The sequence below is a fragment of the Rhinatrema bivittatum genome, chromosome 16 (genome assembly GCF_901001135.1).
Source record: "Rhinatrema bivittatum chromosome 16, aRhiBiv1.1, whole genome shotgun sequence".
NCBI lineage: Eukaryota > Metazoa > Chordata > Amphibia > Gymnophiona > Rhinatrematidae > Rhinatrema > Rhinatrema bivittatum.
This window is the reverse complement of record NC_042630.1, coordinates 23,375,025-23,427,502: the sequence shown is the minus strand read 5'-3', so window position 1 is coordinate 23,427,502 and position 52,478 is coordinate 23,375,025. Positions and strand designations below refer to the sequence as shown.

The 52,478-nt window shown below is 46.4% G+C and overlaps 1 protein-coding gene across 1 annotated transcript; it reads right to left on the bottom strand.

The window, feature by feature from the left end:
• Positions 1 to 9,356: 9,356 nt before the first annotated feature.
• Positions 9,357 to 49,055, bottom strand: LOC115077474 (F-box only protein 24-like). Its single transcript, XM_029579765.1, is given in 13 exon segments — positions 9,357 to 9,424; positions 9,427 to 9,679; positions 13,539 to 13,681; positions 13,684 to 13,708; positions 15,578 to 15,709; positions 16,942 to 17,093; positions 19,708 to 19,737; positions 21,619 to 21,798; positions 23,825 to 24,068; positions 27,627 to 27,865; positions 30,194 to 30,377; positions 31,534 to 31,644; positions 48,835 to 49,055. Coding segments are annotated over 13 exon segments (1,827 nt in total). The 5' UTR covers positions 48,901 to 49,055.
• Between the last annotated feature and the right edge of the window lie 3,423 nt (positions 49,056 to 52,478).

Below are 52,478 nucleotides of genomic sequence, written 5' to 3'. Positions count from 1 at the left end.
CCTCCAACCCACACCATGCCTCTCTGCACAGGAAGGAAGATCAGCAGCCGGGCCTCAATTGTTCCCTCTCGAACTTCCTCCATGCCTGCTAGTGCGCCAAGCCCCATGTCAAGAGAGGAAGATTAGGGAGATCTCGTGCTGCATCTCACCTCCAGTGCCCCTCCTTACAGGTTAGGAAACAGAGCGACCGGATCCAGGACATCATGGAGTAGCTCCTCCAGTCCCAGCTTTATCCCCATTCCATTATAGGTTTGTATTTCCTGGTTTTCACGGTCTTCGGAGAAGCAATGGGGGTAAACCAGCACCTGACTAGCCCCTCCTAGGGGGCGTGGAGTCCCCAGGCCACCCCTCCGGCCTCTGCAGTGGATACCTTTCAGTCCTGGACACTATACCTGTTGTACAGACCTCCTGGTGGAGCAGCGGGGTCCTCCCTGCGTTCCCCCCCGGCCGGCTCCTGGAGGTGAAAGCTCTGCCTTACCATGGTGTGAGCTGGGACTGGAAGCTGTGCCTGTTACACACGTGACACGCCTTGGCCATCATGGAAGGGAAGGAAGTTCTGCTTGGGAGACCAGGCCCTCATCACGCTCCGAGAGACCTTGACACCAACTCTTGCCAGCATCTCCTCCAGAATCCTGTGGAGACAGGGAGAGACCGTGTCGGTATCCTATGGAGACAGGTGGGCAGAGGCGGCCTCCTCTGGTATTCTGCTGAGAGTGTCAGGGAGGCAGCCTGAGCGCACGAATTTGCCTCGGCCTCAGAAAAGGCAGCTGCACAGGCCCACTGGTACTTTGTGTTCACAGCAGGTTTTGAAGGGAAAGGGACGCATGAAAAACGAGACAAAGCCCACGGGGAAAAAGCACCCACGGACTTGATCCCAATGTGGATAGTCTGATGATTGTTCCCTCAGTGAGGTCAGAGCACCAGTATGAGCACAGATACATAAAACACTTATATATATTATTTTTTAACTGTTTTTACCATAATGGCACATATGTTTTTGATGTTTTTCATCTGTGAAGCACACAATATTTTTAAAAAACTAAAAACAGTCAGGAGAATGTGGTAAAGTTGGCTTTTCCACCCCCTTCTCACTCCATCAAGCTGAACAGGGCTGGGATCAGCAGCTTTGGGTTCCCGCACAATTGAATCCTTCAGTGCTCTCCGTTCACTGCTTTTCATGGAACTACAAGTCCAGAGAAGCACAGGGGTGGGGGTTAAATCACAGCTGGCTCAGCCTGGCTCCCGTTGCTGTGTTATCATCCTCGTCTGCGACACACCCTCACTGAGCCAATCAGATCACTGGCGGACCCCGAGTCCCCCTCCCCCAACACTGGGGGCATCTCACTTACCCATGTACGCAGATGTCACCCACGGTGAGGTGCCTCGGCCGTCGCGGCTTCCCTCCATGGGGTAGGCCATGCTGTGGCAGAGGAGGTTGTAGGCCCGCCTGGCCAGCACCCGCTGCCTGCTACCACTGCAGCTGCACTTCAAGAGAAAATCAATGCCCATGATGGTTCCTGCCTCGTCCGTGACCAGCAGGAAGTAGTCCAGCTGGAAGAGGTCTTCTTCTGGTGGAAGGATATACAGGTTACAAAAAAATAGTCCTCCTTCTTAGGAAAAGTCAACATCTAGAAGGGCAATCAGCTTAACTGGGGGTCATCAGGGAAGGGCGGAGCCCATCCTGCTTTACTCTCTCCCCTTCCCCCGCTCCCAGGGCATTTTATTTAGGGACAATGAACTTAAAAGCCCATAGATGCAATAAGACTACAACAGCCCTGTCCCCATGGACTTGGAGTCGGCTGGATCCGCCCGGCTCTTCCTGTCTGCTCTCCTTCCAGGCAGCTGGTTGTGGTATGGCTCAGCCAGACGCAAAGTGGGCCGAGAGCTGCTTCACTCCAGTGAAACACCTTCACTGCTGCCCCCAGGGGACGGGCACTGACCTGCCCTCATCAGGTCTCCTCAGACAGTGGGATGGGGTGTGCTGAGGTTACTGCTCTGCTGCAGCGGCGGCCTCCAGTGGACGCTCCAGCCGCTCGCTGTGGGAGGCCTCGTCTTCAAGAAAGCTTATAGTAAGTAGCTAGCCAGACTGGGCTGTACAGAGGAAGCACTGGACAGGCACAAAAGGAGGAGGACTTTGTGTAAAAAAAAATCCCATTAAATGGAGGAGGGGGGCCCTGTGGGTTCTCTTGGAGAAGGGAGCTGGCACTTCCATCTGCACCAGCGTGATCTCCTGACCTCCAGCACAGAGAGAAGAGCCGAATATTGGGCTCACTTACATCAAACGGCAGAACTCACGAGGAGAGGGTGCTTCCGGACCCGGCTTTCTTTTTGGGCTTCCGACTCAATTGGATCCGCCTTCTACTTCCCCCTTTCCCACACCCTCCCCCTTCCGCCTACATTACAGTCGCCTCCTTTATTGCCTTTTAGTGCACTTTTCAATATAATTTTGCAAATAAAGCCAAACTGCATCATCTGTATTTGTACCATTTGGCATAGACCGATCTGCTGGAATAACAGAGCTTCTCCCGGTCTGCCCCTGATTAACAGCAAAATAACTTGCTGAGGGGCGCGGCTCTCCTCCCCTCACCGACTTACGCGTTCCGATTCGGAGAATGACAAGCCGAAATGTTGACAAATATGTCACAGAAACCTCCGAGTCCGAATGACAAAGAAGGGGCACCTTTTGACTCATCTTCGAATGGCACGTTCGGACTTATCTGCGCACGTCTGAAAAGTCTGTTCCCTGAAGCAGGCACAGTTAATGTGCCGAAACGCAGCTGCCTCGGGCTCCATGGCTTCTCGACAGACATTTTAAACTCCATGCTAAGTATTTATTGTAACCAGATCTTTAAACATTCCTGCTTGTCATCCTGCGAACTGAAGTATCTAAGTCACCTGCCGTAAAATATTTTGCTGTTAATCGGGGAAGTCCACGAGAAGACACCAACTCTTGTCATTACAGCAAACCAGTCACCATGCGATAAGAACTTAATGAGGGTAACCCAGAGGATGTGGCAAGGCGACTAGCAAAATGGGGTTTAAAAAAGATTTCGACAAGTTCCTGAAAGATAAGCTGATAAAGCATTTTTGGCTAGGTACATAAGAAGCTGCCATACTGGGTCAGGCCGAGGGTCCATCGAGCCCAGCATCCTGTTTCCAACAGTGGCCAATTCAGGTTACAAGTACCTGGCAAGTACCCAAATATTAAATAGATCCCATGGATATGCATGAGATAAATTTGCATACAATGGAGGCAGTGCATGCAAATCTTTCATTGTAGATATCCTGAAAACCTGATGTCAAGTAGGCTCTGCAGTATGAGCAGTCTAGGTAGGTCTAGTGGTCTTGTATCTATTTCTATAATGTGCAAGCCCCAAGGTCACACACAGAGAATCAATGGCAGAGCTGGGATTTAAACTCATGGGTGCAGAGCCTTCTCCAGCCGGCTGCACTGCGGCCTTCTTTCTGGGTTTCCCCTGGTAGGTCGTACCTGCCGCTTCCTCGCTGTTCTCATCCTCCTCCTGCTCCTCCTCTCCAGTAGGGCTGACCAGCGTGATGAACTTGTCCAGGTCCTGCAGGCGCAGGGCCTCCTCACTGTAGAAGTGCTCCAGCAGCTGCTGCTCTGGATTCCTCACCCGGAAACTTAGGCTGTGGTTCCTCAGGATGTGCAGGACCCACGGGGCCTTGTCCATGGGGAGGCGCGCAAGGCTCAGCTCCAGCTCCCTCCTTCGAGCTTCCACACTGGGACCCTTTCGTGGGTCCAGATCTGTTAGGTACTTCTGGTACCAGCTGAAGAGGAGCTCTGAGAAGTCCAAGATGGGATCACGGTACCCAGTCACAAACTCCATACCTGAAACCCACAGAGCTGAAGATAAGTCCCGTCTATCTATGTCACAGCAGGAAGGAGAACCACAGGGCCCCACAAGTCACTCTCATCTCTCTGGCTTACAACAGAAGGGACATGAGAGCCCGTGAATCCCTCCCATCTCTGGGATGCAGTGGGAGAGAGGGAGGGAAGGACAGCATCTCCAGTGAAGGAATAGAAGGAGATGAGGCCCAGAGCGCTCTGTTTGTCTCTGAGTTACTTTATGTATTTTTAATGAGGATCAGAGGAAAAAGAAAGAGAAAAAATGTTTTTTTTTGTCAAGTCTGTAAAATCTGCGCCCTGCATTCCCCCCACCTCAACCCCAACCCTGCCTCAGTCACCTAAAGACAGACCTGCCAAGTCTCAGCACTGGTCTTCTGCGGGTCAGGGAACGCTCTCGCTGCTCGCCCTCCGCAGCGTTTGAAGATAAATAATCTCGGTCGCCTCTTTTTTTTCCTCCTTGTGCTTGTGAGGTCACTGGGTTCCGGGTTCCAGTTCCAGCTGTGGAATGTTCCCTGGCCTGTTCTAGAGTGGTTGTGATCCGGGCGCCGCAGGGAACCTGTAGGCAGCTTCTGGGTCTCTTCAGCTCTCCACCCCAAAACCTTCTGGTCCGTGGGATGCCAGTTTCCCATGTGGAAGCAGCAGAGACTTCAGATCCCAGGATGCACTGGGGACGGAAGTTCCACAGATGAAGCCTCTCCAGGAATGGCGTCTTCCTGCTGCCCTGGAGAGCATTCCGAGCGAGTGGGGATATCAGGATCCTGGTCTGGCCCTGAGAGTTTCACCTTTACCAAGGCACAGAGCCTCACTCCTTGGGCTTGAAGCAGGATGTAAGCTCCTGGGCACAGGCACCTTGTAAGCATGCTGGTAGATTAAGGAGGGACTGTGGCGCTCTGGAAGGACTGGAGAAAAGGAGTGTAATCCCTGGGCCACATGATATGACTCAGAGAACTGAAAACCCTTATTTTTTAAATTTCTTTATTTGAATTTTGTTAGAAAAGAACAAAAAAGTCACTTGTTGTAAAAGAACAAAACAATAAACAATAAAAGGCTTCACAATACAAAAATAGATTTCTAGCTGTCTGAGAGAAAGCAGGATTTTTAAATGACATTTTAATCAAGGGTAAGCTTTCCAGCCTTAATCACTGGATTTGGATTTTTGTGTTTAAATTCTTGCCTCTCAAATCCCTTCTGAAAGTGAGTTACATCCCTCAGGGAGGGCCTTCAGTATCTCTAAGTTGGTACCTGAGGCAATAGATGGGAATGTGACTTGCCACAAGAAGTGCCAGTGATGGGAGAACCGGGATTTGAAGCCTGGCTTCCCTGGTTCCTTGACACTGAACGTCTAGTTTAAGTTAACTGGGTAAATGTATCTGGTTAACTTACCCAGACAGACCTCTAAGAGTCCATTCAATCGACAGGTACAAAACCAGGACTGCCTGCCTTTGATGACCCAGATTACCCCCCGTATCCCATCTGGATACCCTCTCATAATTCTCATAAATTACCCTCCCCCTCCCCCGCCCACTGTGTTTCCATCTAGATGCCTTTCATAATTCTTACAGATTATCCCTGTATCCCATCTGGATGCCCTCTCATGGTTCTCATAGATTACCCCGTGTACCGTCTGGATGCCCTCACATGGTTCTCATAGATTTCTTCTGTATCCCAAACCCTCTCATAGTTCTTATAGATTATCCCTGTATCCCAACTGGATGCCCTCTCATAGTTCTCATAGATGACTCCTGTATCCCATCTGGATGCTCTCTCATGGCTCCCATAGACTAGTCCTCTATCCCATCTGGATGCCCTCTCATGGTTCCCATAGACTAGTCCTCTATCCCATCTGGATGCCTCTCATAGTTCTCATAGATTACTCCTGTATTCCATGTCCTCTCATAGTTCTCATAGATTACTCCTGTATCCCATCTGAATGCCCTCTAATAGTCTATGATTACCCCCCATATCATCTGAATGCCCTCTCATAGTTCTCATAGATTACCCCCCTATCTCATCTGGATGCCCTCATGGTTCTCATAGATACCCCCCATTCATCTGAATGCCTCATAGATTACCCCCATATCTCATCTGGATGCCCTCTCATGGTTCTCATAGATTACCCCCCATATCTCATCTGGTAGATTACCCCCAGATCTCATCTGGAAGCCCTCTCATGGTTCTCATAGATTACCCTGGTATCTCATAGATTACCCCCCATATCTCATCTGGTAGATTACCCCCCATATCTCATCTGGAAGCCCTCTCATGGTTCTCATAGATTACCCTGGTATCCCATCTGGATGCCCTCTCATGGTTCTTACAGATTATCCCTGTATCCCATCTGGATGCCCTCTAATAGTCCTTATGATTACCCCCCATATCTCATCTGGTAGATTACCCCCAGTATCTCATCTGGAAGCCCTCTCATGGTTCTCATAGATTACCCTGGTATCCCATCTGGAAGCCCTCTCATAGTCCTTATAGATTACCCCCATATCTCATCTGGTAGATTACCCCACCATATCTCATCTGGAAGCCCTCTCATGGTTCTCATAGATTACCCTGGTATCCCATCTGGATGCCCTCTCATGGTTCTTACAGATTATCCCTGTATCCCATCTGGATGCCCTCTAATAGTCCTTATGATTACCCCCCATATCTCATCTGAATGCCCTCCCATAGTTCTCATAGATTACCCCCCATATCTCATCTGGATGCCCTCTCATGGTTCTCATAGATTACCCCCCATATCTCATCTGAATGCCCTCTCATAGATTACCCCCCATATCTCATCTGGATGCCCTCTCATGGTTCTCATATACAAGTCCTGTATCCCATCTGGATGCCCTCTAATAGTCCTTATGATTACCCCCCATATCTCATCTGAATGCCCTCTCATAGTTCTCATAGATTCCCCCCCATATCTCATCTGGATGCCCTCTCATGGTTCTCATAGATTACCCCCCATATCTCATCTGAATGCCCTCTCATAGATTACCCCCCATATCTCATCTGGATGCCCTCTCATGGTTCTCATAGATTACCCCCCATATCTCATCTGGTAGATTACCCCCAGTATCTCATCTGGAAGCCCTCTCATAGTTCTCATAGATTACCTGGTATCCCATCTGGAAGCCATCTCATAGTCCTCATAGATTACCCCCCATATCTCATCTGGTAGATTACCCCAGTATCTCATCTGGAAGCCCTCTCATGGTTCTCATAGATTACCCTGGTATCCCATCTGGATGCCCTCTCATGGTTCTTACAGATTATCCCTGTATCCCATCTGGATGCCCTCTAATAGTCCTTATGATTACCCCCCATATCTCATCTGAATGCCCTCTCATAGTTCTCATAGATTACCCCCCATATCTCATCTGGATGCCCTCTCATGGTTCTCATAGATTACCCCCCATATCTCATCTGAATGCCCTCTCATAGATTACCCTGGTATCCCATCTGGATGCCCTCTCATGGTTCTCATAGATTACCCCCCATATCTCATCTGGTAGATTACCCCCAGTATCTCATCTGGAAGCCCTCTCATGGTTCTCATAGATTACCCTGGTATCCCATCTGGAAGCCCTCTCATAGTCCTCATAGATTACCCCCCATATCTCATCTGGTAGATTACCCCCAGTATCTCATCTGGAAGCCCTCTCATGGTTCTCATAGATTACCCTGGTATCCCATCTGGAAGCCCTCTCATAGTCCTCATAGATTACCCCCCATATCTCATCTGGAAGCCCTCTCATGGTTCTCATAGATTACCCCCCATATCTCATCTGGTAGATTACCCCCAGTATCTCATCTGGAAGCCCTCTCATGGTTCTCATAGATTACCCTGGTATCCCATCTGGAAGCCCTCTCATAGTTCTCATAGATTACCCCCCATATCTCATCTGGTAGATTACCCCCAGTATCTCATCTGTATGCCCTCTCATGGTTCTTATAGATTACCCCCCATATCTCATCTGAATGCCCTCTCATAGTCCTCATAGATTACCCCCAGTATCCCATCTGGAAGCCCTCTCATAGTCCTCATAGATTACCCCCATATCTCATCTGGAAGCCCTCTCATAGTCCTCATAGATTACCCTCGGTATCCCATCTGGAAGCCCTCTCATGGTTCTTATAGATTACCCCCCATATCTCATCTGGAAGCCCTCTCATGGTTCTCATAGATTACCCCCGGTATCCCATCTGGAAGCCCTCTCATAGTCCTCATAGATTACCCCCCATATCTCATCTGGTAGATTACCCCCAGTATCTCATCTGGAAGCCCTCTCATGGTTCTCATAGATTACCCTGGCATCCCATCTGGAAGCCCTCTCATAGTCCTCATAGATTACCCCCCATATCTCATCTGGTAGATTACCCCCAGTATCTCATCTGGAAGCCCTCTCATGGTTCTCATAGATTACCCTGGTATCCCATCTGGAAGCCCTCTCATAGTTCTCATAGATTACCCCCCATATCTCATCTGGTAGATTACCCCCAGTATCTCATCTGTATGCCCTCTCATGGTTCTTATAGATTACCCCCCATATCTCATCTGAATGTCCTCTCATAGTCCTCATAGATTACCCCCAGTATCCCATCTGGAAGCCCTCTCATAGTCCTCATAGATTACCCCCCATATCTCATCTGGAAGCCCTCTCATAGTCCTCATAGATTACCCTCGGTATCCCATCTGGAAGCCCTCTCATGGTTCTTATAGATTACCCCCCATATCTCATCTGGAAGCCCTCTCATGGTTCTCATAGATTACCCCCGGTATCCCATCTGGAAGGCCTCTCATGGTTCTCATAGATTACCCACCATATCTCATCTGGAAGCCCTCTCATGGTTCTCATAGATTACCCCCGGTATCCCATCTGGAAGGCCTCTCATGGTTCTCATAGATTACCCCAGTATCCCATCTGGAAGCCCTCTCACAGTTCCGCAAACCAACAAAAGAGAAAAGAACCTTCTTTTTTTGAAATCAGATACTCTGCATCTTCTAAGGTGAAGTGAAGCCTCTTGTATAATACCAGTGTATAATGAAAGCCTGCTGGCCCTTCCACCATCCCCCCAGTTCACACCCCTCCCATCTTCTCCTCCCCCCTTCACTCCCCTGCCATCATCCCCCCCCCATCTCTTCATGCCTTTCCCATGGGCTCTTACAGAGATGCACACCTGCCACAGCTCCCTTTCTCAGCTCCTTTATTGTGTCTCTCCAGTTACGCTGGAGTCAGCAAAAAAAAAAAAAAATATGAAAAAAAAATTGTTCTCTCTCTTCCCTCAATCACTATATGCATGATGAGTTCTTCAAAATTAAAACAAAACATTCTGTAGCCGACAAAATGTGTTTTCTTTGCCGCTGGAGATTAATATAGTTTTCAGTGATGATGCTTTCTTTGTTTCTCTTGTTTGTGATTTTCCCCTCCCCCCCACCTACCTTCTTCCCCCCTTCCCCCTTCTCCCCTCCCTTGCTGGGGAAAGGCTCCTAGCCCGGGGGTTCTTTCTGGACCCCGGACTTCTGCATCACGTTCAGGGCCTCCCAGAAGAAGTCCTCTGGAAGCTGAAGAGTGACATCTCCCCTACGATCTCCCTCATCTTGGCTATCTGTTCCTCAAGGCCGGTGCACTTGTGCAGCTGGCTTAGGTACTCTTCACAGGCTTGAGCATCCTCCGCCTCTCCGTCTGCACCCTGTGGCTGTGATTTGCCTGCGGGAAGGTCACGATAGGTCGGTGTTTCTTCAGTGTCATAGCTGGCGAGAATATACAGGCATTCCCTGGAGGAGCAGATGAACTTTGCACTTAGCGGGACCTAGGAAAACACAAATAGGGGATTCTGGAATACAAGGATGCATGGTAAAAGGAGGGAGCTAGTAGGAAGAAACAAAATAAGAGTGCAAACCACCTGATGTGTCCATGCTTAGATGTGGGCAGACCTCCTACAAACTCCAGCAACATCATGGGGTGAAATGTAATAAGAGTAAGCAAAGCAAAAAAATGCAACAGAAGTACAAAATAACATCTGCTTGTCCCTATTTATGCTAATAAAGGGGTGTGAGGCAATGCCCCTAGTGTTTTCCTATTTAACTGTGCAGGATTAGGCTAGATGACAGGTCCACCTGAAATGCCTTAAGGAGAGTATGCTCTATGGGTGGGATCCTGTGGGGCAGATGGAGCTCAGATGGCATAACCAGAGACTGAGGAATAAGAGCTGGGATCCAGGTTGGGGATAACCAGACCAGCCCAAGTCTCCAGGAGGAAGGCAGCTCCTGTAACGTAACACTGTCCAAACACTGAGCTGAGACGAAGCAGCACAAACTGTGAGCAGATAGAATACACTGTCTGAAGGTAATGCATTCTACTGTTGTGCATATGACTGAAGCTGTGAATAAAGATTATGTTTTAAGAAAGGAGGAAGTCAGACTGAATTTCTGCCTCCAGGCCTGTGGGAATCTCGGCTCGTTCCCACATATGATGCTAGAAGTTGGATTTGAACTCACGCCTCTGTGGGGAATGCAGAGAGTTGTGAAGAGGACCTAGTGTTCTAAGGAGGTGGTAGATTTGTACCAGCTAACAGGAGAAGCCCGGCTGGAGGTAGATAGAGATTAAAAGTGATTAGTTTAATGCTGGTTATGCGGGCTTTTTAAAACTTTTTTTTTTTTGCCTTGAAAAAGAAAAGAGGAAGGAACACTGGTGCAACGGGGCTGTGCTGAACAGGGTGTGACCCTGGAAAAGCTGCCAGAGTGGGCTATGAGTGAGGTGAATGGAAATAGGGCGGATCTTTTTTCCAGCAAGCAAGCCGCTCTGCAAGAAAGGTATGCAGCCACGAGAAAACCTGGAGTGGAGCAGCCAGGTTACTGCAGCACCAGAATGAAGCAGTCTGAGAGCATGACTGAAGGCAGCCCTGATCCAGAATCTCCATGAGGGAGATAGAAGGTTACAAGAGAGCCTTGCAAAGAGACAGCGCACCTGGGATGAGCAAAAATGGAACCAGGAAATACATTGGACCATGGTCATCCTCTATTTGGCGTGAAGCCTCATGGCCTTGTCAAAATGTGATGACATAGAGGGCCCAGGAGGGGACACTACAGAGTGGCCAGTGAGCTGCAACAATGATTGGCCAGAGGATGGCACTACAGGTGGTCCTGAGGAAGACCCTGTAGGGTGCCCAAACACTACCAGGAGTCAGAGACTGCTCCCATGAGAAGCACAGAGAAGAGTGTGGTGAAGAACCCTGAGGGAGGGGTCACAGAGAACCCCGGAGAGGGAACACAGACTGCCCAGGAAGAAGCAGTGTTGGAAGTTGGAAGTTGGCGCTACAGGAGGTCCCGACAAAGACCCTGTAGGGTGCCTGAATATTATGAGAGTCCAGAGACAACTCCAGTGAGAATCCCAGAGAGAGAGAGGGCATGGCAATACAAATGAGATGTACCATGGAGAGCCCAGAGGATGGTGCTGTGAAGACCCCAGTGAGAGAGGCTGTGGAGGAGCAAGAGACCAGTGTGGGCAAGTGGCTAGCGTGTACAAAAGTGGAAACTGTGGAGAGCCTAGAGGGAGGTGCTGCAGAGTTTACAGACAAAGAAACTGCAGAGAGCTCAAGGGGAGGCAATGCAGACTGAACAGAGGAGGAAACTACAGAGATCCCAGAAGGAGATACTGAGGAGAACCTGGAGGAAGAATCCATGGGGAGCCCAGAGGATGGTGCTGTGGAGACTCCAGCAACTGAGGATACAGAGGAGCCAAGGAGGGGCTCTGCATCAGAGATGCCAGATGCCAAGAAACAAGCACAGCCTGTTATAGAGAAACAGGCACTGGTGGTTCCCCATTTGGTCCATAAAGCTCCACCAGGGTGGAATTTGAACCTAGAACCAGCAAAGGACAGTTAAAGGGCTGGGATGTGCACTATGCAAATGGTACACTGTGTGGTGGTCGTGATGCAGTCGAGAGAACCCTAAGAGATAGGGGTGAGCATGTCATGAGGTCCCTGTTTCCCAGGCGTAGCTGGTGGGAAGCCAGAGAAAGGGTACTGGGAGGTTTTGGGACTTTCCTGGATTGGAGTAAGGATGCTTCGCCTGATGGGTCCAAGCTGAGAGGAGGGGTATGTGAGGCATTGCCCCTAGTGTTCCCCTATTTACCTGTGCAGGACCAGGCTAGATGCCTGGTCCACCTTAAATGCCTTAAGGAGAGTATGCTCTATGGGCGGGATCCTGCAGGGCAGGTGGAGCTCAGAGGGCATTACAGAGACTGGAGAATAAGAGCCAGGATCCAGGTGGGATTAACCAGACCAGGCCCAGTCCTCCAGGAGGAAGGCAGCTCCTGTAATGTAACACTGTCCAAACACTGAGATGAGACAAAGCAACACAAACTATGAGTAGAGAGAATACACTGTCTGAAGGTAAAGGCCAGTCTACTGTTGTGGGTATGATGAAGCTATGAATAAAGATTATGTTTTAATAAAGGCTGAGGTCAGACTGAATTTCTACCTCCAGGTCTGTGGGACTTTACCCGCTCGTTCCCACAAGAGGTAACTGATGGATATTTTTCAAGTTTTACAATGTAAGATTTACTGGGTTTCATACTTTCCATCCAGACCAGTATCTTGTTGAGTTCTATCGGGCTTTTTTCATACCAACAAAGTTGGCTGCTGCTGAAGTACTCCAAAATACTTAAACTGGTTCTGCAATTCAAACTCTTCCCAGTGCAGCCCTGCTTTATATACTCCAGTGTGTGGGTCAGGGAACCACTCTGCTCTCAGATGCCATACATGTCTCAGGGGCCAATATTCAGTAGGCCGTTTAGAGGATAAGTTTACTGGCTTACAGTTAGCTGGGATAACTTTAACTCTCACCAGCCAGTGATAGAATATAGCCAGTTAGGCATAAAGTTATTCGGCCTTGTGTGGCCGGATAACTCACTATTTACCAAGATGTCTTCAGAGATATCAAAACAAGGAACCTTTTTTTTTTTGCACCGAATGACTCAGATGATATATTTTACCAGTCTCAAACACTAACCTATAATCAGCAATGTTAAATGGGACCCCGCCACCATTAATAAATGTAAATGTTGCCATGCTACCAGCAGCAAAGTTAAATGTTAACTAAATATAAATATATCTGTTAATGGACATCACTAATTGTTATGACTTTCAATGTAAGAGTTGTTATATCTGTAAAACATTGGAAAAGTTTAAAAGTTTCAGACGGCGATCGCTGCCAGCCCAGGCTTTCCCCCTCCTTCCCTCCCCATTAAAAATTCTTAATTGTCCCTCCTCTGCCCCCCCCCCCCCCAAGTCATCCTTCTCCCCCCACCCCCCCCATGCTTATATCCTCCCACCCACCCGTTACCTGCAGAACCGGCCCTTCTCTGCCGGGGTCGCTTCTAGTGTACGTTCGGCTCTTATCTAAGTAGCATTTCAGCGTTACGCAGGTTACGTTTCCAGTGTTATTACCTATGCAATGCTGGAAGTGTTATTTAGGGTAAGAGCCAAACTTACGCTCTTTATGTCTATGGGGAAAACATTTATTACATAGAGCTCTTAGTGCTAAATTCACGGTTTGTCATAAATAGTTTGTAAACCTTAAACGAAACAAATACCTGTGACTGATTCTGCTCCCTTGTCCCCTTCAACCCCTGGTCCTTCTGACCCCTTGTTTCCTCAGCCCCCTCACCTTGATGTGCAGTTTGACGAAGGTCGCGCTGCCCTTCTGCCATCCCGGCAGCCTTCCCCCGGCTCCGCAGCCGCAGCCATGGATCTCTTTGCTAGGGTCAGTGCCATGGGTCAGCACCAGGGAGTGATTTAGGCCGCACCAATGTCCACAGGGCGCCTCAGATACTGCACCTGCCAAAGGAAGGACAGACAGCAAAAGCGGCTGGGAGCAAGCCATAAGCTAGTGACTGGTCATCGATGGCACTGGGAGGGAACGACCAGTCCGTTACGCTGCTGGAAGAAGCTCCGACAGCGACACTTAATGGCCAGTCAGTGATGGCCCTGCAAATAGAGACACCCACGTGGCTGGTCAGTGAGAGAGACTGGAAAGAGCTGCGACAGGGATAACCTGGTGAGCAGGCAGTGACGTGCCGGGAGCAGCACGGCGAGGCCTAGTGTCTGTCACTGAGGGACCCTGGATGGGACTCTGGCGATGACAACTCGTGAAAGACCATGATGGCTCTGCAAGAATCTCCGACAGTGACAGCCTAGTGACCGCTCAGTGATGGGGCTGATAAGAGCTCTGACAATGGTCCCTAATGAGTGGTTGTTGATGTTGCTGGGAAAAAAAACACCTCTGACCATGGCACCGAGCGACCGACCAGTGTTTGTGCCGGCACGATTCAATTTCCCAGCGGTCATTGTGAGACAGGAGTGCAGCCAGCCAAATACTCTGAGGCAGGACAGCCTTCCCTAGTTGCTAAAAGGTGAGCTCCAGGCAAGGGGCGGGGGAGAAGCAGGGAAGATTGCAACCTGGGAGTCAATGAGAGGCGATGCTGAGGAACTGCATCAATTTCAGAGAGCTCCCTGCTGGAAAGTGCCAGCCAGACCGCGAGCCTCTGCTAGAAAAAGCCTCTGGTGCCGAGCAGCACTGGTGCAAGGGGATCAGCTGCACTGGGCGAACCTGCAGTCTTGCGTCCATCTTATTACCAGGGCGCCTCTCCACCCCCTGAACCCCAGAAAGCCCTCTCTGTAACTTCCCCACAGCCCTCTTCTCCCCCGGCCTTAGCAACTCCTCTTTCTCTATGTCCCAGCAGTCTTCTCTCTCCCCCCCCACCCCCCCCCCCCCCCCGCCAAGCCCCAGCAACCCCCGTCTCTTTCCATTCAGATCCAGCAGCCGCCTTCTCTTCCCCCAGCAAACCTTCTCTTTCCTAACCCCCTGAATAAACCCCCCCATCTTTTCCACCCCCAACCCTAGCAGCCACCGTCTCCTCCTTCCCCCTCAGTCCCAGCAACCACCTCTAAAGTCTGTACCCCAAACCCAATACCAGCAGTACCCCCTCTCTCCTCCGCCCCAGCCCACATCTTCCTCTCTCCTCCCCAGCCCGGCTCCAGCCCCATCCGTTATTCCCTCTCTATTTGCTCTCGCCACCTCCTACCTACTGGCTTCACCGGGGACTCTGGACTCCACCTGCAATACCCGGCTCCGCGGGCTTTGATTTCCCACCTCCCATCCCTCGGGCTCTGGGTACGTGCACCTTCCTCCCATGCTCTCCTGCTGCCAGTGCAGCCGCGTGCGCGTCACTTCCCTGCCTGTCTTCCTGTCCCCTCCCAGGACAGGCACTGGGGATGGTGGTGCACCATAAATGTGACAGGTGACAGCGGGGGTGGGAAGGATGACAAGGGTAAGCATCCCTCCGCTGCCTTTCTAGTCTCGGGTTCCTGGGACAACTCAGCAGAGTTCGTATTGGGTGGCCAGACTGACCAGGTGCCCCAGCACGTGTGCCACTGCCGAGCCTCTTGCAGTGCTGCAGCGCTGTCGTCCCCCCCCCCCCCCAAATTGTGCCGCACTAGGCAGCTGCCCAGTTTGTTCAGCGTTTGGGCCAGCCCGTCTGCTCTGTTCCCTGGGGGGGGGAGGACTGGCCAGGAGACCTTTTTTACAGGTTGCTTCACTGGTAACGCTAATTGCCTACCCCCTGGCCCCCCCCCCCCCCCCTCTCGCCGGCACTGCATTCACAAGCACACGCGTGGTAAGTGGGAGGAAGGAGGACTTTGGCTCACCTGAGTGGGATCCCCGCGGTCGATCTTATCGCCGGTTCCCAGCTGTCCATACCTGTTGTTCCCCTGCATGAAAATCCGCCCATACTCGTCCACCAGGCCCAGGTGGTTGTATCCCAGGGAGCAGAAAACAATCTGGAGGCGGGAGCACAAATAGATAAAATCAGAGTGCACGGAGCAGGACCTCGCTCAGCAATGATGTCGTGGCCTTGCTTTTGTACATTCTGCAGAATAAAGGGGGATGCCCCCCCTCCCCCCTCCCTTTTCTATTGAGTTCCACAAGGAGGGACCTTCTTATTCGCCCGCTCAGATTCCGACCCGGCACTGCTTCTCCAGTGCGCTGTGGGAGCCGTAGTCCCGTTTTCTTCCCTGTGTGTGGAATCAGCGTTAAATGTGTCAGAAAGGGCAGAAGGCACAAAATCAGGAACCAAGCAGTCAGGTCTTTCAGCCCGAAGCCTTCCCCTCCCCCCACTGCCACCTGGAGTGGTCTGAACAGACGGTGCCCCACTGCATGCTGGATACTGTGGTTTTGATTCTACTGAGACAATCAGTGATTTACAAGTTCCAGAATGCCCCAGGGTGTGGGGGGTATAAAATGAGGGCCAGCTCCAGCTCTCCGACGCGCCATCTTGTAACCTCCCCCTATGATTTCAGGGAAGAATTCATATCTGCTCAGGGTTTACAATATTCAGATATCATCTAGCTAAGTTAGGCAACTAGATGTGTCTCATTTGGCTAACTTGCATGGGATATTCAGCAGCATGGCGATGCTGCTGAATATCCCCATATTTACTGCTACTCAGCCAGCTAAGTCTTACCCGACTAACTTAACCAGGTAAGACTGAATATCACTACTTATCCAGCTAACGTAACCAGGTAAGACTGAATATCACTACTTATCCAGCTAACGTAACCAGGTAAGACTGAATATCACTACTTATCCAGCTAAGTTGGCCGAATAAGTAGTGCCGCCCAGTTATGCCCACTGCCCGCTAACTACTTAGCTGGATAAGTGTTTAACGCAGGGATAGACTGCAGGTTTCTTATTATAGAAGCCACCTCAAGTATAAAAGATGGGACATGGCAACCCAAGTCTGTTCATCAACTACATTAAAAACCAAACATGTTTGAACCATGCAATGGGATGTGTGGCTTACTCTGGGGGCGGTGTGGGGCTCCTTTAACATCTTTTCTCTCTCCTCTTCATATTTCTAACGCCTCCAGCACGTGCATTTCCCTTCTGGTGCTGTGCGTGCTTCCTACCTTCAGCCAGGCATGCCCGGCTGAAGAACGGACCCCATGAATGACTTCTAATCTGCAGAAGGGCTCCTAGGAGCCGGCAGTGAGTGACCCCCTCCGGGAGTTACCTTGGATGACAGAGAAAGTGCCAGAGGCATCTGCAGGTCCAACGGGTCGAAGGCATGAAGGGTACCAAAGAGATCCCGGTACACGCCAGCAGTGTGCACCTCAAAGTACACAGCGCCCAGGTCTGGGGAAAGCAGAGGAGCAGGACATAAAACATTGGGAAAGCAAATGTTATGATCGTTTCACCGATATCCACTCAGGACAGCAATCTGCAATGTGCAGATATATTTAAAGAAAATAAGTCATGTAAAATCCTAAAAACACAGAATTTAATGAGGACAATATCCAAAACTAAACATTTAAGTAGACTTAGATGAATAACTTAAATGACTATGAATATTGACCTCTTATTTGTTTATACAATTTTATGTTTTGCTACTTCCAACCAGTTGTTTGGAGGGAATCACAGATAAACATTCATAATACAAATTAGACATAAACAACATCCATAATAAAACTATAAGACACTACAATAAAATGTTAAAATAACTTGTATCAGTAATTTCTTTATATGTAAGGGGCAGAACAGAAACCATGGAGACACCAGATGAGCAAGGACCAGCTGAGTTGCTGTAGGTTTCTTGAGGAAACCTAAGCAGTCTAATCTCTATGCAGATATGATCTATTACTATTATTGTTTATTGAACTTAATATACTGCCTGTAAAGCAATGTATTCAAGCAATATTCAATAAAAGTAGGCATTAAATCATTTAGAATGCATAAAAAAAACAAAGCACAGTTTTCATAGGCAATAATAGCAAAATGACAAACAAACGTTAGCAGGCCATAGGAACACTATTGCAAAACATAGAAAAGAGCGGGTAGAATAAGATCTGATTGTGTATGTTTTGTTTGTAAACTGCCTTGGCCATGGGATATGGTAGTATAAAAACAATCTGAGATAAGTAAATCCCAGGCCTGAGGGAACAGCCATGTTTTCACTCCTTTACTGAACTTCATACAGTTGAGGGGACAGAGCACTCCAGGGGAGTGGAGCCCGGGAGGAATATCAGCCCAGCCTAGGGATACCCAACCTCATAACTGAGCAGGAGGAAAGGAGAAGGAGACCCTTGTGGAATGGGCACAAAGTGCAGGGACGTTTTGTAAGGATTGTCTGACATTTTGTCTGTGTCCAGCTAATTTATTTTGTTCTTTATTACAGAAAAGGGGGATCTTAGTGATTGGTGCTGGGGAGGAAAGAGGGTGGGGGTGGGGAGGGACCTGTAAATGGGGAGAGAGAATATCAGAGAAAGGAAATGAAGAGGGGATCTCAGGCAGGAGGGGCAGAGGGATAAGGGAGGGAGGCACAGAGGGTGAAGAGGACGGGGGAAGCAGGGAGGATAAAGAAAGGCAATGAGGGAAGGGAAGAGGGATCATGAATGCAGGGAGGGGGAAGATCGGGGATGGAGAGATGGGGAGGATTAAGGACTGGGGGTGGAAGAGAACAGCCATATTTCCAGTCCTCAGGGCTCTGTACTAGGACCAGTGCTTTTAAATATATTTATAAATGATCTGGAAAGGGCTACAGCGAGTGAGGTGATCAGATTTGTGGATGACACTAAATTCAGCAGAGCAGTTAAATCACAAGAGGATTGTGATAAATTGCAGGAGGACCCTGCGAGACTGGAAGATTGGGCATCCAAATGGCAGATGAAATTTAACATTGACACGTGCAAGGTGATGCATATAGGGAAAAATAACCCTTGCTGTAGTTACACGATGTTAGGTTCCATGGGTTCCTGGGTGGTTCCAGGAAAAAGATCTAGGCATCATAGTGGATAACACATTGAAATCGTCGGCTCAGTGTGCTGCGGCAGTCAAAAAAGCAAACAGAATGTTAGGGATTATTACGAAGGGAATGGTGAATAAAACAGAAAATGTCATAATGCCTCTGTATCGCTCCATGGTGAGACCGCACCTTGAATACTGTGTACAATTCTGGTCACTGCATCGCAAAAAAGGTATAGTTGCGATGGAGAAGGTACAGAGAAAGGCAACCAAAATGATAAAGGGGATGGAACAGCTCCCCTATGAGGAAAGGCTGAAGAGGTTAGGGCTGTTCAGCTTGGAGAAGAGATGGCTGAGGGGGGATATGATAGAGGTCTTTAAGATCATGAGAGGTCTTGAACAAGTAGATGTGACTCAGTTATTTTCACTTTCGAATAATAGAAGGACTAGGGGGCATTCCATGAAGTTAGCAAGAAGCACATTTAAGACTAATCAGAGAAATTATTTTTCACTCAATGCACAATAAAGCTCTGGAATTTGTTGCCAGGGGATGTGATTAGTGCACTTAGTGTAGCTGGGTTTAAAAAAGTTTTGGATAACATCTTGGAGGAGAAGTCCATTACCTGCTATTAATCAAGTTGACTTAGAAAATAGCCACCGCTATTACTAGCAACAATAACATGGAATAGACTTAGTTTTTGGGTACTTGCCAGGTACTTGTAACCTGGATTGGCCACTGTTGGAAACAGGATGTTGGGCTTGATGGACCCTTGGTCTGACCCAGTATGGCAATTTCTTATGTTCTTATGCCACGCTTTGCCTTTTAGACCAATGGTGGATTACCCAGCAGGTATGCGGCATTTTGGAAGAGTGGGAGACATGTGGAGTGGAGCTGGTCGAGGTTCATTTACATCCCCGGTGACTTCAATGGCGTCTGAGACACGCCAATATCTGCAATTGGTAGGAGGCAGGGAAGGCTGAGGAGGCCAAGCCTGAGGGTGTGGGTGGGCCTCTGTTGGTCATTAGTGATGGCAAAATTGCTGAGCAGCTTTGGGAACAGGTGGATTGGCTGCTGCCACTACCAGTTTGGAACAGCCAAGTCTCTCCATAGAGAAGAAAGTGACCTTGTCGGTGGCATGGGAGGTGGCCAGGGGTATGCACCATGTATGGCAGGCAGACAAAGTAAAGTGAAGGCTGAATTGCCAGCTGTGTTTGAGATCAGTCCATCCAGAAGGGTAACAGCTGTACCAGTGATTCCTGGGAAGGACAGTATAGCAGAACCTGATGTGACAGAACTGGAGCAAGATATGAACGAGCTGCTATGGATCAAAGAGTGTAGGAGTCTAGGCTGTGGGTCATCATTAATCAAGGCCAGTGCAGTTATATCCAGGTGAGAGAGGGAGGATGCTGAAAACATCTACTCCGGCTGCTGCAGCTTCTGGGGGAAAGCTCCACAAAGGTCATGCCAGAAGAAATGGGAGCCCCTATCACACACATTATGAAGGATCATTAGAAGATGCATGGCTGGAGCCCAGTTTGGTGTAGCTCTGTAGGGCTGAACATGAAGTTAGAAAAATGGTCAAAGATTACTGAAGTTACAAATATCCTTATGACCCAAATTGGGCCATAGAGTTAGTGAAGTAGAACTATGACCAGTAGATCCATCAAAGGTTCATGGAGAAGGTTAAAGATGACTCTAAACTGGCTCAACTAAGTGAAGGGTCACTTCTGTTCCAGCAAGTGGTCAGTGACATTAAGAGAGCTTGGCATGTGGACAGACAAGTCCGGATGTACCAGATGGTGTACGTGTTTCCTGAGGGTGATGAAAGATAAGCAATTACAACCAGAAGGATGTCCCCGCAAGCTGCTGCACTCACCCCAACACAGCCAGCACCTGGGCCCCTCCTCTGCGGCAGACCCTGCTGTCCTTCCCTTGCGTTGCGGGACCCTGCTGGAACCGCCATCTCCAGCTCCCTGTATAGGCATGCGTGCACCCACCTCAGTCCCTAAAGGGCCCGCGATAGGAAAACGCCCTGATGCCCAGGGCTGACCTCATCATCTTCAGCCATATAAAAGGGCACAGCAGATGTCCCTACCTTGTCTCAGCACCAGGTCCTCCTACCTAGTGTAGTACATGTTGCTATTCGTCCAGCCTTGGCTCATCCTTCCAGCCTGCCCTGCCTCATCCAGCCTTGGCTTCTCCTTCCAGCCTGCCCTGCCTGTCTTGCCTCATCCTTGTCTTCTCTTTGGATTGACCACTGGAATTGACCCCTTGCCTGGATATTGACTACTCTTGATTACTGCCTGCCACTGAGTCCTTGCCTGGACATTGACCTTGTTTGCTTGCTGCCTGGCCCTGGACTACCGTCTATCCCATTCTCTGAGCCCTTAAGTCCTGCTAGCCCCCAGAACCTAAGGGCTCAGCCTGCGGGGAAAGGGACCGGTAAAGGTGAAGCTCCACCAGCTGTCGGGCAGAGCCTACGGGGCTCGCCCCATAGGCTGCATCCACCTCACCACTGCTTACAGTACATACAGTAGTGATTAACATGCATAAACTGACCTCCCGCAGTGTGGCTAAACGTCTGCCCATTTTGGGATAATGCATGGGTGTTTAGCTGCATTCAGGGGAAGGTGTTACCAGGGGCCTGCTTAGGACAATAATACTCTCAGATTGTAACTTCAACTCTACAATCGTTGTTTTCCATGAAAAGAGTACCCACACAGGAAAGAGGTGCAGGAACCCCACTGCAAGATTCAAAGTGAAAGTAGACACATACATTCTGCTTGAATAATGGTGCAAAATCCACAGAAAAAAAAAAGCAATCTGGCAAAAGAGTGCTGCCAGTCCATTGGATATATAGAGAAAAACCAATTACTTACGCTGCCCTGCTACACCCGGCAGAATGACACCCATTCCCAGGATATGCATAGCACCACCTATTCCCGGCACGGGCAGGGTGCAAAGTCTTACCTGTGATATAGATGACACTGCTTTGGTTTGAGTAGATACGTTTCACCACCATGTGAGACCAACACTTGGAAATTTTCCTCTGGGAGAGCTGGACAGTGTAAGAGCGGGGTTGGTCCAGCTGAGACTCGTTGACTAGCAGACTGTAAACCTTCCCTTCCTCTGCAAGACACAGGGAAAAGTCACACCCACAGACACAAACCGTGGTCAGATTTATCACCCTAGAAGATATATAGTGAGAGATGCACAGAGAAACACCACCACTCAAACACTTGAGCCATGCCCATAACTCACACCTCAATTATACAGCATGAGACACACAAGAAAAACAGCATGACCTAGACACCAGCCCTGTCCAAAACTCACACAACCCAAATATACAGTGAGAGACACAAAGGGAAACGCTATCACTCCAAGACAGGAATTCTGCCCAAAACATACACCCCCAAATATATAGTGAGAGATTCACAGGGAAACGCAGTCACTCCAAGACTGACACCCTGCCCAAATTATACATCCCAAAAATACAGAACAGACTCTCAGGGAAATGCCATCACTCCAAGACAAGAACCCTGCCCAAATAATGAATGTAAATACTGTAAGCCGCCCAGAACTTGGAATGGTGTGGTCTAGAAATATTTAAAATAAATAAATACAGTGAGAGTCACAGGGAAATGCCATCACTCAGAGACACACACCTTGCCCAAAACTCACACCCCAAATGTACAGCAAGAGATATACAGGGAGACACTGTCACTCAGATGACATGAGCCTGGCCCAAATCTCACATCCCAAATATACAACAAGAAACAGAAATCCTGCCAAAAACTCATATCCCAGTTATAGAGTAAGAGACACATAGGGAAATGCCATTATTCTAAGACAATAACTCTGCCCAAAACCCACACCTCAAATATACAGTGAAAAACACACAGGGAACACCATCACCCAGTGACAAGAACCCTGCCCAAAACTCACATCTCAGATATACAGCGAGAAACACACAGGGAAATGCTTTCACTCCAAGATAGGAACTCTGTCCAAAACTCATACCCCAAATATACAGTGAAAGACACACAGGGAAACACCATCACTCCAAGACAGGAACTCTGTCCAAAATACACACACCAAATCTCACACCCCAAATATACGGGAATCCTGCCCAAAACTCATACCCTAAATATATAGCAAGAGATACACAGGGAAGCACAGTCTCTCAAACATAAACTCTATCTAACACTCACACCCCAAACATACAGTGAGATGTGCAGTCTGGTTGCAGTTTTCATATCATAAACATTGATGTGTCTCATTCAAGTGGAACACAGCCAAGTTTCCAATTGGTTTATGGGTTTTATAGAAGGAATAATCTTTGGCAGGAAGAGTATTAATTTTGTGGTTGTTAGGCTGGTGAGCATAGTTTAGAGTGTGAGAGAAGAACTCACCAGGGCATTAATGATCAATAAACTCTCCACCCTATAGGTCACTATTCTTTTAGGTTGCTGAAGGGCTCCAGGTCACCAGTGTTGCCATATTCAAGTCAATGCATTTGTGGGACAGTGCCCCTAATACTCCCCTATTTACCAGTGCAGGACCACCTTAAATGCCTTAAGGAGAGTATGCTCTATGGGCGGGATCCTGTGGGATAGTTGGAGCTCAGAGGATGTGACCAGAGACTGGAGAATAAAGGTCTGAGCCTAACTTGGATCAGCAGACCAGTCCCGGGTCTCCAGGAGGAAGGCAGCTCCTGTAGAATATTGCTGACAAACACTGAACTGTAAGGAAGCTGTATGAGTACTGAGGGAAGTGGTACTAACTGTAATTGGAGTACACTGTTCTGAAGGTAAAGGCAGTCTACTAATGTGTATATGTTAAAGCTGAAAATAAAGATAAAGTATTTTAAGAAAGGCTGGAGTCAGACTGCATTTATGTTTCTAGGCCTGGGGGATCACCGCTCAGTCCCAAAGCATCCTCTACCTTTGATTTAAAATTCTGGGAAAATATAGAGAGTGCAGGGGCTGAAATTACCAGAGCTGACTCCAGGAAAGTGCAGAGAGCACAGGGACTGAAATTACCAGAGCTCATGCTGGAGGAAAGTTTGAGGGCATGAGTAGAGTGAACAGTGACAGTAAAAGGCACTTAGAGGTGGGAAGGTTGCTGAGTAGATAATACCTGTACCTGTATCTACCTGTCAATAGCAGCAGGGCTCGCTCGGTCTCCTGCCCCACCAGCAGGATCTGTTTGAACTTCATGGATGAATGAAAGGTCATCTTGAAGACTCTCATGCCGGTGGACTGCAGGTAGACCTCCACACAGTCACAGGGTGGTGAGGTGGTATGGAGGTCTCGTGATACCCCTGATGCCTGCTCCCGACTTGCTAAAACATACAGATACTTCCGGTATATGGTGTCATTCCTGGGATCACTGGCAAACTGAGAGAGAAGAGGGTCTTAAAATAGCAAGGCAAATATAAGCTACTCAGGGCTGGCTTAATCAACAGGCAAACTAGGTAGTCACCTAGGGTATCAGCTTCTGATGTGTGCTACTACAGTCACAGCAAAATGTCAAACCACATTGAAAGCAACAACATATTTTACCCAGCACAACATGGTTTTCGTAAACACTACAGTACTGAAACCATGCTCTTAGCCTTATCAGATACTAACCTAATAGGTTTCGATACAGGAACACATTACATTCTAGTTCTATTAGATCTCTCCGCAGCATTTGACACAGTAAATCACAAAATACTAATCAACAGGCTGAAAGAAATTGGACTCACTAACAAAACAATAAAATGGTTTGAGTCATACTTAAACAATAGATGTTTTCAAGTACAAATTAAAAATACACTTTCAGACAAAGTCAAACTACAAACTGGTGTCCCGCAGGGTTCAGCCCTGTCAGCAACACTCTTTAACATTTATCTACTTCCAGTATGTCACCTACTAGCAGGGCTTGGAATCATACATTACATATATGCAGATGATATACAGCTACTGCTACCTATTATAAACACCATTGAAGAAACAATGAAACTTGCCAATATGTATCTTGAAATAATCAAACAGCTCTTAAATCAGATGGAACTGGTAATAAACATCGACAAAACAGAAATCATACACCTTGAACGTAAAAACATACATCATATACAACCAACAATCACAATCAATAATATTCAAGCCGTTGAGTTAGCATTAAAAGTACGAAATCTAGGAGTAATAATCGACCCTGAGCTAAACTTGAAACAACACATCTCACTGAAAATAAAAGAAGGATACGCGAAACTAATGATCCTGAGAAGACTAAAACCTCTACTAACACTAAACAATTTTCGCACAGTTCTACAGGCAATGATCTTCGCAAGTACAGATTATTGTAACTCCCTGCTTTTAGGACTACCACAATCTACTATTCGGCCACTACAAATATTACAAAATTCAGCTGCTAGAATTTTGACTGGCAAAAAAAAGAATGACCACATTACAGGAACACTCGCCGATTTACACTGGCTCCCAATTGAACAAAGAATACAATATAAGACACTATGTATAATTCATAAACTAATCCATGATGAAAAAGCCGACTGGCTCAACACTGCACTGCGCGTACATGTACCGCAAAGAAACCTGAGATCTGCTAATAAGGCTTTACTAACTGTCTCCTCTGTCAAATCAGCACGCCTCACGCAAGTAAGGGAAAGAGCACTGTCGCTGGCTGGCCCTGTGCTATGGAACACCATGCCACTCGAGATAAGGCTGCAGAGAAATTTGAAAATATTCAGAACTAATCTGAAAACCTGGCTATTTAAACAAGCCTTTTACAAAGATAAAGATAAGGAGAAAAACGGTTGAATGATAAGGACACACCAAACTAGAAGTTATTACTTTTAACCTACAAAATGCATTTTAATGTTAAATTAAAACCGCATAATATGTTCCGAACAAATAAGCTTAACTGACACACAAAGGGGCGGATTTTCAGAGCCCTGCTCGCGTAAATCCGCCCAAAACCGGGCGGATTTACGCGAGCAGGGCCCTGCGCGCCGGGAAGCCTATTTTACATAGGCCTCCCGGCGCGCGCAGAGCCCTGGGACTCGCGTAAGTCCCGGGGTTCTCGGAGGGGGGCGTGTCGGGGGGCGGGCCCGGTCGTCGCGGCGTTCCAGGGGCGTGTCGGCAGCGTTTTGGGGGCGGGTACGGGGGCATGGCTATGGCCCGGGGGCGTGGCCGCGCCCTCCGTACCCGCCCCCAGGTCGCGGCCCGGCGCGCAGCAGGCCCGCTGGCGCGCGGGGATTTACGTCTCCCTCCGGGAGGCGTAAATCCCCCGACAAAGGTAAGGGGGGGGTGTAGACAGGGCCGGGTGGGTGGGTTAGGTAGGGGAAGGGAGGGTAAGGTGAGGGGAGGGCAAAGGAAAGTTCCCTCCGAGGCCGCTCCGATTTCGGAGCGGCCTTGGAGGGAACGGGGGGAGGCAGCGCGGCTCGGCGCGCGCAGGCTATACAAAATCGATAGCCTTGCGCGCGCCAATCCAGGATTTTAGTGGATACGCGCGGCTCCGCGCGTATCTACTAAAATCCAGCGTACTTTTGCTTGAGTCTGATGCGCAAGCAAAAGTAGGCTGATCGCGCTTCTTTTAAAATCTACCCCATAGTTTTTGACACTAAATTGTTACCGTTCTATGATGGTACATGGTTAATTTGTAATCTATACCACATGCCTTTTTGTAAACCGTTGTGATGGTTATCTAACTCAACGACGGTATAGAAGAGTTTTTAAATAAATAAAAATAAATAAATACTGTTTTGATGTGGCAGGTTTGCTATATAAGTTCTGTCTTTTTTTGCAGGGTTTTAGTGGATACGCGCGGCTCCGCGCGTATCCACTAAAATCCAGCGTACTTTTGCTTGAGTCTGATGCGCAAGCAAAAGTAGGCTGATCGCGCTTCTTTTAAAATCTACCCCATAGTTTTTGACACTAAATTGTTACCGTTCTATGATGGTACATGGTTAATTTGTAATCTATACCACATGCCTTTTTGTAAACCGTTGTGATGGTTATCTAACTCAACGACGGTATAGAAGAGTTTTTAAATAAATAAAAATAAATAAATACTGTTTTGATATGGCAGGTTTGCTATATAAGTTCTGTCTTTTTTTGCAGGGTTTTGTATTACTTCGCAAAGTGTTGTTTGGTAATGGAGAGAGTTGGAGCCACTGAGGTCCATATTCAAGATAGCTGTCTAGGGAAACGTTATGCAGTTAAACATATCTGGCTCACTTAGCTGAGATATTCAATAGTGCAGTGGAATATACCCAGATATAGCTGGGTAAGTTTATCTGACTAACTTTAGACCTGCTATTGGTCTAACTTATCCAGCTAACTTCCCCCTCGATTCACTAAGCCGCAATGGGGTGCTCCTTCCCCGCAAAAGCATTGTGGCTGTATGGCACATTCATTTGTGTTGCGGCGAAACTGCAGCACAAAAAAATCGCAGAGAGCAGCCCTGCTCTTAAATGGTTTGTCTTCCTGAGCTACCTGTCTCTTATGTGAACTGCTTCAAAATGTTTCTATCCCCTTCCTAAGTGATATGGGGAGGGATGGGCGTGGGTGGGAGGGGTTTATTTTGATTGATTGGTCTGTTGTTTAATTACCACCGGGGTGTTGCAGAGTACACACACCCTGGCTATTGTACTGTTTACATTTTCAATAAACACATTTTAACATAAAGCAGACAGGATTTGGTCCCGGGTCATCAGGGACCTGATCCAGCCCTGGTTTTAACTTCAATGCATCTCTGGGCTTGTAGTTTCAAAATCTCTAAGAGAAGCAGCAATTACAAGTCCAGAAAGCCATGGGAAGGGGAAAAAACCCCCCAAAAAAACACCCCAGACCTGAACCGGTCTTCCCCCCCCCGATGACCCAGGTCCATGCAGTTAACCCATCGCATGGAGGATGGATTTCTGGAACAAGGCAGGAGTGCTGAGGGTTACTCACGTCTTTCACGTTCTTGCAGAGGGTAACGCAGCGGCACGCACGCTTCCACTGAATCTGGCCCAGCGTGGAAGAGACCAGGGCGTTCTTCAGGAAGAAGAGGGTGCCTGTGTAGTCCAGAATGAAGAGATGATCCTTGGTGGCCAGGAACTTCTGGTAGCCGTGGGAGAGGTGGGGGGTCACGGTCTTGCTGAGGATCCGCCGTCGGCCTCCAAAGGTTTGGAAATACAGCCCTTTGGTGTCTGGCCCCAAAAGCAAGCAAGAGAAACCGAATGTTAATGCATTCTCTAGGGTGACCAGGTGATGCTGCTCCGTATCACCTGTAACAGGTTGATCTGGACCTGGTTTCATAGCCACTGCAGGCCTGTAGATGTAGCTCCTGGCTTTCCTCAGGAAACCAGACTTACACTTCCCTATGTGCAGTGGTAGAAAATGGACACGGAGTTGAGAAGCAAAGGGATACACTGGAAGATATCTAAACCTGTTTAGGGAGAGGTCTGAGGGACGAATAATAAGGTCACTCTTAGCTGGTCCCTCTGGACGAAACTCCACGTAGATTTGCTGGGGCAACATTTGATTTTGGCTGGATACATTTTATGACCATCGACCCCCTATGTTATCATGTAATCTGCAAATTAGCCACAGGATGGCACCATTCAACCACAAATACATATTTTTGAAACCTTTTTTGGCCCTATTTTCTGAATAAAAATAGGCTTAAGACACCACCATCCCCCCACTGATAACTTTTCTGTTCAGGATCCTTTTCATGTCCGTAGGCCCAGGTGGATCCTGACTGGGGGTATCTTATTTTCTGATCCACCTGTGTTGACCCATTCCTGAAAGCAGGCTTCATTAGTTCTGTGTGGAAGTTTTTCATTCTTTAACAGTGGGAGCAGGGCATTTTCCATCTCTAGCTTAGACATGGAGGACAGTGGTTAGACTTTTGCGGGCGGTATCTTTTTTTTTTTTTTTTTTTACTGGACCAGCCTAACCCGATTCGTGAGGAGTTTTTGAGAATTCAATGGCCCCGTCAACAAGTCGGTGCACGACGAGCCCGGGATGGATGACGCTTGGCGGGTGACTCCATTGGTCTCGTTACAATATTAGTGTTTGCTTGGAAAGTCACGCGTCAACCCTGGCGAAAGAAGCTGAGCTGGCAGACATGCAGTCCCTCTTCCAGCTGTTAAAATGTTGCTTGTTGGCACTTATGGAAACTAATTTCAAGGGCTAGAAAGAAAGTCAGATTCTGCTGAGGTCCAGCCTTTCCTGTATCATCTCGCACGTTCAAGCAAATAAATGTTGAGCCAGGGAGGGCACAAGCAAGTGCTTTCAGCTCCCATCCATCTTCCTCCCTGATCATCTGCTTGTACAGACGTGGCCAGCCTTGACTGGCTGCATGTCCACCTGACCATCTCTGAAGCTAGCTGTAGCTGTCTTAGGTTAGGCCAGTAAAGAAGTGGCTGCCACCAGTCCCTGGTCCCAATGAGGCGCTTGGCTGTGCACACGTGTTCACACATGGCTGTGCGACGTTTTTGTGCGTACAACATCACTCACGATTCAACAAGGAATTTGGCCCACAAAAAAATGTGCACCCCAACGTGGGTAAAACTGTGTATGCAAATTAGCATGCCTCCATGCAAATCCCATGTTAATCAAGGCGTTAGCTATTACTCCCCATTGCAGAGAAGTGTGCAGAGGTGGAATAAAGTTTCTGGGGCCAGTGTTAGTCTATGGGGGCTGAACCTGGAGGTCGTGGTGCCAGGATCTGGTTCTCAGGATTTATGCGCACAGAAACATGATTTATGCACACCTTGTCGGGTCAGCAAGCTTTTTTACACTCCTTTAGCTTACTGAATTGAGAATGAACTCGTTTTTTTTGGGCTGTGAGTAAAGAAAACGTGTGCTGAAGTTCAGCGCACATTTTAGACTCACGTTGAAAGACTCGTTTGCTGCCTTTTTATGCCAGTGGATGAAAGGGGAAATAACACCTGCTCACTGAATTCTGTCAAACATTGTTTTGCTAGTCCTGAGACTTTATCGTGTACCTTGTACACTGAGTGTGCACAGAATGCACGTTCTATACTGAGTGTGCCCTACGGATGTCTTCTGCACTGAGTGTGCACTGAATGCACTTTATATGCTGAGTGGGTGCTAAGGATGCCTTGCTCGCTGAGTGTGCCTTGAGAATGCCTTGCATGCCTGATGCTTTGAATGCTTTCAGCAAGGGATACACTTCATATTCTTAGGGCCTGATTTACTAAGGCAATTTTTTTTTTGCTATTCTTTGTCAACAGGTAAAAAAAAAAGCTTAGTAAATCGGGCCCTAGATTGTGTGCTGAGTATTCAGTGAATACTCTGAGAAAGCATGGCTATAGGCCTAATTCACAAAAAAACCCTTTCTTCTGTATTTATGAGAAAAGACCTTGATAAATCAGGCCCTGCGTGTGCTGAATGCATGGAGTGTGCACCGAGCTCTCCGAGCATGCACTATTGGTCTGATGATAGCGCTGAGTGTGCACTGGGCATTCTGAAGGTGCAGAGCATTCTGGGATGTCACTAGCACTCACGGTTCAGGACAGCCGCTCTCTTCCAGGACCTCACCCCGCTCCCCTCCTCCTTCAGCCGGGGCGTCATCCTCTTGCAGATCCTCCTCCAGATGGCCTCACTGTCGCAGACCTCGTGGAAGTAGCGACAGCTCTCGCCCAGTGTCACCACGTCTCGCACGGGAAGGTATGAGATGATGTGATCCAGCTGAGGAGAGAATCAATACCGCAGCATCGCATACTCTACCCAGAACTGAGTGACAATCAACCACTGGCCTGTGACCATGAGAGGGCACTAGTACCACCCCCCACTCTCTGGGATTCACAGTAAAGCAAATAAAATGACATTTTGTTATTTTAGGCTGGCACTGCATTAAATCCGTCCATCACTGCACACACCAGGGTTCCTCCTGCTTTGCAGCCTCACCCCCATCTGGCTGAGCAGGCAGGAAGAGGCAAGGCCCAGACCCACCTGTCACCAAGAGAGGGAAAAATATCCCGGAGAAGAGTTACAAACACTTTCCAAAGATTTGTCAGAGTAACTTTGGGAGTTTCCCTGACAGAGATTTGGCTTAAAAAAAAAAGTCCCCCTGCTGCCCCTTTAAGTTTTATCTGGAGATAAAAGGAGGTGGAGCTAGGTCTTTCCAGAGGCGGGGCTTAACGTTGGCCGGTTGGCACGGATACTGATGCCAGAGGTCTGTCCTAAAGTTAACCAGATAACTTTAGCCGGGTCACTTTGCCTAGCTGGGTAGGTTCAGCAGAAGGCACATCTGAATAAAGTTACCTGGGTAACTTTAACTGGAAAACTTTCCCGCTCCCGGGCTTACTCAGTAGGGACCTCTAAGGAAATAAAAGGGGAAAAAAAAAAGCTTTCAGAGGCAAATTCTGCAGAATATTTCTTCCCAGGATAAATATAGCTGTACTCCTAGTGGGGAGGGCTTGTTATTATCCTCTGTGGCTTGATTGCTTTTAAATTTAAGAGTTAAATAAAATTAACCGTACGATTATGGGGCCACAAGCAGCCTAGGATTGCAGCCTCCCACGTGTTTTTTTCCTTTATTTATCATGTGACTTAGAATGGGGGTCTCGTGAGAAAGGAAATATTTCAGGGCAACCTGTTACTTTCCGCCATCTTTCAAGGCCGGAGTCTCCCAGACACGGAAAGATCACTGGGAACTGCGGGGGGGAAAACACCGCAGAGAACGCAGGGACCGAAAGTGCCGGAGGTGCCCGTGGCAAAAACTGCAGAGGGCGCGGGGAACGCTGGAGGGAGAAGCTGGGGAAATGCAGACAGCGCGGGGGGGGGGAGGGAGAGGCTGAAGGAGAAGGATCGCTTGGCTCGTGGTCCCAGACTCCTTGCTCACCAGTTCAGGAGGAAAAGACTGGATGGACACTGAGTTACAGGCGGGTAAACTGACTTTGCCCTTCTTGCCCCCGACGGACTCAGTCTGGGATGACGGCCGCTTTCTCTTTACCTGGGGTAGGAGGGAGAGATTCATGACATTTGTGGTTACTGTGGAGCAATCGGCCAAGAGGAGGCTCGCACCCCCTCACCCAGCCTTTGGGACTGGGTCCCAAGGAATTACACATTTTTACAAGGTTATTTTATTAATTGGCTATAGCTGCCATGATTTCAATAAAGCAAAACAGATGCAAATATTAACTGCTAAGAACATGCACAATCATGAACAATCAATAAAATCACAAATAAAGTGATGCGCTACATCATAAACATTTCAACACAGAATGGCAAACCCACTGAGGAGGGCTTTAAACTGGAATCATTGGGGACGGGTGAACAAAACCCTATGGCAAGTCAAACATTAAACACTCATAGAGAAATGGGAAATATGGGGGGAAAAAAAGGCCACGTTTGGAAAGCTCTGTACACTAATGCTCATAGTAAGAGGAATAAGGTCCCAGTTCTAGAGGCAGTCATGGAAGAAGCTGATTTAGATAGAGTGGATGTCATGGAGACCTGGTAGGTGGAAAACCATGGCTGGGATATAGTTATACCCGGCTACAATCTGTTCAGGAAGGAGAGGAGGAAGAGTGGAATTATATTATAAAGAACATAAGAACATAAGAAATTGCCATGTTGGGTCAGACCAAGGGCCCATCAAGCCCAGCATCCTGTTTCCAACAGAGGCCAAACCAGGCCACAAGAACGATCATCAGGGAACCATTGACCACCGGATGGTGTGGTTCAATATTAGGACACAAGAGATGAAGGTTCATTCTAAGGCGAAGGTCAAAGTCTTCAGGAATACAAACTCTCTCATATTGGGGGAGCACCTCAAGGAGTCGTTAGCTGGATGGGAAAATCTAGGGGAAGTAGAAGAGCAGTAGGCAAAATTGTGTTAGGAAAGTAAATAAAGAGGAAAAAGAGACCGTTATGTTTTTCTAAAGTAGTAGCTGAAAAGGTAAGGGAGAAAAGGTTCGCATTCATAAATTACAAGAGATCGCAGAAAGAGGAAGTCAGGCGACAATATGGAAAACTTAAGACTTTTTTTTTAAATATGTTAGTGATAGAAGGAAAAGAAAAGTGTCAGTGTGACACTCAAAGGTGAAGGGGAGGAATATGTAGAGGCTGATGAGCAAAAAGAAAAAATTGCTTAACAAATATTTCTTTTTGGTGTTCACTGTGGAAGGGCCTGAAGCAGGACCACATAAAACAAACAGAAATAAGACTGGAAGTGAAGTAAACTTCAATCGATTTTCTGAACAGTGTGTTCGTTAGGAGTTAACTAAACTTATTGTAGATAAGGCGATGGGGCCGGATGGGATACATCCGAGGGTACTAAGGGAACTTAGAGATATCCTGGCAGCTCCGCTGTTTGACATTTTCAGTGCTTTTTGAGAGTCTGGAGTAGATCCGGAGGACTGGAAAAAGGCAGATATGGTTCCTATTCATAAAAGTGGAAGTAAGGAGGAGGCTGGGAGCTACAGGCCGATTAGTCTGACCTCTGTGGTGAGCAAACTAATGGAATCGCTGCTAAAACAGAGGAGAGAGAATTTTTGGAATCCAATGGATAGCAAGATCCAAGGTAGCATGGTTTTAGTAGTTCTTATGTTCTTAAATCTTGTCAGACAAATCTGATCAATTTTTTTGATTAGGTGACCAGAGAGCAGGATCAAGGAAGTGCGCTAGATGTAGTGTACTTGGATTTTAGCAAGGTCTTTGACACAGTTCTGCACCAAAAACTTATAAATAAATTGTGTGCCCTTGGTATGGACAGGACCGGTGCAAGGGTATTAGACGCTCTAGGCACCTTCTAACTTGGGCCTGCCTCCCATCACACCTGCCGCCCCCGTCTCGCTGCCCCACCCGGTCTCGCACACTCTCTCCCGTTCCTCTTTGCAGAGAAAGCCAAAACAAGATGGTGGAAAGTGGCGCGAGCAGGGGTCTAGCCTGAGGGAGCCTCCACAGGTGAGGTGAGGGGAAGGACAGGGTTACTGCATGGTTGGAGAACTGTCAGTGCCTGCGAGGGAGAGGAAAGTGCTGGGTTGGGTGAGGACAGATGAGTTACTCATTGGTCGTCACTGCCACGGCTACGGACCCTGGCACCCTAGGTCACTGCTTAGTTCATCTAGTGCTTCCCCCAGCCCTGGGTGTGGATCTTAGAGTGACTGACTGACTTAGTGGGAGAAGACAAAGGATAGTGCTAAATGGAGTTTTCTCTGACAAGGGTGTTGTTACTAGGAAAGGTTTTCTTTTTGTTGACGATACCGGGAAGGAGTGGAAAACATGAGGAGAGATCTAGCGAAGCTCAAGGAATGGTCTAAGGTCTGGCAGCTAAGATTTAATGCTAAAATATGCAGAGTAATGCATTTAGGATACAAAAAAAAAAAAAACCAAGGAAAAGATACAGTATTGGAAGTGAATGTCTTCTGAGCACAAAAGAAGAGCGGGATCTGGGGGTGATTGTATCTGATGATCTTAAGGTGGCCAAACAGGTGGATAAACTGATAGTAAAAGCCAGAAAGATGCTTGGCTGCATAGGGAGAGGACTGGTCAGCATCAAAAGGGAGGTGATGTTGCCCCTGTATAGGACCCTGGTGAGACCTCACTGGGAATACTGTGCACAGTTCTGGAGACCGCACCTTCATAAGGATATAAACAGGATGGAGTCGGTCCTGAGGGGGCTACTGAAATGGTCAGTGGTTTTCATTCTAAAGAATATGGGGAGAGACTTCAAGATCTAAACATGTATATCCTAGAGGAAAGGCGAGATAGGGGAGGATATGCCGGAGACATTCAAATATCTCAAAGCTTTCCATGCACAGGAGGTGAGTTTTTTTCCAATGGAAAGATGACTCTAGAATGAGGGGTCATGCGATGAGGTTGAAAAGGGGTAGACTCATGAGTAATCTTGGGAAATATTTCTTTACAGACAGGGTGGTGGATGTGTGGAATAGCCTCCAATGGAATTGGCGGAGACAAAACCAGTAGATGAATTAAAGAAAGCATGGGATAAATACAGGGGATCTCTAAGGACATGATGAGAATTATAATGCTAAATTAATTGGATGGATGACAGACTGGATAGTCCATATGGTCTTTTTCTGCTGCCATGTTTCTATTTTTCTATTTAATACAAAACTTAGAATACCATTTATATAACATATAATTATACTTTCAATTACTGAGCTGTAAATGCTTTCATTTTAAATACACTTAAATTTCAATAATTCATCATCAGACTATAGTCAATTCATACATACCATAAACGTTCAACAAAAACACACAACGCATATAAACATCAGACAGCACTTACATGCAAGTAACAGCCAACACTTTAAAATCGCCTTACAAAAAAAAAAAAAATCCCTATCTGAACTCAGGAGATCCTAAGTCCAAAAGATTTCAAGCTCCATTCAGTCAAGGATTTTATATCAGCCACGCGACAGCTGCGGATTTCATCAAGTGGTCCAGTGGTCCCTCATAGAACAAATGGTTTAGTATCCACTGAAGGGAAAAGGGTCTGAAAGTACATGAAAAGCAGCCGTTAAATGAAGACGTTGAAAGACGTGTAAACTTGTAACCAGAACAGAACCGTTTAAGAAAATCTCAGTAGCTCCAACAGAGGCAAAGACCCAATGGGAAAGAACACAAGAGCAGCCTTATGTGCCCGACATGATCCACTCCTCCTTGGGCAGTTTCAGGGCTTCTGACCATTGCACTCTAACCACAAGTTCTGGCTTGCTGAGGTTTCCAGTTCAGTTTTGGTTTGCATATGTCTATTTATACTTTATGGTCTCTTTCAGGAGCGGATTGCAGGAAAATATCAGCCCGGGGGGATTTTTTTTTTCAAAACCCACAGGGTATCTCATTATTTATTTATTTTAAAATTAATTCTGTGACGCACATTCCACTTGATTGTGGTGATTCACAATGAAACACATATTTCAATCTTAAACTCCTAATACGAGACAAACAAATTGCACAAAATTTCATCCTTTCTTATTCTGATGCATTAACCAGTTCATTAGGTTTTTTTTAACCTATCAACGTACTAGGCTCTACATCTTCAAAAGCAGCCCTACTAAAAGTCATGTCTTTAAACCTTTCTTAAAGGTTTTTCCATCCTCAATCATTTGGAGCTGTTCTGGCATGGCCCAGCTCCAGGTATTGATTGTTCCTGCAGCTCCCCTAAGTGGGCCCGCTGAATTGTGGGAACGGCTAACAGGCCCCGGTTGGGGGATCTTAAGCAACGCTCTGGAGTGTAAAGGTGCAGGCTTGCGCCCAACCAGACAGTAGCAGTGTTATAAATAATTTTTAAAATCAATATTAAGACTTTGTACTGTACCCTAAAGTACACTGGAAGCCAATGTAATTTACCATGACTTGAGTGATGCGATCATGTTTCCGTATACCAGTTAAAAACCTAGCTGCCGAATTTTGTAGTAGTTGCAAGGGCCTGATTGTCTTTGCAGAGACTCCTAATAGCTGGGAATTACAGTAGTCAATCCCCCCCCAAAAGATGAGGGTTTGCAAATCTAAGAGGAAATCATTAAAGTCCAAAAATAACTTTAATATTCTCAGTACCCAAAGTTTGCAATGTCCTGATCTGACCAGTTTCTGAGCATGCAGTTTCATATCTGGTTGCTCTTATAAGATTTGGGGATTTCCTTTAAGATGTCCGCTGATGATTTACACTTGCGTTCTTCGGTTGCTAGCGATGTTTCAGAAACTTATCTTTGGATGCAACACACCCTGAACCACTATTAAACATCGGATGAGTCACATGGCCTTTTATTCAATTTGTGCAAAAGTGAAGCAGTTTGGATTTCACCCTCCTTTGTCAATGGATGGAGCTCTGCTGCCTTTTTTTTTTTTTAGACACCATACGCAATCTCGGCTTCTGTTTTGATTGTTCTCTTAAGTTTCCAGCTCGGCTGCAATTAGCTGTAAATTAAAAAAAAAAAATGGCTGCTTCAAATAACGGAAGCTGCATTGTCTCACGTACATACTGGAACGGGAGGATTTTATACCCGTCGTCCAGGCTTTTGTTTTGTTGGTCCTCCGTTATCATCAAGGCCTTTCTTTAGGCCTTCCTAAATGTCATGTGACCCCCCCGTACAATCGCTTCAGAACGCTACTGCCCGTTTGGTCTCTGCCTGTTCTACCCGTGATCGCTTCACACCTCTTTTGAAGGCTCCCCATAGAACAGAGAAATGGAATAGCCACTGCTATTAATTGCATCAGTAGCATGGGATCTTCTTAGTGTTTGGATAATTGCCAGGTTCTTGTGGCCTGGTTTGGCCTCTGTTGGAAACAGGATGCTGGGCTTGATGGACCCTCGGTCTGACCCAGCATGGCAATTTCTTATGTTCTTAAAGTTTAAAAGGCCTTCAGTTTAACTTTTCCAGCACGTCAGGAGGAGAAACCACAGTATCTCGCTGAACAGTTAAAGTGGTATCACCCTGCAAGAGCAACACGGTCCGGGAACTTGTTCCTGCTTATTGATCCTAATGTGAATAAATTCCGATTAAAGGAAGCTTGCCACCATGCTTTTTCTTTGGCGCCTCCTAGTTTATGGCATAGACTTCCTCTGGCAATGCGTAAGACCAATGTTTACAAATGTTTTAGGAAGCTTTTGAAAATGCACTCCTTCTCTGAAATCTTTGCCCCTGACGATTAACTGTCCTGGTTGTTTCCTTTTAGTTCCCTTACGATGTTGCCCTATTTACTGATCAGTGTCTGCTTACTTTGCTTATTGTATTTGCTGTTTTAATTTAGATAGTGATTTATTGTTTTATTTGCTTTATGTCTAGTTTTATTATTTTTTTTATTTTATTTATTAAGGCTTTTATATACCGAATTTCTTGATACAAATCAAATCAATTCGGTTTACAATGAACTAAGTAGAATATACAATTAACTAAGTTAATATACAATTAATTAAGTATACAATAATTAATATACAATTATAATTAATATACTTATATAATTATATAATTATATAATTAATATACAATAATTAATATACAATTAATTAAGTAGAATATACAATTAATATACATTATCTCTAATGCTTTCGGAATGCGCCTAGAACAGAGCCCACAGTGAGGTGGGACAGAAATTGTTATAAGTAAGTAAATAAATAAATACAGGGGCAGGGGGCGTAGTGTCCATGGTGCACAGTGGGCACAGGCCACCACCAACTGAGAAAAATGGTGTGCCATGCACCACCAGCCTCTGCTGGGCCAGAGAGACACTGTTCTGGGGCCGGTGCAGGCCATAACATTTCCTTCTTTCTGCCCACGTGAGACGGAAGCAGAAGTAGTGTAGCATGGGAGGAGGAAATGCAGCCCGCCCTCCCCTTCAGGAACAGTAGGCGCACGCTACCTGCATATCACAATATGAAGAGTGAACCAACAGGTCATCTACCCAGTCTCAGGAGCAACAGGAGAAAGAGCCAGGGGCCCGCCCAGCATTAGAAGCAGCAGAGAAAAGAGCTGCAGGCCTGCCCAGCCTCAGGAGCAGCAGAGGAAAGAGCCGCAGGCTCACCCAGTAGGGAGAAGATCTGCAGGGCCTTCCTGCAGCCTTGGGAGAAGCAAAGAAGAGCCACAGGGCCTGCTCACAGCTTTGGGAATAGCAGGAGGAAGAGCTGTGGAGATCAGCTGGGAGCAGCAGGATGAAGAGTTGCATGGCCTGCCCACGATCTCGGGAGCAGCAGCAGGAAGATCTGCAGGGCCAGCATATGGCCAGGAGCAGGAGGAAGAGTAGCGTCGTGGGCCCCCCCCCCCCCCCCCCCGGCCAGAAAAAATCAAAAGTGTCCCAACAGCTGAAGCAGGAGGCTGCTGCATGTGTCTCTAGAGGGGGGAAAAGTGAGAAAGAGAGAGAGTTTGTGTGTGTGTGAGAGAGAGAGAGTGTGCCTACAATTGTATGTGAGCATGTGTGTGTGTGAGAGAGAGTGAGCGTGTGTATGTGTGAACAAGAGAGAGGGGCGTGTGTGGGTGAAAGGAGAAAGATTGTGCACAACAATCCTGCACCTGTTAATCCAAGATAATCTCAGGGCATCTAGAAATCAAATGTTCCAAGGTATGAAGCGTAAGAGATTTAAAAAAAAAAAAAATCCTTATTTGTTTTAATTATTGGGTGCTGTTGGATGGGTCTGCTCTTTCTAATTATTTTATAAATTTAAAAAATTAATTAATTGGAAAAAAATGTGTATTTGAGTTTTTAATTATTGGGTGTTATTTTATTCATCAGTTGATTTAAAATATTTGTTCTTTTATTAGTAGGGCTCTACTATTATGATTTATTTATTTAAACATTTATCTTCCACCTATAGCGAAAAAAAAATTGTGCTAGACAAATTACAAAGTCGTGACATCATAAAAACATTAAGACAAGCAATAATAACATGACATATAATAACAGAAAATAACATAAAACATCTTTGCTACATACATACTGTATTAGAATACCAATTTATCCAAATCCCTCAAAGTTTTCAGCTGCTTTTGGAAATGAGCAGTATCACTCAGATCTCATAACTCATCAGGAAGAGCATTCCAAAGATCTAGACCTACTGAAAAGAAAGCTCGTCTTTTAGTTTGTACAAAGTGTATATCCTTAAGAGGAGGGATTGCCAACAAAGATTTTCAAGTTGATCTTAACTCATGATCAGGTTTATAAATGTTTAACGGAGCCCTGAGATAATATGGTTCTAATTTTAATGTTTTAAAAACTAAAGTTAGAACTTTAAATTTAATAATATATTTTACAGGAAGCCAATAGCTTACTTAATACTGGAGTAATAATTTCTTGTCTTTGTTTGTCATTTACTAACCTTGCAGCGGAATTCTGCAACACCTATAGGGCTCTTTTTTTATTGACAGGTAAACCAATATGTGGCTGACCCTTCAGTTAGCCACTAGATGGCCCTAGGTCCCTTACCATCAGGACTAGTAACATCATAATGGGAATTTCTATTCTCTTTTCAATCTCTCCAAAGAGTTGACTGTGATTGGCTATCCCAAGGGCATAAGGTGGAGTTAAAGGTAGAGTCAGCTTGGTCATTTTGAGTTGGCTCTTGAAGATTAAGGAGCTATTTTTCTTTTCACCCTGCTGAGTGTGGGCCTACTAACCCCAATTGGTATTTTTTCTTGGGAGTGACCGCAAGACCTGCAGTTCCATTGAGTGGAAGATGAGTCACCACCAATAGAGGCAACTGAGGCCTACCAGACCATCGGCCTTCCAGACCATTGGCCTTTCTGCACCATCTGTGGTTGAACCTGAAAAACATCCATCGAGGCTGAGTCAACCCGATTGGGGGGATTTAGTGGAGGCTGCATTACCATTAACCAAGTTGGGAGAAGAGCAGACTTTCGAGAGATGTAGGCTTCCTTTTAGGAGACCACTGACACAAGTAAGACCCCGAGGAGTGGGGCGAAATTTACCTACAATGAGGCTGAGAGAATTAGATTGAGGAAGGGGCTGTTCATCCAATGCGGGATCCTCCAGTTTCCGAATCTCTAGAGGGGCTAAAGAACAAGGCCAATGGAATATGGCAATTAGCAGCCAAGTAGCCTTGGAGTGGATTAATATTGTTTCCCCCGAAGTAAATCTGTATGCTCCAGAGCCCAAGAGATACAGGGAGTACTGCATCCAGGCAAAGAAGGGGAGCCAAGTCTTATCAAGCTCTGGAGTTTCCTCCATAGGGAACTCCCAAGAAGTAAGCAGCTCACCAGCTTCTGGGCTGCAGGGATCACCCTCTATCTGGACACTGGCACCCAGTGAGTCATCGGTGGCCTTGTCTACCCACAGCCTGAGGATGCCAAATGTACTATTTGATCAGTCCCTCCAGTCTGATGTTCAAGACCAATCCTGGGAGGTCCCCAGCACCTGCTCTGACCCCAGGAAACTACTACATGCCTCCCAAGCAGAGAGGCTGATGTGCTTAAGAGTTCAACTAGATTTCGGACTCTACTATATTAATCCACTCCCAGGCTACTCGGCTGCTAATTGCCATATTCCATTGGCCTTGTTCTTTAGTCCCATGTACATTATGGATTATGTGGAGCTGAATCGCCAGGAGTGGCTGCGAGAAGAGGTTGATCAACGGATCTCTAAAAATTCTGCTGACCGCAGTTTTATAATGACTCATCCAAATTATCCAAAGGAGGTGGACGACACACCAGGGAGTTACAGCTGGACCACAGCATTCGGAAGCATGCAGTTGTGTATGGTCATGTGCTGGGGTCTCCTGCTGAGTATAATCAGTGTTTGCTTCCTTCCATGGTGGCTATTAATAATCCCCACCTGACCACTATGAGCCCTTGGCAATGAATAAAATTATAAAAAATCTGCTCTAAATTCTGTATATTACTTGTTGGAGAAGGGAGGGTTTTGAAAAGAAATGTTTCACCTTTGTTGTGGTGGGGTGTTGGAACTGTTGTAAAGAGACTGGTTATTTCCTCCTTGTGAGGAGGATTCTTTTGATTGGACTCTACTCTTCCAGGTTGAATAGCTTCTATCAACCAGATGATCTGGCCGGTCAAGAAGCTTTGAAGAAAAGATCTTTGCCTCCAGCCCTGATTGGGAAGAGATTTTATTTAATTTTCACTGCCATTCTATGGCCTGAGAATGGCCGTCCCCCTAGGAGGCTTTATAACAGCTCTCTCCTGAGAGTCTGGAGGCAGTTGTGTATAATATTTAGAGAGTTAGGAGGTGGTAGGTGCTTAGCCTTTGTTGCATTTTCAGGCCCAGTCAGAGGGAAAAGGCTAACCCAGCCTTGGATTCCTGACCAGGGTCGGGAGGATGGTCCTGCCAGTCTACACCCTAGCTGGGTCGGATACTCCTCTGGGTTGTTTTTGGTATTTAGAGTTTTTCATGATAGGAGCCTCACTGACACCTGGGCCTTTCTTGGATTCGGAGCACAGGACACCCTGTGTTCAGGACGCCCAAAGATAGGGAAGTCCTGCCCTCAGACCCGTTGTGAGGAGTAACTCCGGTGTTAATTTCGGTTAAGGGAAAAGGACATTAAGTTGAGATATCTAGGAGGAAGATTTTTGGCTGCCCCTTCCTACCTGCACTGGAGCAGAGGGATCCAGAGGAGAGTGAGAAACTGAAATACAGTTGTGCTCATAAGTTTACATACGTCTGGCAGAATTGGTAAGATGAGTAGCATTGTATTAAACATGAGTGATCAGACAAAACACATTTGTTATTTTTAAAGTGTTTCAAATTAAATTGTTATGCATCACAGAATAGTACAATCATTAAACAAACCATAGCAATAAAAGAAATAATAAAATGGTCCTGTTCAAAAGTTTGCATATTCTTTGTTGTTAACATTAAGGTAGATTTTAAGAGCCGCGAGCGGGTGCACATGTGTGCGCGTTTGCTGGCGCGCGCACATGGACGCGCTGCTTTTATAACACGCGCGTGTCTATATGCATATGTTATAAAATCCACTACCCACGTGCACGATTTTCTATTGACACGTGCATGTGCGCTTGACTGCCGGTTCGCGAGTGTAAGTGGGGAGTTTTAGTGGACGCATGCAACGACGCATTAGAGCCTATTTCCCTGTTCCCTCCCAGTTTGCCCCATAAAGGAGAAGACTTCCTAAACCTCCTAGCTAACCTGCCACCCTTTCACCCTACTAGCCCCGACCCCTAAAACCCCACTGACTACCCTAGATTTTTTTTGTTTTACTACTTACCCATGGTCCATAGCAGCAGCAAGTTACGCGGTCGTTGGATTCCGGCGCGTGATTGTGCGTGACGCTGACTTAATGGCGCTGTCCCGGCCCACCCAGCAGAGAGTAGATACTGTCCTGACACGGTCTTTATTCTCATCTTCATAGCACCTTTTAGTCCCCCCTTTAAAGCAGGCACATCTGGTTGAATCCAGAGAACACATTTCTAGTATTGTAAATCCATACCCATGGAATGAGTTACTAGAAGAGTGGAATCAGACTTGCTTATGCTTAGAAAAGCTAAAGGCACATCTATTTACTCTTGCATCTTCTCTCTGAATATAGTTCCTTCCCAGAGGCTTCAACTGGCAGCACTTACTGTGTTGTATTAATTTATTTGTTCTTGCTCCCCTGCCTCTGTTTACATGTGTCTTACCTTTTGATGTTATATTTTTGTCTGATTTTATATATGTTTTGCTGTAATCCGCTGAGAAAGGTAGATCAGCAGACTAGAAATATTTTAAATAAATACACATGCAGGCTGTCTCTCACATATACATGCAAACTATTTCATACACATGCAAGGCTCTCTCTCTCTCTCTCTCCCATACACATATAGGCTCTCTTTTTTTCTCTCATACACATGCAGAGTCTCTCACACATAATGCAGGCTCACTTTCTCTGATATATATACACGCAGGCTCTCAAACACACTTACAGGCTCTCTCTGTCTCTCACATACATATGCAAGCTCTTTCATACATACTTGCAGACTCCCTCACACATACACATGCAGGTTCTCTCATATACATGCAGGCTCTCTCACACGCACACAGGCTCTCTCACATACATAAGTAGGCTCTTGCTCTCTCATTCACATGCAGGCTGTCTCTCACATATACATGCTGGCTCTCTCAAACTCACACAGGCTCTCTCACATACACATGCGGGGTCTCATACACATGCAGGCTCTGTCTCTCACATATGCATGCAAGTTTTCTCTCTCACACACACACCTATCGGCTCTCTCTCACACATAGACATGCAAGCTCTTTCATACACACATGCAGGCTCTCTCTCTCTCTCTTATATACATTCTCTCACATACACACTCTCACACATACACATGCAGGTTCTCTCATACATATGCAGGCTCTCTCTCACATACACATGCAAACTCTCTTTCTCTCACATACACATGCAGGCTGTCTTTTTTGCACACATACACATGCAAGCTCTCTCATTCACACACAGGCTCTCACTCACCTGAAGGCTCTTTCATTCTCATATAGGCTCTCTCCCTCTCACATACACACACATGTTCTCTCTCTCTCACATTAAGGCTCGTTCATACTCATACAGGTCCTCTCTCTCTCTCTCATATACACATTCAGAGTCTCTCATACACATGAAGGTTCACTCTCTCTCTTTCTCTCTCATACACATGCAGACACGCTGTCTCATACACACTCCCAAGCTCTCTCTCATACACACAAACACACACTCTCAGGTCTCCCCCTTTCTTCTGGCCTTGCCTTAGGCCACTGCCTGATGGCCAGCTGCTCCTCAGTGCTGGAGGGGAGGTGGGAAGAGACCATACTCATGGTACTGCACCCGCACTGTTTCTTGGGAGGGAGGCTCCATGTGGCCCCACAGGTTCCTCTTCTGGTCATAGTGGGATGGGCTCCAATACGACTCCGCCGAGCCATAGCTGTTCTTTTCTTTGACTTAGTTTTTGGGTACTTGCCAGGTTCTTATGGCATGGATTGGCCACTGTTGGAAACAGGATGCTGGGCTTGATGGACCCTTGGTCTAACCCAGTATGGCATGTTCTTATGTTCTTATGGCTGCAGGCCAGGAAGCTGAAGAAACCATGTGACTACAGTGACCGGCCCACTTGGGGATGCCTGATCCCCCCAGTAGGCCAATCTTCTCCTGCTCTCTTTAAGGTGAATTTTAAATGCCTGGCACACACCAAAACTGGGAGATACATGTATAGGTCGGGCCGGCACATACCAAGTAGATTTTAAAAGGCACCCATATTCGCGCGCATCTGCCACTACCTGCACACAAATATTTTCTCAAAAAGGGGGTGTGGTGTGGGCATGGTCTGGGCATTTTTGAATTAAACATTGAAACCAGCGTGCAGATACAAGCATGTACTGGGGTCCCCTACCGTGTAACTTTACTTCTTCTATGGTCTGTAGGTCATGAAACAAAAATAAAAAATAGATCAGCGGGGTTTTAAAGGTCAGGGTTAACAGGGGAAAAGGGAGGCTATTAAACTAGGGAGGTTTGGAAGGCCTATCCCTTGCCTGGGTGAACTGGGAATGACCTGGGGTAACTGGTAATTGCATTGGTGCGCTTCTTTAAAAATCCCCCAACTTATGCGGTAGACGCGGCATTTGCGCTCATAGGCACACATCCACTTAAAATTGCGCGCACACGAGCATTCAGCCTATTTTATAACATGTGCTCATATACACACGTATGTTATACAATGGCCGCGTCCCTAGGTGCAAACCAGCAATTGTACACCTGTTTAAAAGTTACTGTCATTAGTCTCTATTTAGTGAGGGTCTGCATGTGAGCAAGGTAAGATATTCTGCTATTATGTAGTAGGAATATATAGCAGCTGGCTTATGCTGTTTTCCTAATAGGAGGAGTTTTAGGATCTGGTGTAATATTTGCAGTATTGTCTTTTCATAGGTAAGGTTGTTACTGTTTGACTGGTGGCAGTTAGTGCTGTTTTGATATGGAGGTTTTCTATGCTGTAATTGTAATTCAGTTTACTCGTGGCTTTCTGTGAGCCAAGTCCACACCCAGCATGCATTACCATGGGTTCCAAGTATCTTTTTTACAGGGCTTTCTGGTTGGTACCACAGCTGTGCATGTAAATATAATATAAATTGTGATATTTTACTTCAAAAAACTGCAGTTAGAATGTCCTTTTTTTTTATATAACTTTTTATTTTTCAAAAACAGGTCATAGACATAAGGTGCACAATGCCATCAAAGGAATGCCAATACTTCATATATAATACATAAGAAGGGATTAACCAACAAAGTCTGAGCAGCGTATCATGACATTTCGGTTGACAGAGGCAGAGATTTAACGCAGTAGCAATCCCAGAAATGCTCACAAACCAGAAGTTACTCTAATTCTGGCCATGCCACTTCCAAACGTTTCCCCATTCAGTATCATTTCCCTCAAGCTTACTTTTTTCAAGCAAATATAATTTGTTCTAGAATGGGTTAACTCCACAATCTTTGTTCTCCAATAGGTGTGGTCTTCCAAAAATATGCAATTGTTAATTGTCCAGCTTGCAACAGATGGAACACCAACCTTCTGACCTTATTAGACAAATCTTGCTCATCCCAACTATTCAACAGACACATCTTAGGAGAGAGAGCGTAGGACCCCACAATGAAATTTATCTCTGGATGTTCAGCCCCAAACCTCGCTACTTCCCCTCATCCACACCACATATGCATATAGCTCCCCTGCGTGCCATATTGTTGCCAACACAGCGGACTTGAAGCGCTAAATCTAGAATAGAATAAAGGATAGTGATAGGTACGGTGCCGCAACCTGTATATCAATTCCTGTTTGTTATTGCAAATGGATAGCTTAGAAATGGAATACCAGAACAACTACCTGTCTGTGTCACCTAGATCCATACCAAGATCTTTAATCCATTTGTCAATCAAACCAGGACTAGTAATTTGATCGCCATTATATCACCATCAGCAAAAGCAAGAGCCGATAGAGCTTTGTGATGAACTTGGGAGTCACTGTGGATCGTGTAATCATGTTCTCCACCTCTGTCTTTTTCCTCCAAAATGTTTGCCCCATGGGGGTCCCTAAAAGCATCTCCTCTAAGCTGGAAGTAAATGTATCTGGTGTGATTTGGAATACCAAACTCATCTTGCAAAGGCTGGAATGTTTCAAATATCTTGCCCTCTCAGATTTGCCCTAAAAATCGAAGATTAGCCTCAAGTCAAAATGACATATCGACTGAGTGTGAATTTACCTGAGAGAGCTCAGGATTAGCTATCAGAGGCAAAACTGGGGAATAGCGTTCCTCTGCAGTTCTTCATAACCCTTCAAAAAATGCGCCACATTTGCAAAGTGTGCACTAAGATGGAAGCCATTCTGCCCACTCTCGCCACTGCTGGATTACAGGAAGTGTACTGTAATAGGGCTCCCAGACTTATGTCCTCCAGCTTGTTCAAGTCGCACCATCTTGCCACCGTATCTACCCCATCCATGTCCCCAGATATACGAGGCGGGCTGCGATATAATAATAGTAAAGACTGAATAATTCAAGCCCACCATTGTCTTTGGGGAGCTGTAAAGTGGTATATTTAATGTTCCAAAAGAAGGAAGAGATCTGGCCCCTGAGATGCACAAGTGCCTTTCTTGGAGCTGCTGGAAAAGATATGAGTTTAGGAAGAACCACCATTCTGATCAAATTACTCCTAGTGGGAAATGTACAGAGAAGGGTGACCAAAATGATAAAGGAGAAAGAATGGGGCCCTTGTGAGGAAAAGCTAACGAGGTCAGCTTGGCGAAGAGAGGGGATATTATAGAGGTCTATAAAACCTGAGAGGACTAGAACAGGTAAATGTGGATTGATTTTTTACTCTTTTAGATAATACAGGGACTAGGGGGCACTTCATGAAGTTTGCAAATAGCACATTTAAAAGAAATCAGAGAACATTATTTTTCATTCAATGCACAATTAAGCTCTGGAATTTATTGCCAAAGGATGCGGTTAAGGCAGTTAGCATAGCTGCCTTAGTTTATGGAGAAGTCCATAGTTTATGGAGAAGTCCATAAACTGCTATTAAGCAAGTTGACTTAGGGAATAGCCACTTCTTATTACCAGCATTAATAGCATGGAATTCATTTACATTTGGGTACTTGCCAGATATTTGTAACCTGGTTTGGCCACTGTTTGAAATAGGATGATGGGCTCTCAGTCTAACCCAATATGGTAATTTCTTATGTTATGTTCTTGGGTATTCTAAAATTTTATATGAAATGATGGGGATGATATAGTACATCACTTTATTTGTGATTTTCCAATAAAGCAAAGCCATAAAATGACAGATGTAGAGAAAACTAGAATGAAAAAGAAAGAAGACGTGAAGGCGAGAGAAGGAGTGGGGGGGAGAGTAGAGAGAGAAAAAAAAAAAAAAGAAGAGATGGATAGAGAGAAGAAAGAAGGGATGCTATAAATGGATTCTCAGATATATGGATAGATACCACACCTAGCTATTATCATCATGATTTGTATAGCAATTATTAAAGACAATTACAGGTCAATAATACACAGCTTGTTTGTCTGGCTAAGTTCGGGACTTAGCTGGATAAATGGCGGTATTTAAAAATTCCCGCTTTCTGAATGTCTCTGGTTATCCAGATAACCTAGAGGCATTCCAAGGATATAGTTATCCCACTAACTCCTGATAGCCAGATATATTTAGTGGCACACCAATGCCATTGAATATCTAGTAAAAAGTAGCCGAAAAGGTCAATCCATATAAATTATCTGCTCCCCCATTTGGCTGAGTATTGTCCTGTTGGATTCTATAATTAGATACAGAGATACTTTAGTTGAGAAAGATCTGCAGTTCTGTTAAGGCCTGTCAGATGAAAGGGCATATAGCACTATATTGTAGCTCTTATGTATAAAACAAAAGGGAGCTTTTGGAAATGGTTGGTAGGAACACACACCTTCTCCCAACCATGGTTTTATATGTCTGTATACTGTATATCTTTTTATACCTGCTTAATCTAATCTAACTCTCATTCTTTCCTGTATCTCTGTATCCAGCAATAGAAAAAAAAAAAACATTGGTAAAAGCAGCTGTCAGTCAAGCTAGCGGAGGTTCCATTAGGGCAGCCATCTTGGAAAGCTGACCACTTGAGAGAAAATCTGAAGATTGTTCCCTATTTTAATGTTTTTCTTTAGGGAGATTTTTTTTTTTTGCTTAATTTTTTATTTATTCCACCTACTGGGCTGCTTTAGAGCCTCCAAGGGGGCATGTTTCCCCACTGAGTCCTCTCTGATAACAAATATTCAGGAGGTAATGCTATTCAGTGCTGGGCCGGCTTTGAAGGTGCAGTACATCAGAAACAACTGATCATGGCAGGAGATAATTTAACCTCTCAGAAACTTTCCTTTCCCATGAAGCACTAATGCATGTAACACAGGAGCTCTGAAATCATCCTGTAAAAAACATCCTGGTATGATATACTATAAGTTGCCAAGCCCATATGGTTTGCTGGTGCATCTTTTAACCCTGTGGTGGCTGCCTATCTCCCAGGCTTAGAAGTGATTGCAGATTCCATAAATCCCCATGAGAAACTATTTATTTTGTAACTTGCACAAGCCGTTCATACTTATAGAATAGTTCTATTGACCTGCTCTTGGTAGCTATAGATATGTTCTTGTAAATGACCATGCAGGTTACTTGTGTTTATTTGGCTTTTGAACTTACTCTGATAGCCTCCTCACTGTTGGAGAGTTTAGGGGCTTTCAGTAGTCTCTCTCTCCTGCTTACCATACTGTGTCACGGCGCCCTGCTGCTCCTTGAGTCACGCACAGTCATCCAGCCCACAAGTCCAGTGCTTGCCATGGCTCACTTGCCAGCAGCTGCTGCTCCTCCTCCTCTCCAGTACACTGCCCATAGGGGTAAATTATTTCCCCTCCCCCCACTGCTGCTTTGCTAGCCAGCTCAGTCTGTGAGGAGTTGCAGGATCTGGGCGTCATGACAACTGATGAGGGGTGACCTTGTGACATCATAAAAGGGGCCCATGATCTCTCACTATGCAACTGTGTGGCTTTGTGACATCACGTGGGAACCCCTCCAAGAAGAGGCCCTGCTGCAAGAAATGTAAAGGGTTACTTAAAGCCCCAAGGTCAACTGGAGACAGGCTGAGCCACTATGTCCATTTTATGGTGCCCTATTTCTATGCTTCTCTGCGGGAACGATGGGAATTGTATGGGCTTACATAAATTGGACGGATGGGCAGGATAGATGGATCATATGCCATCATGTTTCTATGGTTTTACCCCACCCCCTACCACCACCCAGTATATTTCTGGGACTTGCAGTTCCTTCTTTCCTTACAAACACTGGAGCTACAAGTGCGGAGGTGGAATGGAGTGGGGAGGGAAACCAAGACTGGCTCAGTCTGTGTCTATTTCTTTCCATAGGCATTCCCTGGGATAAATCCCAGGCCCTGCAGTATCTTAAAAGTCCCACAGAATATTTGGCTATGAAATGCAGCCCTCATTACTCATAATTCATGTTTCCATCCTTTGGAGTTCTCTGTCAGCAGTGACCTTTACCATGCCATCTTGTTTTAAGTTAAATATTTTCTTTTATGAATAATGTCTTAGATGGACTTAATGTTGAGTTTGTGGACTGGACCCTTGAGCCAAGGTGACATTTTTTTTAGGGAGGAACCCTGCGGGTCCCCATCATCAGCAGGTGGAGCTGGATGAGGCAGAGGCCCAACTGGAGATTTGTCTTTACCAGCCCAAGTTCACCTCGGATTGAGCCTTTGGGTACCAGGCTGGCAGGTCTTAGGTGGGGGCCTCTGCTGGAGGTGGAGAGATCGATCGATATCGCTGGGTCGGAGATGATGTAAGACAGGTAAATCCGGTAGCTGGCAATAGTCAGTGACAGGTAGCGGTCAGGAGTATACAGGGACAGGCAGTCGTCGGTGGTAGGTGGTGGTCAGGAGTATCCAGAAGAAGGGCCAAGATCAATACTGGGTATCTATCTGAAGAGAAAGAGGGACAGATAGACAGGGCAGGTGGATGAGGAGAGGAACAGGTGGGTAACCAGGAGACGAAGAACTAAAGAACTGAGGACAAGGATGCTGGAACTGAAAAGACAAAGATGCTAGAATTGAAGAACTGAAGACAAGGATGCTGGAGCAACTCACTCTACTGAATAGTAGGGAGACCTGTTGCAAAGGCATGAAAGTGAAGAACAGGAGGGTCTTTTTTAGGCCAGGCCGTCTGAGGTCATCAAGGAGCACCATTGGGACTTTCCAGCTGTGGGCCCTTTAAAGGGCAAGACGGGTGCGCACATGCCTAGGAGAAGCCTATATGAGCGTCGGTGGTGTTCTGCTGTGGAAAGCATCGGCAGCGTCCTGCTGCAAGCTGCGGTGTTGGAGAGTTTCGAGTGTGGCCCGGACCGGAGGGTGAATGCAGCAGTTCGCGGGAGAAGCTGTGAACCACCAAATGCAAAAGTACCCCCTTCTTAAGCCCACTCCCCTGAGACTCTAGGCTTCCTGGGGTGACATAGGTGGAAGTCCTTCAAAGGTTTACAATCCAAAATGTTAGAGGCTGGCCTCCAAGAGTTCTCTTCTGGACCATAATTCTTCCATGAAAGATGGAACTCGGTTTTCTTGCCCCTATGGCATGAGTCCAAGACTTCTTCAATCTCGTATACTGTGTCTTCATCGGTGGTCACATCAAGTGAATCGGGAGAACATAAGAAAATGCCATACTGGGTCAGACCAAGGGTCCATCAAGCCCAGCATCCTGTTTCCAACAGTGGCCAATCCAGGCCATAAGAACCTGGCAATTACCCAAAAACTAAGTCTATTCCATGTTACCATTGCTAATGGCAGTGGCTATTCTCTAAGTGAACTTAATAGCAGGAAAGTGAACTTAATAGGTGCCCTAGAGGGTCAGCGGTTTAAATAGCGATGTGTGACATGCATTGTGTATTCTTAGCATAGCTGGCAACCTTAATTGATATGTGATGGACCCCAGTTGTCTAAGTTCCGAGAAAGTTCCAATGTAGTGCAGGGCGAGGCGCATGGAAGGGACACACAAGCGTAGATGCCGTATGCTTATCCACACTCTCACTCCAACCTTAAATTGTGGAGTTGACCTTCTGTGGGCATCCGTCATTCTCTTGGCCCTGTCAGCGGCTTTCTCAATTAGAAGGTTGGTTCGTGCCCATAGTTCTTGCAATTCCTGGGCAGTCATTTGGGCCACTGGTGAGAGCACTGTCACAGGTAGAAGCAAAGGGGGTAATGATTGTTTCCCGTAGACCAGTTAAAAGGCAGATGATCCGGAGGCTGTGTTAATGTTGATATTGTGAGCAAATTCAGCCCAGGGTAAGAGAGTGGCTCAATTGTCCTGGCATTTGTATGAACGGAGGAAGGACTTGAGAGTCTGGTTGGTATGCACTATTTCTCTGTTTCCTTAAGGGTTATAAGCGGTAGTGAAGTCTAGCATGATGCCAAATTTCCCTCAGAGGGAGTGTCGGTATTTTGCAGTAAATTGTACTCCTCGGTCCGACAATATGTGCTTTGGCAAGCCATGCAGATGAAAGACATGAAGAGTAAAGAGACATGCTAATTCTAGTACAGACAGGAGGTCTGATAGTGGAAGGAAGTGCACCATCTTAGAGAATTGGTTTATGACAACCCAGATCACGGTGGTGCTGTTTGAGAGGGGACGGTCCATGATAAAATCTGTAGACAGGTGGTTGTAGGGTTCCCTGGGGGCTGGCAATGGCTGTAACAGCTCCCAGGGTCAGCCATGGAGCTAGTGTCTCTTGTTGTGTGTAGGTAGGACAGGAGTCCACATAGGCCTTGACATCTTGCTTTATTCGGGGCCAACAGTAGTATTGCTGAAGCAGTTCGAGGGTTCAAGCCCATCCAGAATGACCTTTGACATGGGAATCATGGGCCCATTTCAGCACTCTGTCATGTAGTCTGGAAAATGTCTTCACTGGAGGAACAGTTAGTGTGGTAGCCAAAAGTATTTTAGTGGGATTGATAATATGTCTGGGAGGTTCTGGCGTGTCCTCTGTCTGGAAGAGAGCGTTTGCCTGTTGGTTCTTAAGCGTGGGACAGTACCACAGTTCGGAGTCAAAGCAAATGAAGAACAAGGATAAGTGAGTCTGTCTTGCATTCAATTGCTGAGCTTGGTGAAGATGTTTGAGGTTTTTGAGATCCATACATATTGTGATACACTGTTGAGCTCCTTCGAGCATGTGACACCACTCCTCGAGAGCTAATTTAACAGCCAAGAGCTCTCGATCTCCGATACCATAGTTATGCTCTGTAGGCGAGAACCTCTTCGAAAAAAAAAGAACAGGGACGAAGTATT